Here is a 72,089-nt window from a genome sequence, read left to right on the forward strand (position 1 = left end):
AATCCCCTCAAAAAGCACCCCTTCCTTACCTTCTTCTTACTTCTCCTTGTTTGATGCAACTCTCTTCATTCAACTTTTCTTTACACAATCGTACCTTTTGCATGACTTGCTCTATTTTTGGTATCCTAGCCTGCGGTTAACACCATCAAATCAACCAAGAACTACCAACCGGTTTACATTCGTTGAGGATGATGCCATTGTTTATCATCTTATGTACATCATTGTTGATTCAAAGCTCCACCTATCCTCCCGCTATAAGGTCAAACATGTTGGCATTGATGTCATAGTCAGAATAGCCATGCAAGAGGTTCTTGAGGAATAGGCTCATGAAGCCAAGCAAGAGATACTTGATGAACGGCTAGAATAGCCAAACAATAGGTAATTGAGGAATAGGCTCATAAATCCAAGCAAGAGATACTTGACAAATAGGAAAGTCCACCAGGATGCCTACCTTCATCAAGTGATGGTAAAGCTTGCTATATAGCTTGACATGCGCTCCTACTAGGGATTTGGAAGTGACGAATGATCCTTTAAGGAATGATGGCAAACAGCTTGTAGGGCATGGTAGGCAAGGTTGAGAAGAGGGATGATAATGCTTTGGCAGAATATAGGATCTTGAAAAAGCTCAATATTTTAAAATAAGATCGTCCAACCTCAGTGTTGTAAAAGAAGATCACCCAAAATTTCCAAACATCCATCTAAAATTCAAAAACCCAAAAAATTTACCAAAAATATGTCCAATTTTCAAAAAAAGCCAAGAAAAAGATAAATAAAAATTGGTGTTTAGCTACACGTGTAATCATCAAGTTAATCTCTGATGTAGAACAAACATGAGAGAATGGTAAGGAATCACATCAAGGTCAATATTTGAGGAAGTATTACGAGTCCATACTCATATTACCAATCGTGTGAGATTAACATAATACAAACAAGATTTAGATCCCAAGGCACATCTAGAAATTGTAACCTCGAGATCTAGGCATGGTGATCTGGATCCTTGAGACCACATTCAAGGCATGTGCATGCGATGACACCCTAACTAGAGCGGCATGAACTTCAATGCGACTATCCAATGAATTAAACATCATCAACCGTCCTCACCTTGCCATTGCATCATGGTCACCAAGTGTTCATGGTTGACATGTGCCAATTGGAATATTGCAAAAGCACAAACTCTACTCATGATCACAACCTACAAAGGAAAAGACAATACACAATATAATCTGATGTGGAATTACAGCATTGCATTAGAGAATATAATAATAGAATGAAAATATGATAGAATGATTCATGTGCCAAAGTAATGCTCATCAACATTGATAGAACTTGCAACCATGCATGAAAGATGCAAATAGGCATAATACTTTATTCTTGAGATCTCTTGAAGTAACAACCATTCAACATCTAATTGTAGGTCAAAACAACTCCCTAACAATGCAATGTGGAGAATCGTAAGGTATATTGAGGCTACATGTGAGGATGGAATCTTTTATGAAATATGGGAAAGACCTAGAGCTGGTGGGCTACACCAATGCAGACTAGTAGATGTGCATATGATAGTAGATCCACCATGGTTATGCATTCAAACTTGATACCATTGTGATAAGTTGAAGTAGTAAAAAAAAAAATCACATTAGCATTGTCTATTAGAGAGGTTGAGTACAGAGGAGTAATAGTGGTTACAAGTGAGATTTATTGGCTCTAGAAGCTCTTACAAGATTTTATATTAAATATGAATAAACCAATCAAATGGTATTGTGCGATTGGCAAACAAACTAGCACATTGAAGTATGCTGCCACTTCATTAGAGAGATTGTATTCACAAGGAAAATTGACTTGAACAATGTAAAGATAAAATACAAAGTAGCAAATGTTTTTACCAAGTCATTTGGTAAGAGGAGCTTACTCATTTAGGGACCTACTTGAGGTGAAGTATCTTATTTGAGTTTGAGGAGGAGTCGAGTAGACCTCAATACTTATGTGTTTCCAGTTTTACGAGTAGACTAAGTTTGGTCACAGTGACCTATTGCAATTAGTTATTTTCTATATTCTAGTATTCAGCTTCACTGTTAAGTGTGCAAGATAATGAAATAAACATAGAGAGCATATTTCTCTCTTTCATTGCCTCACTTTCCTCTTTGAAAACCCCAATATTCCTTGTTTCCAAACATGAAGTTGCTTCATAAAGTAAGATCACATGAGACCAATAACTTTTATTTAATGGTTTATCAAAATAGGGGCTTAAAATAGTAAGAGGTGGAGACCTTAATTAAACATGAGACTAGGTAGCTTGAGATAGAGTGAAGATGAGTTGAAGTTATCATGAATGGAAATAAGTTAGTACATGGTGATAAGAGAGTGAGCTTAAAGAGGAAGCACTTGTGGAGCATGGAAAAATCATAAAAAGAAAATGACAAAAAAATTTGCACAAATTTCTCATGACAAAGCACTCTCAATCTCAGTCCTTAGCAACATACACATGAGTCCATCTACTTAAGGGATTATCTCTATCAACACCAAGTCTTCTTTGCCAATATGGAAATTTTATATAAAACAAGAGAAACACAAAGAATTATAAAACTACAAATTCTTGCACAACAACTTCACTACACTTAGGGATCCTTAGTGCAAGACATGAGAAAGAGGTTTTGTCTCTTTCGTGTTTGACCCATCATCTCTTGCCCTCTCCTCCCAACCAAGCTCAATGAAGTGTGAAACAAATGCAAGAGGCTTAGGCATGCCTTATGTTGAAGGTATCAAATCCATCATCCACAACCCTTTCCTTTGTATCATACCCAACTCACATAAACTACGTGTGGAACATATTTAGGGGGCTTTAGTCTACATATTGTTGGAAGATATCTCCTTGTGTCACCATTCAACATGCTACCTACCTCCTTTGTTTTTCCCTTCACCTTTTACATTTGTGGCTACCTTCAACTACAAGGTGGTATGTTAAGTTAAAAGGAGCATTATGGAGTACTTTGAGTTGAGTTGGACATCAACCTATAGAACATGAGAAGTAAGGATGGAACAAAAGAATCCATTAAGCAAAGTTAAATGAGATGCCATGACAAGCAAGAGGAAGAGCTTGATACTAACTTGTGAACCTTGAGAACTTTAATCAATTCAATTATGAAGCCTTCTTTGACCATTTTCAAAATTAACCAACAAAACTCTAGTTGGTTGAGTCAACATCATCGTTTTGGGCACATTGTTGACTCATGTCACTAATGGGAGATATGAACTTGATATAGATATCAAGTGAAAAGCTATTATAGCCTATGCTTAGCTACCCATTATTAAGGCATCAAGTCATTGTCCATGAAGACTAGATACTATTGTAGATAAAAATCAAAATTGTGATTTAAGAGTTCAATCAATATATATAGCCAACTAGCCCATGTAACTTCGTCACTTTATTCTACTCATTAGGTTCATTTAGGGATCCTTAGGTTGATTAAACAAGGGACAAAAGTCTCCACATGTGATGTATTTTATGAAGGAAGTTGTATTAATAGGTGCAAAAAGTCCACATTATCACCCTTACAAATCCCCACAAGTAGTATTTTTCTATTTCCTTCTCTATAGAGGTAGTTAAACACCCCTTTTGATGGCCTATGAACTCCACAAATCAACCTAATACCCCAAACATCAACACCTTAAGACTTTATCAAAATTTGCTTTTTTTCCTAAAGCCCTTTCTGAACATGTATGCCATGCTTCTTCCTTCTTTGACACTCCCAAATATGATCACAAGTTTGGATTATGACTCGATGAAGCTCTCCAATTATTTGCCAATAATTTTCAACCTCACTTTTCTATTGATTCCCATTTGTCTTCTCTCTATCAAACACTCACCGACCACACTTGGAAGGGGCCTTTTCCCAATCAATAAAATCTCTTATACAACTGATGTAAGCATCATAAGGCCTTGAATGTTTCTAAGGAAATTTCCTAATTCCATCTCAATAATGCAATAATGTGGAGAGCTTTCAAAATATCAATCTCTTATATACCCAACGTAAGCATCACAAGGCCTTGAATGTTTCTAAAACAATTCCCTTATTCCATCTCAACAAAGCAAGAATGTGGAGAACTTTCAAAAGATCACTTGGTAATGAGATTGTCAAAGGGCCCGCCAAAAAGGATGAGGGCAGAGATGGCTTTTGTCATTCAAATCCCCAAGTCTCTTTCTAAGGCTCTAGAGACTACCCCTGAGAGGGGATGCTATTTGGTAAGCATTGATTGTTACTAAAAGGAGTCTTAATCCTATTCATTAGGTTGACCACCTCTTGCTTTTCTAACTTTGGTATTACTTTGTGGCCATAATTCAAACATGGGATGGGAAGTATAACCTTGCATATAATCTGACCACGATAATAACCCTATTTACTCATGCCAATCACATCTATCTTCATGGCTCTTCTAATGCTCCTATAGATCACCTCATTTCATGAATTCTTTATGGATGCCTTTTCCCTCTTCCATGTGTAGCCTCCCTATGTGCTTTCTCTATATGTGTACCCCTCCTTGATGTAAAAGCAAAGCTAAGGTATAGCTAAGCTAGACAAAGCTTTATATGATTAGATCAATATTATTCATTGATGTGATGATGTTGAACATCCTAGTAACTTTCACCACTAAAATGGTGTACTCCAAGCTAAATATCGAACTTCACTAGCCAACATGTCGTATTCATGACCCATGGCTATAACTAGTCTCTATAGACAACTAATGCCAACATTTGTCCAACACCCACGTTAGCTCTATCGCATTCACTACCACATCACTTCTAGCTTTCATCAACCACATGAAGATCCACAAAACCTTCTTCAAAACAACGCCTTCATCAAGGGCTCTAGAAATTCACATATATTAATCCTTTTCAATGATATATCATAAACTATCTGATACTCCTGCATGTGTTACGCATCAACAATTGTTTACTCATAACCATGTCAACTAACATCATTGTGTTGCATTTATAACTAATGTCAACCATCTATATTGACCCAAAACCCATTCAATTATATAACTTTTCATATACCACATCAAATCACAACAATGGTGACCACATTGAAATTGTCATCCATGCCACAAGCAATCCACAAATCCTCTAAGGATGACCCATCTATGCAAGACTTTCAAAGCTCAAACGATACCACATAAACCTTCCAATTCATACAAGCCCTAAAAGGCAACACGATGGTTCCCTATATATTACATGTATTATTCATCAAGATGCCCACATGCATATACTCAAGAAGCCCAATGCCATATCATTTAAGCACCTTTATGGCCCCCTATGGTCCAACCTCATAAAAGTATATGTTATCATATAAATTAGCCCAATCACCACAAACAAATGGTTGCCATCATCATGTACATGTCATGAGCAATGCTCTAACCTCAACGATAGTCCTAATAATGTAAAACTATCTATTTGCACAAAAAGCTAGAAACTCTTCATATGACCCTCATCAAGTCTTCAATATAAACTCATACTAAACGCTTAATAAACCCACAATACCATAATCATAATGACACCATAATTCTGATATTATATTTTCACCCCTTCCCATTTTTGTCTTTTCATGCACCCTATTACTTCTTCCCTCCTCTAGCTAAGTAATAATACACACATCTTGTTTCACATCACTTTAGACCAGAGTATTTTATGACCATTTGAATATTCTTAGAATTTTAACTATCCTCATCAAAGAAATTCCCTCTAAAATCATTAAGAAATAGTGAAAACACCAACCAAGTAGAAACTAAATTGATCTTTTTTGTGCTACCAAACTATGCTTTCACCCATGAGTCTTAATAGCACAATACTAGTCAAGTTCAATTTTATGATCCATAAGATGGCTTTGCTTTGATCGGAGTACGCAACAAATATATACATCAAGTAAACTAATGATAATTAAAAAATGCTAATCAATCTAAAACCCACAAACACTACTTGCCATAATGCAAAATATCTTTTCAATCCTACTCCCTAGCTTGCACTAACATCTTTGTATTCTCTATAGATTCAAATCAAGCTTTGCAGAACTATCCAAAACCTGTTTTTATGTTATCCTTTTTTATTCCATTCACCTACATTATAGTATTAATTAAAATTCTAAAAAATCATTATAATTATGCCATGTTATTAGTCACATTAAATCGTTGTTGGCTAGAATGTGTCAAACATTTTCTTTCACACGATAAAATGAGCAGCTAAACAATAAACACTTGCATCTAAGATCTCTTACAACAAAGGCCTACATCCCCTTGGATATGGTGCCTTGATACCACTGATTATTTAGCAATTGGTAACATATTTGCACAGAATTGGATTCTAAGGACTTACCATATTCATGGGTTGCCCAGGTTAGTAATGTAGATACTTAGATCAATAGATAGTATAACACTATGAACTACATTGGGCTGGACAAATCTCCTTTGTAGCCAGTCACAAGTGTGTCAAAATGCATATCTTGTTTCTAGGTGCTTGGATGCTCCTCAATGATGGAACAATTTTAAGAACATTAAAGGAACCAAAAAGGTAGGCAGATATACTGTGATTAGAATTGGACAGACAAAGGTGAGGTGGACAAATGATAGATGAGGAGACAAAGGTTTGGTAGATAGAGATAAGAAGCAGAAAATCTGAAAAAAATGCTGGTTTCTGAAAAAACCAAAAAAAAATGTTTTCTTGATCTCCAGGCAACCAAGTTCAGTTTTAAAAATAGAGATAGCTATTACATGCTGTGTATCCAGCATAGATCCCCAAAAACATCTCAATATGCACGCCATTAAAGTCCCTGTAATTTCTCTGCATATAGCACAAATAACTCCCACAAAGCTAACTGAAGCTCTGAGCACCAAGCACAAGGCTAATGAACTTTCATTATATTAAAGATACACAAGTTTGACAAGTAGAGATTTATGGCAAAAAAGGAATTTTCCCGAGTGGCTTCCTTACAAACTTTATAGGCAATCCATCAGGTGTACATCAAACTACAAAACTCTGTCCATACAGATGGAGCTTACATTGACTTGCAGAAGGTCACCACAGTTTCCTCAAGTTCTATGTGTTCCTGCATTTTCAGGTTGCTTTCCATTTTCCTGCCCTAACCTTCCAATGCATGCCTTACCTGTTATTGAAAAGAGAGTTACTTGTCATTGGACAAACCATCCTCACTGCTCAAATCATCTCCTTCAGTTGATTGAACATCAGCGGCTTCACTTTTGTTCGCTTCACCTGCACCATTCTGCTGAAAAGCTGAAGATTCTGAATTTGTAGGAACTTCATGTGATGTGTTTTTTTGGGTATCATTAGCTGTGACAGGAACATCAGTTTGCTTCCCAGACAAAGCCAATTTAGGAGACCATTCAAGAACTTCATCGATAATATTTGATACCCTTTTCTGATATCTGAGAACAATGTGTAAACCACCAGTTAGCATGAGCAGGATAAAATAATGATCTGAACTTTCAGTTAAATTGCTTGCACACGTGTACTAATTAAAGTCCCAATTCACCTGGTTCGAGCTGCTTCATCAGGTGCATGATGGACACAAAACCAGACTATCAGCCCTGTACCCAGGGCAAATGCTAGGCGTGAGGTCCATTTAGGACGCTTCTCATCCTCTTTGCTTGGCTCAGGCCAGAATCGAAATAATTCGGTCAAAGTGGCTTCCTCCGCAAGAATATTTGGGAAAAACCATATGCGTTTCCCAAGCAAAATCCACAAAATGCCAAATATTGCCCACCTCACTTGTAGACCAAAGAAACCAGTCACCTTAGCAAGAAAACCAACTACTAACTAGCCTCCCTTCCTCACTCCTTCCCCACCCTGTTTCTTAGTGCAAGCAGAAAAGCTACTAGCATTACAGATACGATCCAACTGAATATATGCTAAAAAACACAACGCATGAACAAGCTGCATATCATTAGCCCCAGCCAAATGCAGATCAGATTAGTGCTAAGATTTTTCTCAATTGAAACAAGCCATTAACGAGGGTAGTGACAACAGCAGGGTATCAGTACTTCCCTCAATCGCCTGTGTGGAATTAGTGACCAAAAAGATTGTCTGTCCTACGGTCAAGGATCCCACAACATTTTCTACTTCTAAGAAAGTTGATTTGGAGAAGGTCAAAGTGCATTGAGACAAGTTGAATGCTCACATCCTCTCTTTCATCTTTCTCAAGTGCACACCAACAATCCTTGCACATGTGAAGCATATGACAAGTGCACATCAAATATGGCCACATTTGGAGCAGCTTTACAACTGGATGATACCCATGAGGAGGGTGCCTATGGGGGTACAAATGCGGACCACGGATCCCAACAAGTCTACATCCATGAAGAATCACATTAACAAGCAGCAGGTGATCTCCTTCGAAGACATGGTTGTTACCTTATTGGCACAACTACCCACCCATTAAACTGGGTTTTATTCTTCTTTAATCAAATTTGGACGGGTTAATACTATCACATGGGAAGAGTTGGTGCCCATGGTGCTGGATTAGGAAGATTGCATCACGCTACACTCTCCACAAAAAGGGGGATTCATAGGCTTTGACAGGCCAGAATTCAAATACAAAGGAGAAGGGTAAGGAGAAGAAGGATGATAAATCCAAGAAGGCGAACACCACCTACAAGAAGTGTGGTAAGACAGGTCATTGGAAGAATATTTGCCCGAATAAGGACGAGGAGGGCAAGAGGGAAAATTCCAAGAGGGATTCCAAGCCTTCAACAGTAGCAACTGCTTCAAACTCATTAGCATTCTTGATGTTGAAAAATAGACAAATGATGTATGCTCCAGGAAGAGCTGTCCTAAATCCCATATGCACAATAAGGAAAGTGAAACAACCAAAACTCTATAAAGCATTGTACTTGAATATGAAATGAATACAATGTCATGATGCTTTGTACTTTCACTTAAGTGTAGTGTCATTGTCGATCTTACACAAGATTGTGTTTATGAGTCCAAGCTAATCCGTCTTGGAACCTAATTCACTTGTGTAACAATTTGTCTCTACTTATTCATGTCATTATGAGTTTGGTCTTCATCTTTCATCCACCATAGCTTGTGTCATGCTCTAGATCCGCAGCTTCTCACATGGTATCAGAGCCAAGCTGGGCATGGCACAGCTCATACTCTGAATCTCTAGTCTCCCTTCACCTCTAGTAATCTCTAACCAGCTCACATTCAGCTCATATCTCCAGTTTCAACTTTAAATCTCAGTTGGACCTTGTGGCAGCCATAGCCAAACTGCACCTACCCACCTTGGAGCTTTTGGATCTCTCTCTACAGGCCATATCTTCAAGTGATTCCTTCTGGAGGTATCTTCCTCTACTCAAGTCGCTTCATCCTGGCACCTCAATCGACAACATTACTGCTTCCCAGCTCCAGCATTGCAGAAATCCAAACACGCTATCCTGTCTGCGCATGTCCACAGTCGTACTGCTGTCGCCAATCGTACAGTTCGTGATCGACCCTGTGAGCATAGGGCTTTTGAAGCTCACTATGCAAGCCTACTCCCCAAGCAATATCTTGGGCAATGGTCAGCTCGTTGAGCTGCACAAACTGAAAGAACAGTCGGCTGTCTGAAACCCTAGAGAAAGCCATATCCAGAAATTTGAAAAGCTTGGCAACCTTGTTCCTTTTCTCACTACCATCATCAACAGTGATTTTAATCACTGAGCAATACTCTCTGAAGTTCATTACTATTCTGGAAGTGCCCGAGGAAGCTCAGAAGTCGTCCACAAAGTTTCTGAGAGAAAGCAGATCAAGTACCGACTAGTATCCATTGACATTCAACTAGTGTCAATTTGACACTGATTCTCTTGTGTCTCTTGACACATTAAAATACAATCTTTTGCTGGTTAACTAAAGTTTAGCAACATGGCAGAGATTGAGCAAATAGCTAAATTCAATAGTGAAGGAATTCATGCCTGGAAGGAAAAGACCATGTATCACCTGATGCAAAAGGACTTGTGGGACCTGTTTGAAGATGATGAAGACGGACTCGTTGAAGAAGACCAGTTCAAAACCAAAGAACGGAAGAAGATGAATAATAAGGCACTAGGCATCATTGCCTGGGGACTAAGTGATGATGTGCTACATCATATATCTGGCATTAGAAATGCTAGAACCGCTTGGGAGGAACTTAACAGAATGTTTGGTACCCAAGCAAAGAACTCAAAGGTAAAACTCCTCATGCAGTTTTATAAACTAGATATCAAAGGCAGTGCTTCTATGACCACGCACATTAACAAGTTCAAGAGCCTAAAAACCCAACTTGCAACTCTTAAGAAGAATATTGATGAAGATGAAGCAATAGCCGTACTGCTTGTAAGTGTAAACAAGGATCCATATGAGAACCTTGTGTCCATTCTAAGTAATGTTCCTAGTCTCTCACTCAAAGATATTGAGCACTCACTGCTTAATGGAGAAAGCAAATTTAAAAGCAAAGATGTAAAAGAGACCAGCTCAAGGGAAAACCTCTTATACACTAGAGGAGCTACCGGACCCAAAGGAAGAGGTCGAGGATTCAACACCGACAATAGAAATCGGATGACATGTCATTATTGTGGTAAAACTGGCCATATTGTCACTGAATGCTTCCACAAGAAAAGAGCACAACAGATGCAGAATGACCATCACCAAAGTCAATTTATGAATGAAGAAGAAGAAAGAGATACTTCCGCTACAATCAACAACTCTGACAGGTTGTTCTAAGGAATTTGTTCCTATAGTGGATCTCTATGTTTTCCTTAGTGGATTTGATTTGTAAAACCCTTGCCAAAGATGTAAAGTCTCAAGCTTTAACTTGACTAGGCTGCCTATGAGCTAGTCTTCCGGGCCATGTTATCATGAAGGGGGGGCAAAAGCCAGCAAGTGTAGGGACTCATCATTTGAGGGGGGTTTTTGAAAAATAGGCAAATGATGTATGCTCCAAGAAGAGTTGTCTTGAATCCCATAAGCACTTCAGTCCACCTTCGATTGGGAAGCAATCCAGTACTATGTTGGACGAGCATTCATCAACTGGGCTTCATTCTTCTTCACACGCAGGAACTGCCCCTTTTGTAGGAGAGAGAGGGAGGAGAGAGAAAGACTGAAATCTGATCTCTTGAGCCAGGCAGCCATTTGAGGAGCAGATTGGAGCAATGGAGGGCAAAGATTAAGAGTATCTCAGGCATGTAATCGGAAAGGTGAAATAACCCAAACTCTATAAAGCATTGTACTTGAATATGAAATGAATACAATGTCATGATGCTTTGTACTTTCAGTTAAGTGTAGTATCATTGTCGATCTTACACAAGATTGTATCTATGAGTCCAAGCTAATCTATCTTGGAACCTAATTCACTTGTGTAACAGTTTGTCTCTACTTATTCATGTCATTATGAGTTTGGTCTTCATCTTTCATCCACCATAGCTTGTGTCATGCTCTGGATCCGCAGCTTCTCACACTTCATTTGAAGGTATTGGGAGACATCTTCATCCAAGGACATAGAGCTCATGGTAACCATCACTCGAGAATAGATCATAGACAACGACACTTCCTACCATAGAACCTCCCTTGATTCAGAAGCCTATGGCACTAACCGAGATATTTTCCCCCTTCCAACATGCAAATCTTTCAATGATTTCAAGGAGCCGGATAACATGGGCATTCTTCTTGGAGCTGAAGTCTAAAGCATTCTCACACTTTTGAATAATCTTCAAGGAGAACAAGTCTAGTTAGAAACTGAAAACCATGTATTCCAACAAAGGAGGAGAGTTTGTCTCCAACGAGCTAGCCAGGTTTGGAGCAAATCATGGCATTCACCACGAGTTTGCCAGCACAAACACACCTCAAGAGAATGGCATGATGGAGCAGAAGAATCACAATGTGATCAAGATGGCGCATACTATGATGGAGCATCAGCAAACACCTCACTATCTATGGGCCAAAACAATTGCCACCATTGTCCACATCATTTATTAATTCCCTACATCGCGTGGTTGGTATGACTCCTTTTTTATGCTTACTTTGATCAAATGCTGGATGTCTTATCTTTCAGTGTGTTCCGGTGTGATGCTCATGTTCACACCCTAAAGAAACTGAGGGATAAGTTTGAGTCGACTTCCAAAAGACAAGTGCTCATGGACTATAGCTCGCAATCACACGAATATAAGCTTTATAATCATGTTTCATGCGAGGTATTCACGAGTCGAGATGTTTGATTCATGGAGTTTCCAGCTCTGCATGAGGGGATATTGACCATCCCATTCTTGGAGATCTGGGTGACAATTGGACGGGGGGATTTTGATCATCCCATCCTTGGAGATTTGGGTGACAATTGGACATTTGAGCCAATGTCTTTAGAGCCTAAGCCTCTTGAAGCTCCACCATCAGTAGAGTTGAGGAGATTGTTTCACCATCAAATTCACCCATTGATTCAACACTGATGGATGTTCCACAGACTTCATCAAAGGCAAAGTGGGGAGAGGTGTATCGACCTCCTCCTCACTAGGCATATGATACACTCCGTGATGCAGGATCGAGGAAGTTCCTAAGGAGTGGCAACCACAAGATGGCTATAGTGATCTCAAAGAAACCATGCACATTCCATCGAGCTTGTTTATACTAACTCTTGTTTGATGTCTCGTGCCAAGAAGACTATGGAGCAAAAGTTGGAACCTATTGAGCAGAATGGCATTTGAGATCTTATGCCACAACCTATTCACAAGAGGGTGATTGAAGTTAAGTGGGTTTTTAAAACCAATTACCATAGCGATGGCACTCTAGATAAGCACAAAAGACGTGGCTCATTACTGAAGGATTTGCACAGTGGCCAAGAGTTGATTTCCATGATACCTTTGCACCTACAACTCGGATGGCTACCATTAGGGTTGTTCTTACCTTAGCCAAACCCATAGAAATGGCCAATTTATCAACTTGATGTAAAGTCTGCATTCCTAAATGAAGATTTAAAAAAGGAGATCTATGTTATGCAACCTCTTGCCTTTTAACAATCGGCCTCATGAAAATATAGGGCACAGCTGTCATTATGCAAGGTACATGTCACAACACAACAAAACAGAACTTGTACCCTTTTTAATATATTTGCATAATTGATTATTTATATTGTTATTTAGAGATATCAATCGTACTTGCTTCTAAAATGATTTGATTGGACTCATGTGATTGAAAGTTGGAACTCAAGCATATCAAGGTCAAAGTCGCATATACAAAAAGAATTAGTATCTTGAAGTATAGGCTAGATCCAACAGAATAGATAACTATAACAAGCAAGATAGCATGACCATGAAAATTTTGTACAATGTTTATATGTAGGTTAAAAGCTTAAAACGCATATATCTTGCATAGAAATATTATATAAAAATTCTAGCAATGTTTTTGTAATGTACTTAGAGAGAACTTTCATACGATACCCATATTAGGAATCCCAAATTTTAGGAGCCTCAATTTAGCCTAAATATACTAGTCCTAAAAATAGAGATAACATTTTTAAAATAGTAAGTTTTGAGTTTTGATAGACCTTACTAAATGTGCTTATTTCTATTCTTCACACTTCTTGGCCCAAAAAGGAAAGCCATGTTAAGAAACCACTTCTTCAGTTTACACATTTCATTTAGGGTTTCGCACTGACAGCCCCAACAAGGGCTGGTGTCCACATTTTGGCCACTTTTTCAGTGGACGCCCACATAGCGGCACGCCACCCTAAATACCAATTCAGTCATTCTCCACTCCTCTTCTTCCATCACTCCGACACTCCTCTCCTCGCGTCGCTATTGCCAACACCCCTATCAAAGGACATCGCAGTTCGTGGCCTTCTTCCTATGAGAGTGTGCAATGGAAGAAGGAACTTGAACATAGAGGAAGAGAGAGAGAAACAATCTGCAAGAGAAGAAGAAAAGAAACTTGCACTCAACAAGGAACAAATGTGAATACAAAAGGACTGATCAGTCCCTGCACGCAGCCCATAGCGTCAGTGAGAGTACCAGATTAGGTTGATGATGACAGTAACACCCAAGAAGAAGAAAATGACAGAGTTAGAGTGTGTGCCTTCCAAGGAAAAAGAAAGATGAATAATAATGATTGCCAAGTGGGAAATGGCTATAAATAGCCACAAAACCCCTAAATTGACCGACTAAAAACTTGAAGTGTCATAAATGTTAGCCGACCAGCATTTAATGTTGGTCCTAGCACAATAAATGCCTAGAAAATGCCAGATGGCCACCAAAAGATCTGACTAGCAAGAATAATCCGACAAGTGTGGACAGCCTCGAAAATGCAAAAACTACTCATGAAAAACGCACCGAAACCCGACAAACAAAAGAAATGCACCCAAATAGCCACGAGTAGCCTCCCCCATCAAAACACATGACAAACCTATTAGAGCTCCAAAAGTCCTCCTCTGACTCAGACTGAGGCTTACAAGCAAGAGATGATAAGGCATGACCAACATGACTGCTAATAGCCCCTCTCAAATCTTGGATGTGGTGGAAGGCCAAGGAAGAAATGGATCATGGGGTGGCAAGAGAAATGTCAATGTTGATGAAGTCCATCAATGAAGATTGCCAATGAAGAAACTCCTTACGATCCTCGAAGCCCCTCTCAGATCTTGGATGTGGTGGAAGGCCAAGGAAGAAATGGATCATGGGGTGGCAAGAGAAATGTCAATGTTGATGAAGCTCCTCATGATCCTGGAAACCGCATCACTGAGATCGTACCCCTCTAAAAGGGAGGGGGGATACAAGGAAACCACCAAAGGAGAGGGTGGGGGATGGGAAGAAACATGTGGAATAGATGGTGCACAAGCAAAAATAAGTGTAGCAATAGACAACTGCCTCGAAGGACCCTGCATAAGAGAAGGGGAATGGAGTCTGTAAAGCTTGCTCTCCTACCGACCTATCATGATATCAAACCCTGTAGAAGAATCCACAATACAAATAGCTTGTTCGATGAATATTCCCAAGAATATTCCCTTTTTCGTCAAGCCAAGGGTGCTACCCCCAAACCCCCACCAAGAGGGGCCATTGGACCCCCCTAAGACCCCCCCAGCCAAGGGCCACTTCCACAACCTTGAAATCCCAAAATAGAAGTCCCTGATAACTCCCACACCCCAGAAAATTACATTGTGACTCGAGTTGCTACTGTTGGTGCTCAGCTGGAGGAGTGAGTAGCAACTCGAGGAGTGAGAGTGACAGAGAGAGAGTGAAAGTATGATTCAATTTGATGTACCAACAATGTGTTGGTACACAAAGAATAAAATGTATTTATACTTAGGGCACATAAGGCTACATTCACGTGTACAACTAAATAATGCATATGTACTATACACGGAGGTGAATAAAGGGTGAAAAAAGGGTGTTTATCCCAACAACCTCCCACTTAAAGGTCCGAAGTGAACCTCTAACCAACTCCCAGTAGTCATATGCAATGCTCATGTTGAGCTTTGCTGAGACTTTTAGTGAGAACATATGCAAGGTTGTTCTGTGTTTTAATCTTGGTTAATGTGATTAGACCATCTTCCAAGATCTCTCTAATACAGAAATATCGCACATCTATATGCTTTGTGCGTGAATGATACATGGCATTCTTAGCCAGATACACAACACTCTGGCTATCACATCCCAATACTGCACTACCCATAGACATGCCGAGATCCTCTGCAAGTCTCCTCAACCATATAGCTTCCTTAGAAGCTTCAGTAGCTAATATGTATTCAACTTCGGTATACTCAATGCTACGATGTTCTGCAACCTGGAACACCAAGAAACGGCCCCATCAGCAATTGTAAAGACATACCCGCTAGTGGACCTACGAGTGTCCAAGTCACCTACCATGTCTACATCACAATAACCCTGCAAACTAAGTGCACCCTGCCCATAGCAAATACACTTTCTTTGTGTACCCTTTGGGTATCCAAGAATACACTTGACAACTTCCCAATGTGGTTTGCCAGGATTTGACATAAACCTGCTAACAACACCCACTGCATGAGTAGTGTCTCAACGAGTAGCAACCAGAGCATACATAAGAGAGCCATAAGCTGATGTATAAGGAACTCCCTTCATAGCATTAGCTTCCACATCATCTTTTGGGCTATTGGCTTTACTAAGCTTAAGATATGGAGGCAAGGGTACCCCAAAAGGCTTAGCTTTAGCCATGTTAAATCTATCCAGTACCTTTTCAATGTACTTTTCTCAAGATAAAAACAGTATTTCTGCGTTCTATCCCTGCGAATCCTCATGCCCAATATATGCTTTGCATTTCCCAAATCTTTCATGGAGAAAGCTAATTTCAGCTGATCTTTGAGAGCGTCCAAGCTAGTCTTTCTTTTTCCATCTAACAACATATCATCCAAGCTAGTCTTTCTTTTCCCAACTAGTAACATATCATCCACATACAAAACAAGTATGAGGGGACTACCATCTGTATCCTTTTTCATGTACAAACAATGATTTGCATGGCTGCATGTAAACCCATGAGAGAGCATAAAAGTGTCAAACTTTTTGTACCACTGTCATGGTGCTTGCTTCAGCCCATACAAGCTGCATTTTAGTTTACAAACCATCTACTCTTTTCCAGAAACTACAAAGCCCTCGGCTTGTTTCATATAGATTTCCTCATCAATGTTACCATACATAAAAGTTGTTTTTACATCCATTTAATACAACTCCAAGTCCCATACAACAGTGAGCAAAAAGCACACATAGAGTGATCATCTTCACAACAAGTGAGAAGATCTCTTGGAAGTCAATCCCTTCCTTCTGTACATACCCTTTGGCAACTGGCCTTGCCTTGTACTTGGATTTCCCATTAATTGTCTTTACTTTGTAAACCCATTTGTTTGGAAGAGACTTCCTTCCTTTGGACAATGACACAAGATCCCAAGTATCATTAGCATACAGAGATTTAATCTCTTCCTGCATAGCTAGTTCCCACTTACTACTGAATTTGCATGACTTGGCCTCTTTGTATGTAAGAAGCTGACACCCTCATCTGTAGCATCACATAATGCAAGGAGGGGTCATACCTATGTGGTTGCCTTCTTGCACATGTAGACCTACGTATCCAATTATCTACATTTTCAAGAATCGGGTCTACATCTAGAGGTATGTTATTTTCAGCATTTATTGGCTGTTGTAAGCCATTTTCAACATGTTCATTCTGTACAACACCTCCATTTCCATAATCAGCAAGTCTATCTTGTTGTCCATGACCTCCTTGTGCTCCTATTTGCTGTCCATCATCATCTGGCTCAAAAATAACCGGCTAATCATCAATTTCATCCTGTGGTACAACACCATGAGACTCATTTTCTGAAGTAATAGGTGGCTGCAAACTCTAAAATTTGACATTTTTCATATCTTCATTAGAGGCTAAAGTACCTTTCAACAATTTTGCCTCATTAAACACAACATTATGGCTGCGAATAATTTTTTTGGACTGAGGTAACCACACCTTGTAACCAAATGCACCCTCATCAATATAGCCCATGAAAATGCCTTCGGTGGATTTTGGGTTGTTATGATAGAGAGAGTCAGCATCAAGACACGCAATGCTTTCTCTCAACAGAGAGTGTATATATATATCTTCATACAGATCACCATGTAAGAATGCAATCTTTACATCCATCTGTATGCGCTCCATATCTTCAGCTACAACCAAGCCCAAAATGGTTCTCAATGTAGTCATCTTGACCACAAGAGAGAAGATCTCATCAAAGTCAACTCCATGTTCCTGCTTGTACCCCTTCACAACCAATCATGCTTTGTACTTTGGTGAGGAACCACAAGTGACCATCTTATAAACCCATTTGCATGGAAGGGTTTTCTGCCCTTTAGGCAACTACACCAAGTCCCAAGTGCCATTTTTCTCAAGAGATTCCATCTCTGACAACATGGCTTTATACCATTTCTTGTTGTCCTGTCTGTCCATTGCTTCCTGGAAGCAAAACGGTTCACCACAGTCTGTCAATATGACATAATCAACCACATTATTTGCACCAAGAATGAATCTTTAGGTTGTCTAGTAGCCCTAGATAATCTCCTAACCCAATGATCATTGTTTGTTGGTTGTTGAGCTTGTGAATTCCACATTTTCAACTTGTTGTCCTTGCATTTCAGCCTACAAGTCAGCATTAGCAGCTTGTTGTCTTGGCTATTCCTGCACATCCAGTGGCTCATCATTATGGGCAATGGCTAGCTGATCATTTCCAGTATTATTTTCTCTATTTGCAAGTTCATTTACAGCAGATATTCATTGTTGTACTGCGGGAACATTTTGCTGTCCAAAAGGTATTTCTTCCCAGGACACAACCCTACGGACTTTCTTTGTTCTTTCGGGCTGTTTATGCATATGATCTTCCCGGAAGGTAACATCATTGCTGCATACTACTTTTCTTTTCTCAGGATTCCATAATCTATACCCCATTTCACCTTCATCACCATATCCTAGGAAAATACATTTACAGGACTTTGGCTCAAGTTTACTACATTCTTCCTTACGTATGTGCACAAATGCTTCGCAACCAAATACTTTCAAGTGTGCATACGAAGGTGGCTTGCCCGACCATGCTTCTTGGGCAACTACCCCCCCCCCCCCCCCTGTTGAGCTAAAATATGCATTACTTGCTGATTAGCCTCTTAAACAGTCCCAAAAAACACGAAAATGCTCTTTTAGAGTAAAACCCTAAAACGGGGAGCGGTTCGAGAGAGTTCAGTGGAAACCCTAAAACGAGAAGCGATTCGAGAGAGTTTAGTGGAAACCCTAATTTTTGGGGCGCCCTTCCACATCTATAAATAGACAGACTGCCCCCATTCAGCAATCATCCTTGTTTTGCAGGTTACACCAGCCCACAAACCCTCTGCTGCTGTTGGTGCCCAGTTTCCAGCCTGCAGTCCCCCCTCCATCTGCTGTCCAACCATCATAGACTATAGCCACATCATCTTCAGCCTGTCCATTGCTGTAGGCGACAACTCTCAGCTGCTAGCAACTACTCCAAACTGTCCCAGACTGCTGTTCAGCTTGCTGTCCATCATCTCCAGGGTCAGCCAGCCTGCGTTTTCAGCATTGCAGGCCCTGACTTGCTGTCCATCATCTCCAGGGTCAGCCAGCCTGCGTTTTCAGCATTGCAGGCCCTGACACTCTCAGACACTGTTTCAGCCTGCTGTTTACAGTAGACTGTGCACAGTTTCCAGCCCCCGATCGGTGGTACACTACTGTGTTTACCAGTTTCCAACCTCCAAACTGCTGCATTTTGGTGACCAGCCTGCTACCATTCACTATTCAGCACTCCTACACTCCAACTGGTGGTCACAGACTTGGGATCCGTCTTCGGTGGACGTCACACTCCGACATTGCTCTGCCCTTGAGCACACCGTACACTCTTACATCCATTTACAGCATTCATTCACTTCAGAGTTGTGTTTTCTCTCTCCAATCTTCTGTTTGTGTGTGAGTTTTGAGTTTTGCGTTTAGGGTTTGAGTTTTGCCCTCTATGTCTGTGTCTGTGTCTTAGTGTTTCTGTCGTGGTCGTACACTCTGTGTGTCCTCGGTGCAAACCCTAGCAATCTTCTTAACATGGTATCAGAGCTAGTGCTCTTGTAAAGGGTATCCTACAGATATTGTTGACAGCTAGTCTTTGTGCAAGGCACACAATCGACTCGTAACCGAATCACAATGTCCCAAACACCTTCTTCTCTAGTTCCTATGATGTCTTATCAGGCTTCTCCATCATTGAAGGCCCTCAGACGGCATTATGGACTTGGTGAGGAGAACGACACTCCACCTTCACCAGATTTCACTAACATGACAGAGGAGGACTTTGAGGAGTACTGTCGCAACAAGTATGGTGATGTTTACACCCCTCCTACCAGTTTTGCTACCACATCCGGACCGGTTGGTGAGGTTGGCCACCTCTCTGATCATGGAGGACATACGGCATTCGGAATGTCTCGCAATCCATCTTCATCATCTCTACCAGGTCCAATGTCAGGTTTGTACAATTCTTTTGAGTTGCATGAATCAAAACCCTCACCTGTTTCTTCTTTTGAGGTACAGGATCCGTATGGCTTTGCATATGTGAACTTCAATAGACGGGGCTCACGAAGCAGACGAAATTCAGGTACATCTACAGTTTCTGTTTCATTTGAGCATATTACACACACTTCTCACTTCCCTCCCATCCCACCCTCTTCTATATCACACCTTGATCATCTCTCATCATCTTTGCAAAACCTTGGATTATACTCCACATCTGCATCACACACCCTAGGGGTTGGATCTACCATCTCCGCTCCTAGCACCTTTCCTTCTCCACCCCATTCTCTACCTCTTTGCACCATGGTATTTCTTTAGGGGAAATGCCACCCTTTAACACAGTGCCTCTCACCTTTCAGCAAATGAGCACACCCATCACTCTTGGATCGACTATGATGGGCATCCCCCTCACTATCCCCAGCTTTACATCTCCCATGACCACTCATACGCAAGGATTTCCATCCTCAGCTTATGGTGCGTCTTCACACACTCATTGGGTTACACCTACACAGTGATTCCCATCTTCTCCCCATGTTCCCATCCCACCTCCTTGGGTTGCTCATGTGGCTACCATGCCCATGCCTAGTCAGCCATCCCTACCTATGGATCCGCCTTGCACACTACCCGCATGCCTGGTGGGCACTCTGGGGCCCATTCCCAAGTATACTCCACTCCCCCATCCTACCCCCACTACACTTTTTCACACTATCCATCTCCGAGCACTACCACTCCTATTGCAACAGCCAAGAAAGCCTTCACGGATAAGACACATTTTAACGGGTCAAATTTCACTACTTGGTCAAATTTCATGCAACAAGTGCTTGAGTCTCAGGGTCTTTGGGACCTCGTCATTGGTCTAGAGCCTATGCTAAACCCTCGACTAGCTCACCCTGACTACATCCGTCAATGGAGAGTCCGCAATGCTACAGCCAATGTTGAGCTAATGCAAGGATTGCTTCCTGAGTTTCACTCTCAGTTGCAGCACTTCCCGCTCACGTCACAGCATTGGAGTCACCTTCTCGATCGCTATGCAGCTCGTGATCGTACTCGGCACATCAATCTTGACTTTGAGCTTCAAGAGTTCTCTCTTAAGAAAGGGGATGATCTGAAAGTCAAGCTGGCTGACTATAGGCGGTTACTTGCCGAGTTCGCCACTACTGGCTCTCCAAAGTCGGATGACGATCAGGTTACATTCTTCTTGAATAAGTTGCCCGCAAAATACTTCAATTTCATTCAACACATCATCTCCCAACCTCGATTGCCAACCTTCTATGAGTTTGAGTGCCAGTTCTTGCGTTACGCAAGGCTGCATGATCAAGTCCACAAGAAATTCTCATCACAGACTTATTCAGAGCAAAGGGGGTTGGTTGCTTCCGGGAGGGAAAACCACCAGTGGCAAGAACTCGCTAGATGCGAAGGCAAGCCAATCAAAGGGTAACTCCTCTTCCTCCGATGAAACCAAAGAATCAAGACCTATCTGGCAACAAATCCCTAAGAAAAACCAGTTTTGCACACACTGCCAAAGAGCAGGCCATGTGAACGAGAAGTGTCGCTCCAAGGCCCAAGGTCTTTCACCTAAAAAGCCTCAGCAGACCGCTACGACTTCACAGTCCAATGGGTCTACGCCTTCTACTGCTGCCCCATCTGTTCCTCCAACCCCCACAGCAACTGCTGCACATGTGGCACCCGGACAGCCTCAACAGCCATCCTTCTCTACTCCTGAAGAATTGGTTGATTGGTCTGCACATTCCGATCCCGTTGCACTTCATGCATCTATCTCACCTTCCTCCCCACCTCGTCAGGCGTTCCTTGGCAAAGCCCTACTAATGGACGTACGCAATGGTGGCCCACCTTCTTAGACTAGCATGTCTCTAGGTCCTTTCGGATATCCCAAGTCAGTCTAGCATTCAATTTTCGCACTCTTAGAGTCGGGCCCATAGGATTTTTGTCTCTACATTTTAAGTCTTCCGCTGCATTTACTCACACACACATACACATTTGCATCTTTGCACTTGTTCCTTCAATTAGCTTTTCATTTTTGTTTTGTTTTGTTTTTGAAGCATCTCACTACTGACCTCTGTGATTGCAGACTTTGATCTCCTTTGCAAATTTGGTTTTCAGTGTAGGGCTAACATGTAGGTTTGCCCAATTCTACTTGGGCTAGAGACTTGGGATGCGCGCCGTTCATGGTTTTATCATCCTTGGAGTTTTGCTCTTCTACCAGCATGGAGGCTTCCAATCGCGAGGCGGATCGTGCAGTATCCCTCTTGATGCTATCATGGCGGTGACTTCTACCTAGCTCTTCCAGCTGGGATGCTTCATCCTCCTCTTCATTCCTTATGGTTCTCGGCACCACACGAAGACCGACATCAGACTTCTCTTTCTTCTTCAGCATCTACATCCAGGTTGAGAGGGGGTTCCTACCCTTCTTGGTATTCTACAGGCTTCAACACTTTGTCTTCGACATCGACTTCTCCCCCCTATTTTACCTTTACCCTTTGCATTGCATGATTTCATCATCTTTGTACTAGGGCGCTTGGGCAAGTGAACAATTTTTCCATGAGGGACATTGTCCAAGTGGCATCTGTTGCATGAGCATTCTTCAGCATGTAGCACTTTGCATCTCATTGTGCAGAGCACCACTTGAGCGGATCCTAAGCTGTTTCCACCGGCGGCTGTTGTTACCACACCACCATTCTTCTTCATCACATGGATACCTCATCACCTACTTTTCCTCGTCATCAACACCTTAAGTGGATGGGTTAGCTTATACTGTTTTGTGATGTGTTGGGTGTACTCTCCCTACTCCCATCTTCTAGGTCACTAGTACTCAATCGGCCGCATCCCATAAAATTTACCACACTTATTCAAAAAAAAAAAAACACACACACACAAAAAAGTTTCATGTAGTTCTATCTGCCTTTGTAGGGCTTGGTAGGCCACTGGGCAGCCGACATGCACCCTTTGTCCGATGCCCTGTCCTCTCTAGGGTGACTACTCGGATTCCCTTGGTAAGATAACCATCACCTCTGTAGTCTTGGTAGGCCACTAGGCAGCCGACGTGCACCCTTTGTCCGATGCCTTGGTTGCTTTGGGGTGGGACGCCTTGGGATACATCAACATCACAATGGCTGGCCTAACCTTTCAGCTCAGTTTTAGGCCTGAGAGGAGGTGTTGAGCTAAAATATGTATTGCTTACCTCTTAAACAATCCCAAAAGACACTAAAAATGATCTTTTAGAGTAAAACCCTAAAACGGGGAGCGGTTCGAGAGAGCTCAGTGGAAACCCTAAAACGGGGAGCGGTTCGAGAGAGTTTAGTGGAAACCCTAATTTTTGGGACGCCCTTCCACATCTATAAATAGGCAGGCTTCCCCCATTCAGCAATCATCCTTGTTTTCCAAGTTACAACAGCCCACACACCCTCTGCTGCTGTTGGCGCCCAGTTTCCAGCCTACAGCCCGCCTTCATCTACTGTCCAGCCATCATCGACTGCAGCCACATCATCTTCAACCTGTCCATTGCTATAGGCGACAGCTCTCAGCTACTGGCGACTGCTCCAAACTGTCCCAGACTGCTGTCCATCATCTCTAGGGTAAGCCAACCTGCTTTTTCAGCATTGCAGGCCCTGACACTCTCAGACACTGTTTCAGCCTGCTATTTACAACAAACTGCACAGTTTCCAACCCCCGATCGGTGGTACACTGCTGCGTTTACCAGTTTCCAGCCTCCAGACTGCTGTGTTTTGGTGATCAGCCTGCTGCCATTCACTATTCAGTACTCCTACACTCCAAATAGTGGTCACAGACTTGGGATCCGTCTTCGATGGACGTCACACTCCGACATTGCTTTGCCCTTGAGCACACTGTACACTCTTACATTCATTTACAACATTCATTCACTTCAGAGTTGTGTTCTCTCTCTCCCTTCTGTTTGTGTTTGAGTTTTTGTGTTTGAGTTTTGAGTTTTGCGTTTAGGGTTTGAGTTTTGAGTTTTGCGTTTAGGGTTCGAGTTTTGCCCTCTATGTATGTGTCTGTGTCTTTGTGTTTCTGTCGTGGTCGTACACTCAGTGTGTCCTCACTGCAAACCCTAGCAATCTTCTTAACACACTCCCCCCAAAGACCTGTTTGGTGACCGATTAATCAAGTGTACGGCTGTCATAACAGCCTCTGCCCAAAAACCATGAGGTAAAGCAGCATGTGACAGCATTGTACGGACCTTGTTTTGAATGGTCTGATTCATACGCTCTGCAACACCATTTTGGGACGAATTATGAAGGACAGTGAGCTTCCTCTTTATCCCTTTGCTGTCACAAAATGCATGAAAGGCCTTGGACACATATTCCCCACCATTGTCAAAGCGAAGATACTCAAGTGTCTTATCAATCTGATTCTCAACCAATGCCAAGAATTTTTGAAACTTGTCAAGCACTTCGTCTTTACTACGAATAGGGTAAACCCATATTATCCGTATAGCATCATCAATAAAGGTGACAAAGTATTTCTTTCCCCCCTAAAGATAACCTTGGCATCTGACATACATCGGAATGTACTAACTCTAGAGGAGAAGATTTCAGCGAAAGAGACTTCTTATGAGACGTCTGTGCATGTTCACCATAAACACAATGACCACGATGCTCAAAATCAACATAACGAAGACAAGGCAAGTAACCCAAACAAAAAAGCACTTTTATTCCAATTTGACTCGTGTCCCAACCGGCCATGCCACAACGAAATACTTGGCTACTTAGTCACGGCAACAACATGGTCACGCACACTAGATACATGGAGAGGATACAAGGTATCACTTTTACAACCTCTGGCAATCACTCTAGATCCCTTACAGATCTTCCATTTCCCATCACCAAAGGTGGTATAAAATCCATCGTCATCTAGCTGCCTTGTGCTAATCAAGCTCTTCTTGAGCTGAGGTACATACTGTACATGCTGAAGTGTGAAGACAGAACCATGCTGAAACTGCGTCTGCACACTGCCAATACCTGCAATGTCACATGTATAGTTGTCCCCAAGATGGACAACACCATGTCGATCCCCTGTATAGTCAGAAAACCACTCGCGATGAGGGGTGACATGAAAGGAAGCACCTGAATCTAGAATCTAAGTATGCATGTCATCATCCATATCTGCAAGTAAAGCATGTGTACTAAAGTGTGAAGAGACAAAGAGTACATCATTCCCACTGTCACTGTCATAAGTGACTACATTCACCTCTTCGATTTTGACACAGCTCTTCTTAGGCCGACTCTCTTTCTTCTCTTCCTTGCTATCATCTGTCTTCTTGCCCTTTCCTTTCTCTTTCTTCCATTTGTAGCAGTCATGTTTAAAGTGACCCTTCTTGCCACAATGATGGCATTCAACATCCTTACCACATGATTTACTACATCCCTTGCTATCAGACTTGCCTTTCTGCTGTAATCTGCCCCTAGTATGCAAAGCACTAGAAGACTTATTGGATGCATTGTTCTACCGATTCATTTCTTCCATGAGTAGAGCACTCTCTACATCAACATACAAAAGGATCACATTAGAATTTCTCATGCAATCCTGAACGTATCCCAACTCTTTGGCAGAGTGCAAAGCAAGAACGTAGCCTTAAATTTTTCATCAATCATGAACTTCAAGGCAACCAACTAGCTGAAAATGGAGTTAAACTCACTCAAGTGAGTAGACATTGCTGTATCCTCTTTCATGTGCAAATCCATAAGCTTTTTCAGCCAATAAACTTTGCTTGCGGTACTCTTCTGTGCATACAATTCTTCCAGTCAAGTCCAAATAGCATAGGCTAAATCCAAACCTTCAATGTTAAACAACAAGGCATCAAAAATCGATAGCTCGATGGTTGAGCGTGCAAGCTCATTTAACTCATCCCAGTCTTCTTGTTCCATATCTACAGGTTTTGCCCCTTTGGTCTTAATCAACCTTGCCTGCTTCTTCTGCAACAGGATATTATAGCACTGTTTTTGCCAAACTGCAAAGTTATGTGCTCCTTCAAGCTTCTTAATGTGCATGAGATGCCTGCTATCACTGCTGCCAGCCATGATTTTCAGCCCAAATGTGACCAAAAAATTCAACAAATGCAAGCCCAAACTGTCACACAAGAGACCAAGGTACAAAAAGTACCAACCAGCAATAAATAACCACGTAAAAGCAAAAATTTCAGATCTGCTGATAAATTTTCAGAAGCACTAAACCTTGTGCTACAACACTCCACAACTGATTACAACTGTTCCAAGGACAAATACGTCACATTACATGAGAAGTCCCAAATTTTAGCTGCAATTTCTGTTGTACATGTACCCACGGGCACAAAATTTGACACGCACGGTCAAAAGGCCCAAGCAAACCCGCAAGTGGCTGCTGATGGTTTTACTCGGATCCAACGATGACTGAGAGGGAGATGGCAAGGGGAGCCTCAACCAGCCCCTGAGACAGCCACGGCAGCAAAGAGCAGGAGCGCGGGCGTCGGGCCCCCGTCCAGAACACCCAACACCCCCCCGCTCGACCCACCCAGCAGGATCACAAGCCTCCATCCCCACCACCCACTGAGGCGTAACAACCCACCCCACCTGAGATCCCCCGACCCCCATGCCCCCCCCTCCTCATGGATCGCCCCCTGACCCTATCCCACAGTCTCCAGCCCCCCCGATCTTCACTCAGTACATGTGTCCCCCCCCCCCCCATCCATTCCCCCCCTTTCCACATGGGGTGACGAGCCTCACACACCCATATCTTCTCCTCACCAACAGCCCAACCCCCCCCCTCCCCACACAGCCACCAACTCATCTGGCCCAACCACCCATCACACTTTCCCTCGACAGGCGCAATTGCTCCCCCAAGTGTTTATCCGCAATGGTCCGTGGTCCTATTTGAGAGTTACGAAGCACGGAGAGTTTCCACTATCTCTAGAGGCGGGGATCTTCGTGGTCCGCAAGTCAAGGAGCGGCAAGGTCCATTTACTAGCACCACTGGATGGATCAAACTATGCTTTCTTCTTTCAGGCCTCTCCTTCAGGAGACTTGACGATGACATAGATAGAGGAGGAAATGAGGGGCCAGGTTGCAAACCACATCTCCCAATGGATGGGTGAAGGAAGGCTAGCACTTTTCTCCCAACAATGGCCAGGGTGCATGATGGACATTAACCAGTGCACAAAATCACGCCTCTCAGTCTGGTTGATAAACGCCCCGGTGGTACCCCCTGGAGCATCTATCACCCCCATGGTCTGCCTGAGAGTCACCATGGGGGAATGGAGTTCACCCTCCAGACCTGAGGACAAGTGTATTCGCATGCCCCATAGCTCTTCTTCTTCATCAGCAGCTTCCACACTGAACAGATGCTCGTTCGGTCAGTCACAAGTTTCCCCATGAGTCTACATCTCACATCCTGGAACGTGAATAGCCTCCACTACAATGGGACACATGGTTCTAGGAAATTGATTGTTCGGCAGGAGCTGCAGCCTACTCTTGCCGAACGGATCGTCATCTTACTTCTTCAGGAGCACGAGCTCACCCCCTCCTAAGCCCATCAAGTGGGAAAGATACTTCCAAGAAGCTCACACAACTACTAGGAGTACTCTATCGGTGCCCACAGCAAGAGTGGAGGCATATGCACCTCTATTGGCCCGAGCCTTACCACGTGTGCGAGACCAAGAAACAATTGTGGTAGGGAGGGTCCTATGGATCAGACTAGATTTAGGGGACTCATGCCTTGGAGTCCTCAATGTTTATGCTCCTACTGAGGTTAGGACACGCAACAAGTTCTAGATGATGGAGATCGCAGCAGGACTTCCAGAGGTAGACTCTTGGATTGTTGGAGGTGACTTCAACAAACCTGGAGGCCTTAAAGGACCAACAGGGCACAGGTAGAGATTACAAAGGTGTGCCAAGGGAGGAGCAAGAGGCATGGGAGGTCTTCCTCCTCGCAGTAGGAGCACATGATACTTGGCGAGATCCAACTTTCAACAAGAGGGAGAGGTCGCCGGACTTCTCTTGGGGATACAGGCAGCTAGGCGAAGCTCTTTTGGAGCGGCTAGACCAGGTCTATCTGGGAGAGTGGGGGTGTTCTCGAGGAGGCCAGGTAGGGCAGTTGACTGGCACCACTTTGTCTAATCACTGTCCAGTTCTCCTCACTCTCGATACTCCCGCTTCAGCCCATGACACGCAATCCTGTTGGATCCCAGACTTGATCTACAGGAGGGAGGAGGTGAGGAGGCAGATTGAGCAGCTCTAGACTAGGGAGTGGGCCAAGGTGGACCAGATCTCAGAGGAGGTTGCAGAGACCTTAGCCAAGTCGAGTAGGATCTGCCAGGAGGCAGCCCAAGGGATCCCACTCTCCACACGCAGGAGGTGCACGCACAGGCAACCCTCAACGGCCTTGAGGACAGGCGCTCTAAGTTCTCCTTCCGTACCTCGGCAGTCTTTTGGGCACGGAAAAGGGAGTTTTTTCATGTGCATCAGCCTTGCACCTCCAGGAATCAAATTCGAAGCCTTCGTGATCAGTATGGGAGGTTTCGCTCTAGCCCAGATGAGGTGATGGAGATTGCCACTGACTTCCACAGACAACTTTTTTAGCAAGAGGCAATCTCAGTCAAAGTATAGGGATGTAGACAGCAGATCTAGGATTGCATTCTATCCCTTATCACAGAGGAGATGGGATGCTCCCTCCTAGACCCCTTCACAGAGAAGGAGCTAGCTGAGGCCTCCAATGCACAAGATGGGCAGAAATGCTCGGGAGAGGATGGTCTTTCTAAGGCCTTTTTCACTACCTACTGGGAGGTGATAAAGAACCCCCTACTACTAGCCTTTCAAGAGATTTTCAGCTCAGGATGGATGCCAGGGAGTTTATCGACAAGTCTTGTCAGTCTCCTTTCCAAGGGGAGAGATCGTTTGAAGCTATCCCAGTGGAGACCGATCACCTTGTTGTCAGTGGCCTATAAGAACCTGGCCAAGATGATCGGAAGTCGACTCCACCCCGTGCTTCGAGACACCATTCATGACACCCAGACAGGTTTTGTCCAGGATAGGAGCATCCTAGAAAATATCTTCACTTTTTTCGAGGCAACCGAGTGGGCTCAACATAGTGGTTCGGGATTGGCAGTACTCCTCCTTGATATTGAGAAGGCCTATGATAGGGTTGACTAGGACTTCTTAGAGGGCACCATGGCGAGGCTAGGCTTCCCCCAGGCATGGATCTGCGGGGTCTCAACACTTTACAGATCAGCCACTGACAGGGTTCTCATTGGTGGCAAGAGGGGGGAGGAGTTTCGGCTAGAGAGATCTATCCGACAAGACTGCCCTCTTGCCCCGTATCTGTTCCTATTCTTTGTGGAGGCGATGTTCTCCTTCCTCCGCTCACATGTGAGCGGGCTATGTGGCCTTCGACTTCTAATGAGGGAGGAGATTGAGCTATATTCCTATTACCATGGCTGTAATTCTGTGAATAATAGTCATATTCAGCTTTAAGTATTTATTTTTCTCCATTTTCTTGAAATATTAAGTCTCAAAAACGAACAAATATTGCTTAAGGTGCTGCAATGGCATCAGAGCTTTGGCTCAATCCTCACCCCAACACTAGCAGTGCTTACAATTATAAGATTTCTCATTTTCAACCCTTGCATTGAGTGCTTGGGCATATTTTTCATACAGTTTCACTCAAACAATATTCTGAGTTATTCTTTTTTGCTCTAGCACTTTTGTCATCAATTGTCAATGGCTACATCTCTAAGTGTCCATTTAGTAAAGAGCAAGCTCTAGGATTAAATCCATATCCTCATCCAAAGAGGAAACAAATCGTTTGTTTTGCTCTTTTCAGGTATTTAAACTCAACCTATTGTGGTGAGTAGCAAAGTCATTTCGCACTTTCCCATAAGTCCTACTAAGTCAAATCTACTGGTACAGTGTGATTGGCTTTGTAAAGGATAATTTTCCCTACATTCTACTCTTCCAATATTACAGCACAATCACTCCTAATAAGGATTGATATTTGTATGTCCCTTTTCCAACCCTTGGTCCTTATCACTTATCACTGTAATTTGTGCATGGGATTTCACCCCATTCAAAGTTTCCCACACAGCAATATTCAGTACTGCATTGAAAAATGTGCTTTCTTTGTGTGTAGGACAGAAAAACAGAAATAGACAAACCCATGTATGTGGCCCTTTGTAAACAGTTAAATCTACTTGAAGGGTCAAGCAAGTAAAGAATCAAGCAAGTCACTTACAGAAAAGAATGCTGAAGATTGCTGAAAGAAATGCTAGGCACAGATACAGCACGACCAACTTGCACCAATGAGGAAAGACTGGAAACAAGCAGCAAGCCAAAGTAACAATAGGAACCAAGATAGAAAGAGCAGTCTGCCATAAAGGACGTCTCTTCTCGAAGGTCCAAGCATAAAAAGCATCATCTGTGGAGAATGCTTGTTCCTGAAAGTTTTCAATAGACAATAGATGTTAGCATGATTGGAAACAACTCTCCAAACTGATCACAATTTTCAGGTTAGCCTGGGCCAGCAGTTTCCAAATTTACCGAGAACAACTCTAAGCGTGCTGGCCATTTCGAAAGCTTGGACTTTCCAGGCCTTGGTGTCTTGACAACGCGATCGCATCGAATGATAAGCTTTCGCTTCAACAAAAAGTTTCCGATGTCATCTTCAGATTCATGGGACATGAGATCTGAACCTAATAATTTCTTGAGGTCTTCATGTTTCTGAAGCAAGGAAGTAAAATCTTTCCCCCTAAAGTACTCAACTCGTGTGTCCTGCAACACAGCCCAGCGGGACTCCAATTCTTTGTGATCACGGACTTTCTCAGCAAATATCTTGACTGGATCAACTTCCTTCTTCTGCTTCTGGAAAAACAGACGCAAAAACAGTGACAAGACCTAGTATGTGTCCCAAATTAGATAGTCACAAAATCAATTTTGAAACAAAGCTGCCTCTGATTCAGGAATGGAAAAGAGATTGAGTAAATGAATGAAGAATCAAACACAAACAAGCATTACTAGACTATGCTTTGATCGGCATTAGTATTACACAGAGCTGCTAAGAAGCTCCAAGGAAAAACGATGGGGAAGCCATTTTAGTAGTCTGATATTGCAGATCCGAGCACAATGGAGAATGAAGCGCGATCAGAATGAGCATTGAAAACGACACAGACAAAATGAAGGCACGCACCTTCACAGACTGCGCGGCAGGACCAGGTTCGGAGGCCTTCTTCCTCGGCATTTTAGCAGGAAACCATCAAAGGCAAACACGGACGCGAAAGACTCTCTCTCCTTCCCTCTCATACGAAAAAAAGCTGGAAAAACTCTGTGTAAATGTGTAAGTCCGACTATTTCGTTTTAACGCCAGAAGAGTGACAATGCGACCGGATAAAACTCCCACTTTTTACAAGAAGAGGGGTTCCCTCCCCAACGCAATTGGCAACTTTAGCTGCAAAAGATAGGTTAAATTAGGAAATAAGCACACATATCTCACGACACAATTTCTAAGGCTAGGTTCAGACGAGCCGTGGTAGAAATATGTCAAATGGGCGTGCTTTTGATGTGGCATCTCACAAATGGTTGAGACTTCCCTTCTCTTTCCGTCGAGGACCTAACCCTCTTTCTACCAACCCCTCCCCCTCAAAAGAGCCTTGGCACTAAGAAAAAACCTCTCTTTACCTTCTTATAGCACATTGTGCCTCCGGTTTTATTGTTCACACAAAGGAGGCGGAAGGTTGGTCATAGTTTGCAGTGTTGCTGCCTCCGTCTGAACCCAGCCTAAATTCTTAGCGAACCCAACTATCGAGCGTGTGCTTTGCTTCCACGTAGCTTTAACTTCCTTATAATTCCAAACAAGGTAATGATGTCTTTTTCTTCTCTTTTACAATGAGACCTTCATGGCTTTACCTAATCCTTGGTATGGGTTTACCTAACTCATTATTACTTTCCATAAATTACCAAGTTCAATTTGTGAGATGGAGTAGCCCTCCAAACACTCCTTATTCTTCTTCTCGAGGTCCTCATCTTGGTCAATGGGTGTCACTTTTTCCACAAAGTGGTTGTTGCATTCACTATACAGTTTAGATTCTTCTTGTAGAAGTCCTTCCTCCTCTTACACTTCCAGAGCACTTTTTATTATAATGTGATATTTTTATCAAGGTGCCAAGTCCCCCTAAACAAGTGAGGTAGATGAAGACTAAGCTATCCCAAGGATTTGAACTCGGCCCAAACAAACAAAAGCTCACATGCACACACACACACACATACACAGAGCTAGTTTAAACCAGCTTGCCCTTCACATCATTGGCAACTTCTAAAGCACTTTGCTTATGAGTACTACCATGAACTTTGTGACGTTTGCTCATGGTGGGTGCTACCATGAAATTTGTGACATCATCAAAATGGACAATCAAGGAAGTGGGCTAGTTGGTCCATATTTTTCCTACTATCAATCTCATCACCTCAGTAATCATGAAGTGCTAGCTAATTCTATCATAAGCCATATTAAAATCCATATGTATGAATATAAAGTCTTCTATAAGCTAAGGGCATGATCCATTTTGAGTAGATCATATTCGAGACGGCATCATGAACTCATGAACTTTCCTTCCTTGGACAAATCCATGTGGTTGTAGGTGAACTATTTTCCTAAACGATAACTTTATCATGTATGCTTTTGTCTTTGCTATCACCTTATAGGCCACATTTAGCATCCTTAGGAACCCAATGCCAAACCCCATCATTCTCATCACCTGGGTCTGTCTATAAGTTGAGAGCATGATCCCTTGAGTAGATCAAATTTGAGATAGCATCATGAACTTGTGAAATTTCCTTTCTTAGTCATGCTATTGTGGGTGAACTATTTTCCCAAGCAATAACTATATCCTATATGCAATTGCTCTTGCCATTACCTTGTAGGCCATGTTTAGCATTGTTGGTGACCACCACCGAGACATTTTCCTTTGATCTAGCAATTCAGAAATCAATTTAATTAAGCTTTTATTTTAACTCTCTACGAAAAACTCCATCTATCCTTGTTTTTTTCAAGAGAAGAGATTACAAAGATCATGTGAGCATACCTCCAATGAAGGCTAGAAGACTTCAACTTGGATATGTCATTTGGGTCCAGAGACTTGTCGTTCTTCATCTTGCCCAATACATACTCTAGCTCATCTATTGTGAAAGTGTGCTCCAAAAGTACACCTTCCTCCTTACCCACCATCAATGCCTCAATCACCAAAAAATTCAAAAGCTTCTATTCATAATCTTGTGACACATATGATGGTTTACTAACTATGGCTAATAGATGGTCCACAAATGCTCCTACAAGTTCTAAGTCCTTAAGGGCTTTTCCTTCCTTGTCTTATGTCAATAAGATGAGCTCTCACTTTTTCTTTGTCCTCAATGAGCTAAACAATAGTTTGTTGAAGTGTCTCTGACTAGAAGCCACTTCTCCTTTGGTTAGACCTTTGTAACTTCAATGTAATGTCTTTATTGATCTTCAATGAAAGATTCAACTCCTTTGAGGAGCCATTGCAAATCTAAATAATTAGAACAATCACCAAGAGCCAAAAGTAGAGAGTCTCAACATATTTAACTATAATGCCATAAGCCCTTCACTCTGAAGCCTTAAATCTACCATGATTTTTGGCTACTCCAATAATGGTTCCCATACAACTAGCACACCTACCAATAGGATCATTATTGCTATCTAGAGCTTCAACCCATGGCTTTTTTCAAGTGATGCTTGCACTCATCCTCTTTAGAAAGAACTTTTGATGTAGATGGTGGTAAACATTTACCTTCTTGTTTATATATTTCAATTACAAGGTGTTACCACACAAGCAAATAGTTCAATAATGTGATCTTTGATAGCATCATGAATCTACAATCCAAGGCTGTCCACCACCCCCCATGGTGTGTATTTTGTCCAACTTCACTACTCTCCAAGTTTCCCCCATGTGTCAATTGAGCCAAGTGAAAGGCATCTTATCTTTTTTTTGTAAAGTTGTGCATATTAGAGAGAGCTCGTTGTTGTGACATTGTTTAATTTGCATTTACAAATAATAATTATAAGAAAAAATCAATGATTTTTTAAGCTTCCTATTGGAAAACCAACGTGGGATGATATTTAAAGATATTCAAGATCTAGAGCTCCAAGTTGAGGCCTAGTTAATCCATGCTTCATGAGTTATGTCTTTAATAATATACCACCATTTTAGCCATTTCTTGTCTATCCTTGATCTATCCCTTAGAAATGCAAACTTGAGATTAATGTAATACCATATCAATATTAATCATTTCCTAAAATCTTACCAAAGATTTCCAACTCTTCCTTTCTTGTACCAACATAATACATTTGCCCTATGAGCAATCACCCCCTAGTAACAACATGTTCTCATCACCAAATGGTATTGTATTATTGTCTCTAACAATATTTCCTAAATCAGCCCCTAATGTCATTCTTTTTATGGAGCAATTGGTAGCAGACATGGAAACTAACATTAGTACTATGCCTCCATCACCAATTTGTCACCACCACATGCATGCTTGCGGCTTCTTTCTTTTTCTCATTTTCTCCATTCAATTGTACACCTTCATGATACTAAGTTTCCACTACCTCATCCTTCTTTGGGGTAGACCTTTCCAAAGTGATTACCCTCTTTTACATATGAAGCAAGTGTTAAGGAAAGCTAATAATTTGATAGCACCAACCCAACCCCTTAACACCAAATACTTTGAGCACTTCAAGCATGGTTTTTTCAACCCCATAGGATACAAGCTTGTTATAACACCTTGGTGAGCATTTTAGCAAGAACATATCTCTCCATCTAGCCAAAGGGGCAGCGTTAAGAAAGTGACCCACATAGGGAATTCATGCTACAACGCCTCTTAGGAGAAAAACTAGAGCTCCATGCATTGTTTAAACCAAACTTCCCTTATATCCCATAGTTGAATTAAGGATCCAATCCCTTTCTACACAGGAGGATACCAACACCCATAAGAATACTCTTCGAAAAAACCTATATTGCATGATGACAATCATTCAAAAATTGATTTGATTGCCAAGAATTTACTGATAGGCCTTTGAGGCAAGCAATAAGACTTGTAAAAAGGGCCTTAGGCTTGAGAATATGGCTGAGTTGGCCTTAACTTGGATCCTTGGCTTTAAATTAGCCACACAACTTTGAGAAAAGTCTACAAGAGCTGTCATGATCATGTTGGTAGGCATTGTGCCTTGACTATTACACTTGCAATTCATCTCACAAATCAACCATTTGGACCCATCCTGGACACATGTAGGCCCATTGGGTGTAAGTCTCAAGACAATCCCTATGACTCTTCCATAATCAACCATTGCCACTATGTTGAACATCATCGCAAATTATTTGGAAGCACCGTAGTTGCAACCAAAGACCATAAGCTAAACTCCAAAGGAAGAAACCGAAGGCTTCTCCACAAAGAGTAAAACTCTCTCTCTATAAACCATTCATCCAACAATTCATGAACACTTTGCTGTAGAAAATTACAAAACTATCACTATCCAAAGTCAAGAAAAATGGTCATATTTGCAACACAAGAGGAAGTGTGGGCCCTCCTTGCAATTGTAGGCACAAAAGCTTTTCTATACACCATGCAATTCAAGCTTCCAAAAAAATATAGAATCAAGCATGATTATGAAAGGGAAACAAGTTGGATTGGCTATTTAGGTGTGTGCACTTGTTGAAGAGAGTGCAAATTGTATGAATTTACCATGACAAGTTGCCTAGCCGTCACCACTATTGTGTCGTCCAAGAGGTGTGATTCTTTGTCTCAATCATCACAATTGATCACAACTCATGACAACTAAAATTGCCACAATATTGTGGTTAGAAATCATTGAGGCATTATTCAAGTGAAATATCAAAGGTTTTTTTGCTTCTTCGAGAGATACCATATTCACAGCCACCATACCTCCTAGGGACACAATTGACCATACTAGCAAAGATTCACGTGGATCTAGAGCATAATATGCATTGTATTAGAAGGATCTCTTAGGTCTTTAGTGGTGATGACCATTCTAGGTTCAGGAACGAACAACCAAAGGTCATTGCTTGAGAAAGCCTTGCCTACAAAAAACACTTCAATAAATTGGCCCTAGTAGGGTTTTCAACCATTTGGAATGGATCTCATTTTGAGTGATGTAAGATGGTGGGAAGGATCTAGTTATGCAACCGGTGTTAGTGCACTGACCTTTATCTAGGAGGTTGTTGGATAAAGGCCAATGGCCTTTAGTGGCACGTGGGCACCCCTTGTATATATACACAATGTAAAACCATATATGTGAAGATAACAAAGAATAAGGGTCCATTCATTTTGTACCCACATAACTCTCTTTTGGTCTTCTCTCTCTCAACCCTCTTGCACTCCATAGCTTCTATCTCACATCCCACCATTGCTTCCCTCTCAACATGCTCTAGGCTACCAAATTGCATGGGTTAAAGCAAATAAAACATTGAAAAGCTAAGTTGAAAAGGAAGAATTTTGGCTAGGATGGAGGGGGTGTGCTCAGTAAAAGAGGTAGTGTGTTTTGAAGGATCTGTCTGGCCAATGAAGATTTAGGGACTACTTGCTGGCAAATCTTACTAATCTATGCTATTAAAGTAGATTGTAGTGGTGTAGCTGAGAAGAGGAGAGATCTTGTCATCCATGTAGCCATCACTATGACAATTGGAGCTACAACATTATAGGGGAAGGTGATTGCAATGTCACAACTATCTTCAAAATAGTCATGTGTTATTTTGAAGCTCGGAGCTAAGAAGATTTAGATATGTTTACATTGATTTTGAATTACACTTGAGCAAGTGAAAGGCAACCTGGAAACTAGCCAAAACCTTGGTGGTCTTTTTAATTTTCTTAGTGAGCCTGTTGAGCTTGACAAAAAGCCCAATGGGCTTCAAAATCTATAAAATCATAGCCCTGAGGACCTGTAGGGCTTCATTCTTATCTCTCTCTCTCTCTCTCTCTCTCTCTCTCTCTCTCTCTCTCTCTCTCTCTCTCTCTCTCTCTCTCTCTCTCTCTCTCTCTCTCTCTCTCTCTCTCTCTCTCTCTCTCTCTCTCTCTCGTCTGTGCATGGTAGGGTCGACCTACCTTAATTGGTGCATTGTGAAATTTATAGATGCATGTTATGAGGCAATCCTATCCTACCACTTATTGTATATGTATATTTGTGTATGTGGGGAGGGACTGTACATATACATATATGTGCATGGTAGAAGGGGCCATCCAGTTGGTGTGCATCGTGAATTCGACACATGCACGTCATGAAGATTGATGAGGCAATCCCCTACTATCATCTCTCTCTCTCTCTCTCTCTCTCTCTCTCTCTCTCTCTCTCTCTCTCTCTCTCTCTCTCTCTCTCTCTCTCTCTCTCTCTCTCTCTCTCTCTCTCTCTCTCTCAAACGTGAATTGGAAGGATTTTAAATGTGAGCACCAACTACACATGTAGCCAATGTTTGCTATTACACAAATTTAAATGTATTTATAAAGGTAATATAATCGAGTTGTTTTGATCAAAAATAGAAATATTGCTTCTCTCTCTCTCTCTCTCTCTCTCTCAAACGTGAATTGGAAGGATTTTAAATGTGAGCACCAACTACACATGTAGCCAATGTTTGCTATTACACAAATTTAAATGTATTTATAAAGGTAATATAATCGAGTTGTTTTGATCAAAAATAGAAATATTGCTTCTCTCTCTCTCTCTCTCTCTCTCTCTCTCTCTCTCTCTCTCTCTCTCTCTCTCTCTCTCTCTCTCTCTCTCTCTCTCTCAATTATGTTTTTTAACTCAATGTAGAACAAATTGATGTATTTTATGTGGTATTTTAAAAATCCACTATATTGTGTAGTTAAAAATTATAACTAAAAGTTATACAAATTTATTTCATAAATTTGTTCTTCATCATTTTGTACACTTGTTTTCCTTTGTTGTGGAACATTATATGAAATTATTTTCATTCTATAAAACATGATAAGAAATTATAAGACATTGTTTTATACTTGTTCTCATTTACTATAGAAACTCGAAAGTGTGCAGGTTATGAAGATGGCACTGAATCTAGCAAAAGCCCTCCACATTTACTTAGTGCAAGTTATATCTTCAAGCATAGATGAACGAATAATGTTCATCAATAGTAACGAGGTTTCACTTGTAAACTTATGCAACGAGGCATGCATGAGCATATACTCACTATTATAGCAATGTGGCCTTGGTTAGTTCAAGGTGTTTGGAATACCAAGAAGAATTTGCATTTATGCCACACATTGTTTGGAAACACACCCAAAACATTAGAGGCCCTCAAGGAGTTGGCATCAACATTAGCTTCAAGGGAGAAGTTGGCTCTTTGGAACGCAAAAAGAAAAGCAGAAGGGGCATGCTCCTAGCTTGCAAAAGACCTATGAAGTGTAACCTCTCTCCCCAAGCAACTCAAGGTTGCCATAGGTGGTAGTTCATCATGAGGTCTTGTAGGGCAAGCAATCGATGCATCATGGGTAGACACAATCATGCACTCTCTTTAAAACCATCAATGTCCCTAACCACCATTAGTATCCCTTACGATTCCTCAAGCTAACAAGCTCATAGGCTAAGGTGAGTTCAAAGAGTGTATCGAGGTTACCATGGGGGGCATCATCGATTTTCCTTCATATATAGTGTACTAAGCCAAGATGTACAAGGGCTTAGATAATAAAAGCTATAGTAATTTCAAGTGGAGCATGGAATGTAGAAGGTTAATGTATTGATTGTGCAATGCATTGTCTTCATCTACGAGCCCCCTTGGGTTATAGTTTTCTCCTTATTCAATGGCAGTACATTGAGCAACATATTCAAGTGAGCTTCATTCAATAAGTATACATACAGAAGGAATATTTAGTGAAAGGTGGAGCTTGAAGTGGAAGCACAAGTGAAAGCAAGGGCTATGGAGCTTCAAGTAAGAAGAGAGAGACAAATGTGTAGAAACTCCAACAGTTACAATGTGTGACTTTCTTTCCCTTGTTCTATTTTTCACTAAAAGAATAAAGAATAAAGTTATAGAGATGGGTGTTTGTCACCTATAGTGTGCAAGTGTGTGGGTCTATATACAAGTAAATATAGGCGGCTAGGCACAAAATACCTTTAATCCATGAAAACACCCCACTTAAAGGTGAATGTGCATAAGTGAGGAGTAAAAGAAAAATAAAAGAGAAAGGTACACCATATATATAGAGTACACTAAGATGAGGAAAGACATCATCTCCTCCTACGCCCATCAACCTCCTAAGAAAGGCATATTGTTCCACTAGGAGACTTTTGATGAGTAGATATGCAATATTCCTATTTGTAGGTATCTTGACAAGCTCAATGGACTTGCCCTCTTTCACATCTTTGATAAAGTGATAGCATATCTCCTTGTGCTTTGCCTTCTCATGGAATACCAAATTATGAGTTAACTAAATGACACTCATTGAGATCTCAATGCAGTGCAAGAGTCATAGTCATACCAAGATTTGCAACTACACGGCCTAACCAGAAAGCCTCCTTATAAGCCTGAGTGGCTACACTATACTAAGCCATCTCGATAGTAGATAAGGCCATGCATTTCTATACCCTATACATCCAAGAGATAACACCTTTAGCATAGTTGAAGACAAACCTAGAGGGACTTTCTACTATGTACATATCCTACATAATCTTAGTCAATGTAACCCATAACTCCTATATCTTGGTTGCCATAGCAAATGCACATATCTACTATGCTTTTAAGATATCACATGACACAACATCTCAATGTTACTTGTTAGGTGTAGCCATATAATGTGTCACAACTCCCATTGCAAATACTATGTTAAGATGAGTGGCTATCATGACATAAAGCAAACAACCGATTGTAGATGCATACAGAACCTTGGCCATCTCAGCCATCTTATCATTTGACTGTGGACAATTGGCATAGCTAACCTTCACATGAGAAGGTAAAGGGAAGGCAATAGGCTTACCATCTTGCGTATGAAATTGCTTAAGTACTTTGTATATGTACTCCTTTTAGGACAAGTAGATAAGTCCCTTAGATCAATTGCATGTAATCCGCATACCAAGTATATGTGAGGCATATCCCATATCCTTCATCTCAAAGTTCTTCTTGAGATGAGTCCTTAAAGTATCCAACTCAGCATGAGAACTTCTAGTTATAAGCATATTATCAACATAAAGCACCAAAATAATAAGGCTACCATCATGAGCCGTCTTTCTTTATAAACACAGATCCATATCACTATAGGAATACCCTTGTGAATGCATGAAAGTATCAAACTTATGGTATCACTCCCTAGGTTACTGTTTAAGCTATAAAGACTATTCTTCAATTTACACACTAGGTGTTCCCTGCCTTTCTCCATGAAAACCCTTAGGCTGTTGCATATAAATACCCTCATGCAAGTCTCCATATAAAGTAGATAAGTCCCTTAGAGCAATTGCATGTAATCCGCATACCAAGTATACATGAGGCATATCCCATATCCTTCATCTCAAAGTTCTTCTTGAGATGAGTCCTTAAAGTATCTAACTTAGCATGAGAACTTCTAGTTATAAGCATATTATCAACATAAAGACACAAAAATAATAAGGCTGCCATCATGAGCCATCTTCCTTTATAAACATGGATCCATATCACTACATGAATACCCTTCTGAATGCATGAAAGTATCAAACTTATGGGTACTCTTTAACTTGTAATCCATGCATAGCCCTCTCCCAAGAGTGAGAATCATCTCTATGCATAGCCTCCTCTCATAGGTAGGTGGCTCAATAGAGTTTGTCACCATGGCATAATCCATAGAGAGCTCATAACGACTAGGAGGATGTGAAGCTCTAGTAGAGCATCTCAAAACTAGTTGTGGGGTTTATACGGCATGTCCTCTCTATCCAACATCATAATCCTATACAACATGTTGATCTTGGGTCACTGCATCATCAACAATTGCAACAAGCTATCTCATTAGGGCTGGTTGTATTGTGATAAGAGGCTTCTCCTGAAAGATCACCTTCTGTATCTCAATCACTTGCTCTCATCTCATATGCATCTTATCCTCATGGAAGATAACGTCATGGTTGCAAATAACCTTCCAAGCCTGCAAATCCTAAAGATGATAGTCCATCTCACCTACATCCCCATATAAAAAAAGATGCATTTGATAAACTTTAGATTTGGCTTATTGTGCTTGTCTTTGAGAATATGGCAGAAAGTCTCATATCCAAAGACCTGTAAGCGCACATATGAGGGAGGTTTCCCAAACCATACCTCCTTTGCAGCTCTACTCTACCACCAAGAGTAGTGCATGGGGATCTATTAATGAGATGCATGGCAATAGCAACTACCTTAACCCAAAATTTTTGTGGCAAGCTTATGACTAACTAAGCATACTATATACTCTTTCTTGAATAGTCTTGGTCATGTGCTTTGCAATACCATTCTGGGGTGGACGTATGAGATGGTCAATTGATACTTAATACCCCTCTCCTCACATAGCTTCTCAAAAGCCTTAGATACATATTCACCCCCATTGTCAGATTGTAGGCATTTTTGAAAGGGAAGTAGAGCCTAGGAGGAAGAAGCTTGGCGGTGAGAGCTATGGCGGATGGAGAGTAAGAGCAAGAGAGAGAGAGACTCAAAAGTGGGAACTCCAACAATCACAATGTGTGGCTGGACCTTCCTTTGTTCAAACTGTCACTAAAATAATAAAGAATAAGTGATTGTGACGGGCGCCCGCCACCTGCAATGTGTAGTGGGGGGTACTGTTAGTGTAGTAATACATGGGCGGCTAGGCGAAGGTGCCTTTATCCCCAACAACCTCCCACTTAAAGGCGAATTTGCCCCAATGAGAGAGAAAAGAAAAGAAAAGAAAAGATAGTACAACATGCACACATGTACAACATGATGAGGAAAAAGATGTCATCTCATCCAACGCCCATCAATCTCCTGAGGAAGGTAAAGCGCTCTGTAGCGAGGCTCTTCGTGAGCAAGTCTGCAGGATTCTGCTCAGTCAGAATCTTGACAAGGTCAATAGACCTATCCTCAACTACCTCATAAATGAAGTGATACCTCACCTCAATATGTTTCATCTTCGCATGGAAGACCGGATTCTCGGCCAACTGAATGACACTTATAGAACCCGAATGCAGTGTAGGCACAGCAGCAGTTTGTCAAGATTCTGGGAGAGAAGGAATGAGTCTCACTTGTAGCTTTCTTGCTTGCACAATGGGGGAATACACACAAGGGTGGAGGCTGAAAACAATTTTTCTCTTCTTAGTTGTGTAAGCCAAAAGAACTCAAAATACAAAGAAATAGAAGAACCCTATATATGGGTCTCAAACCAAACTCAACTAACTACGGTGGCATACTAACTGAGCCACGAACTAAAGTAGATAAGGATAGCTGTCATGTAGCTATTATTCATGGGCGGTGTACCAACCGCGTCTGCAACAACTGACAAGTCGGTGACATAAATACACAACGGTCACCCTGGCGTATCACGAGTGGAGCTCGATATCTCAACACTCCCCCTCGAGCTCAATCCCAATTCCTGCACACCAAGCAGGTCTCTGAACTTGCGCAGCTTCTCTGCGCCCAATGCCTTCGTAAATATGTCAGCTACTTGATCCTCTGTGCTGACATAAACTAGATCAATAAGACCTAGTAAAACCCTCTCTCGCACATAGTGATAATGCACCTCAATGTGCTTTGTTCTAGCATGATAGACTGGGTTATTTGCCAAGTGTATACTACTCATGTTGTCACAATAAATGACAACTGGCCCATCTGAAGACTGATGCATATCATAAAGTAGCTTATGCAACCAAGCTACCTCACATGCAGCCATTGCTGCACCCCTGTACTCAGCCTCTGTGCTTGACAAGGCAACTGTAGGCTGTTTCTTGCTGCTCCAAGTGACTGCAGCACTCCCAAAAGAGAACACATATCCACTGGTAGATCGTCTATCAGAAATGCTACCAGCCCAATCAGCATCAGTGTATCCATGCAACTGTATCTGAACCCCAGTCTCATAAAATAGTCTATACTGCAATGTGGACTTCACATACCTGAGTATGCGTCTAGCCGCATCCAAATGTGGTTTCCTTGGAGCCTGCATAAACTGACTTACCAATCCAACAACATAGCTCAAATCTGGCCTGGTAATAGTCATATAAATCAAACTTCCTACTATGCGTCTGTACATAGTAGGGTCTTCCAGAAGCTCACCTGCATCTGCGCTCAGCTTCACATTCTGCTCCAAAGGAACCGAAATAGGCTTACAGCCTGTCATCCCATATTTGGACAGCATGTCCAATCCATACTGCCTCTGCAAGAGCTGTATCCCACTTGGTGATCTAATCACCTCAATGCCCAAGAAATAACGCAGCTCTCCCAAATCCTTCATCTCAAACTTATGCTTCAATAGCATTTTCACATGAAGGATATCTTCATCACTGTCACCTGTCATAATCAAATCATCAACATAAATGACAAGTAGCATAATACCTTTCTCTGTTTTTCTCACATAAAGTGAGAAATCTGCCTTGGAAATCTGAAAGCCAATAGTGACAAGATACTGTCCTATCTTGTCAGACCATGCTCTAGGTGCTTGCTTCAAGCCATACAAGGCTTTCTTCAACCTGCAAACAAACTCAGGATGAACAGCATGCACATAACCTGGTGGCTGCTCCATATAGACCTCTTCTTGCAAATCACCATGCAAGAAGGCATTCTTTACATCCATCTGATGTAAAGACCATTCCTTTGATGCAGCCATAGCAATGACTGCTCTTACGGTTGCCATCCTTGCAACCGGACTGAATGTTTCTTCATAGTCAATGCCATATGTTTGTGCATATCCCTTGACTACTAATCTTGCCTTGTATCTGTTCACAGAACCATCTGCATTGTGCTTCACCTTATAAACCCACTTACAGCCAATTGCATTCTTACCTTTAGGCAAAGGTACCAATTCCCATGTAGCATTTGCTTCCAAGGCATCCATTTCTTCATCCATGGCTTTCTCCCATTTTTCTTTTCCCATGGCTTGTTCAAAAGAAGTGGGTTCTGGTTCTTGTATCACCTTGACCATATATGCATAGTGAATGGCTGTAAATCCATCATATTTTAGCCTATCCACAGGATACCTAACTCTGGTAGACCTGCGCAAAGTGGGTTCACTCCCAGGTGCTCTCAAAATATCCCTGGTCTTCCTTACTCCAGGTGTAACAATAGAAGGAATACCCAACTCATCATCAATGCTCTGTTCTGAGCCACTGGATTCACCATCCACATAAGAGTGACCTGCATTCACATCAAACATGGACTGATCAACCTTCTCTTTTCCTTTTCCTGATACTTGCATACCACTATCTGCATTGCTTTGAGAAGATTCTCCTGATCTCAATCTGCCTGTCCATGGAGAAGAAAGTGAACCACTGCTAGAGGACGCTCCAGGTCCACTAATATCTTGTGACTGCTGCTGAGAATTCTGTGCAACATTACCATTTTGTGCATCTACATTATCAATCACATTTACTGGTTTATACCAGCTACTCATCTCATCAAAAACAACATCTCTGCTCACTGTAAACTTACGAGTAGAAGGGTTATAGCATCTATACCCTTTTTGCTGCAGAGAGTAACTAATAAAGATGCACTTCTCAGCTTTTGGATCCAACTTGGATCTCAACTCATCTGGCACATGTACATAGGCAATGCAACCAAAAATTTTCAAATGAGAAATATCTGGTTTCCTACCAGTATACCTCTCCTCTGGAGTCATCCCATGTATTGCTGCAGTGGGAGTCCTGTTCATTATGTAGACTGCTGTAGCAACTGCTTCAGCCCAGTAAAAATCTGGCAAGTCTTTTTCATTGAGCATGGCACGAGATACCTCTCCAATATGTCTATTTTTCCTTTCTGCAATTCCATTTTGTTGTGGGGTATGACTGCATGAATATTGCTGCTTTATGCCATGCTCCTGCAGGAACCTTGCAAACTCATTTGAGAGGTACTCTCCCCCTCCATCTGACCTTAGGCATTTTATTTGCAAACCTGTTTCTTTTTCAACCATAGCTTTAAGAGTTTTGAAATGCCCAAAAACTTCACTTTTTTTTTTCATAAAATACACCCAAACTTTTCTGCTATAGTCATCAATAAAAGTGACAAAATAATGACAGCCTCCAAGAGATGCAGCTTTAGTAGTCCACACATCAGAGTGGATTAATTCCAATGGCTTCTTACTCTCTTGAACATGTCTAGGAAATGGTTTCCTTGCCTATTTTCCAAACTGACAGGCTTCACATACCTTATGCATTTCTGCAACCTTGAATTTTGGCAATCCTGCAACAATATTTTGGGCCTGCATTGATTTAAGTCGCTGTACATTAACATGACCAATGCGTTTATGCCAGATATCAATATCTGCAACTACACCGGTCCCATGTGCAAACACTGCTGCACTCAATTCAGACATGTCTGCATCCAACGTAAACATTCTGCCCTTCTTCTTTCCTTTTGCTATCAAGCGACCTTTATTTTTCATATCCTCAACAAAGCATCCATGAGGATTAAATCTGACCTGCAAGCCCTGTTCAACCATTTGACCAACAGAAACCAGATTCTTGGTGATATTCGGGACATGAAATACATCGGACAGGTATTTTTTTTTCCCATCCTGCATAGACAAAGGAATTTTTCCAATCTGCACAATCGGATGTGCAGTATCATCACCAGTCTCCACAAATCCTGGTTTTTTCATTTTCCTTGCATCCTCCATCCATTCTGCATGACCTGTCATGTGGTTTGATGCACCTGAGTCAACATACCATACATCGTTGCTTTCTTCTGCACTTGTCACAGAATTGTTCATGTGCTGCACCATAAACAAATGCTCATTTCTGTCATCACCCTGTCTACTAGAAGATGCATAATTCCCTTGTTGCAGTTTTCCATTCATGATGTCATTCTGCTTTTTATAGCAGTCTTTAGCCATATGACCCATTTTACCACAGTAGTAGCATTCAATATTACTGTTTGCATTTTGGCCTCTTTGCCATCCACCACGACCTCTTTGGCTCCCCCTGCCTCTAGAGTTACCACGTCCTCCTCCATAGGACTGGTTTTCTTGAGTTTGCTGCATATTCTGATTTCTACCACGGCCTCCAAATCGGCCTCCTCTACCTCTGCCTCTACCTCTTCCAGCATTTGAGTAGAAGTCAGTTTCTTTTGAAGTTCCTCCTGAAGAAGATGCACCACCATTTCTCTGCTCCTCAGAAATTAGAAGAGCAATCAACTCCTCAAAATCAGGAAATCTTTCACGGACGGAAATGGATGTTCGAAACTGTGCATAATCCTTTCCTAGACCATTCAAGGTCACGGAAACTAAATCATCATCTTCCACTGGCGACCCAATGGAAGCAAGTGCATCTGCAATCTTCTTCACCTTCATGTGGTAGTCATTGATGCTCATATTTTCTCTTTGCACATTATGCAACTCTTGCTTGAGCTGCATTTTCCTGGCTTGCGTATTTGTGCTATACATTTTTGACAAAGTGTCCCATGCCTCCTTTGGTGTACTCGCATCTTGAATATGCACAATCATAGAGTCTGAAATGCTGATAGACAGCCAATACATAACTTTCCTGGCTCTCTCATGCCATGCTTTAAATGCCTGCATTTGCTGTTGATTGGGAACATCAGGAAGAACTGGTTCTTCTTCATTTCTTGCAACAAACCAATATTCTTTTCCCATAAGGAAATTCGTCATTCTAAACTTCCATGCTTGGAAGTTGTTCTTGTCAAGCTTTTCAGTGACAATCTGTGAAAGAGAATCAGACGCCATTACAAAATACTGCAAAAAATTCTGTCACTGCAAAAAACACAGCTTCACCCTCACAAGGGCAAATCTGCAAAACTGGCGAAAGTGGTATTTGACCACACAGTCACTTCTTAGTGACGATTCTGCATCAACAGGCAACAGGGATGATTCTGTAACTCCCAATGTCTCTGCGCACAGGCATATGATGCAATTTCTACAGTAACTTTTCACCGACCTGTAGAACAGTGGTCGCACAGCATAAAATAGGGTCTTTTCCTGAGTGTGTGCAGAAAACTTCCGCCTCCAAAACAGGCCCCGAAATGACCGCGAAGGGCGTCTCAACCTGAGACAATGCACTCTTGCAATTTCCGGCTGTGCTACCTGCAGAGATCTGCTCCCAAAACAGAAAATGAAAGCAACACTGCTCTTCTTACCAGAACACCGCGAGCTTGGCTTGCTTTCTTGAGCTCCTTACCATGAACAAGGCTCTGATACCATGTCAAGATTCTGGGAGAGAAGGAAGGAGTCTCACTTGTAGCTTTCTTGCTTGCACAATGGGGGAATATACACAAGGGTGGAGGCTGAAAACAGTTTTTCTCTTCTTAGTTGTGTAAGCCAAAAGAACTCAAAATACAAAGAAATAGAAGAACCCTATATATGGGTCTCAAACCAAACTCAACTAACTACGGTGGCATACTAACTGAGCCACGAACTAGAGTAGATAAGGATAGCTGTCATGTAGCTATTATTCATGGGCGGTGTACCAACCGCGTCTGCAACAACTGACAAGTCGGTGACATAAATACACAACGGTCACCCTGGCGTATCACGAGTGGAGCTCGATATCTCAACACAGTTGTCATACCAAGGTTTGCAATCAAATAGCCTAACTAGATAGCCTCCTTGCAAGCCTCTATTGCTACAATATACTTGGCCTCTATAGTAGAAAGAGCCGTACACTTTTGCACCCTGGACATCCAAGAGATAGCCCCTCCAGCATAAGTGAACACATAGCCATAAGTGGACTTCCTACTATTTGCATGTCTTGCATAATCAGAGTCAGTGTACCCCATGACTCTTATATCTTGGTTGCCATAGCAAATACACATATCTGTTATGCCCTTTAGGTATCGCATGATACCCTTCACGGCATCCCAATGTTTCTTGCTAGGTGTAGCCATACAACGTGCCACAACCCCAATTGTAAAAGCAATATCTCGATGGGTGGCTATCATGGCATACATAAGACTGCCCATGGCTGATACATAGGGAATCTTGGCCATCTCAGCGCTCTGCTAATCTATCTGCGGACAATTAGCCTGTGAAACCTTCACATGAGAAGGTAATGGACAACCAATAGGCTTACCATCCTGCATACGGAAGCACTCAAGGACTTTATGAATGTACTCCCTCTATGACAGATAGAGTAGTCCCTGAGATCTGTTGTGTGTAATGTGCATACCAAGTATATGAGAGGCATGTCCCAGATCTTTCATCTCAAAGATCTTCTTGAGCTGAGCCTTAAGAGCATCTAGCTCCTCATGAGCTATCCCTACTAAAAGCATGTCATCCACATAGAGTACCAAAATCAGTAAAGAACCGTCTTGGGCTTTCTTCGTGTACAAGCACTGATCCATAGCACTGCAGCTGTAGCTCTATGACTGCATGAATGCATCAACCTTATGGTACCATTCCCTAGGTGCCTGCTTCAAGCCGTATGGACTCTTCTTTATCTTGCACACTAGGTGTTCCCTGCTAGGGTCTGCAAACCCCTTAGGCTGCTCCATGTAAATCTCATCATGCAAGTCCCCATGTAAAAAAACTGTCTTGACATCCATCTAGTACAAGTCCAGGTCAAGTTGTGCAACCAAAGCCAAGACTAAGTGTAGGGTGGTCATCTTGACCATAGGAGAAAATACTTCATCAAAGTCAACACCATGCTTCTGCTTAAAGTCATTAGCAACCAATCGAGCCTTGTATGCTGGCTTGGGGTGTCTAGGGGGTACTTTTCAGCTTGTACACCCATACACCCACTTGCATGGCAAAGCCTTCTTACCTTGAGGCAAGGAAACCAAATCCCAAGTCTGATTCTTATGCAATGAGTCAAGCTCAGACTACATAGCCCTCTCCCAAGAGTGACAATCACCCCTGTGCATAGCCTCATCATAAGTGAGGCTCTTCTACATCTGTAACCAGTACATAATCCATAGAGGGCGCAAAACAGTCAGGAGGTCATCTATCTCTAATAGAATGCCTCAACCTAGGCTCTGCTGCCTGACCAACATCCTGTCTAACATCAGCATGTCTAACATTTGGGCCATGAGCATTGGGTGATGATGCACGCTGTCTAGCTAGAGCGGGCTGTACGGGAGTAGGTGGCTCTTCCTGAAAGATAACTCTGTGTACCTCAACCACTTTCTTAGGCTGCATATGCATTTTTGTCCTCATGAAAGATGACATCATGGCTGCGGATCACTTTCCATGCCTACGGATCCCATAGACGATAACCCATCTCTCTTGTATCTCCATAGCCAATGAAAATGCATTTGACACTTTTAGGATCCAACTTATTGCCTTTGTCCTTAGGCACATGGTAGAATGACTCACATCCAAAGACAGGCAAATGATCATAAGAGGGGGGCTTGCCTGCCCATACCTCCTCTGCCACCTGAAAGTCAATGCCACTGCTAGGTGACCTGTTAATGAGATGCACTGAAGTAGTAACTGCCTCACCCCAAAAATATTGTGGTAAGCCAGCCTGGCTAAGCATGCTACAAACCCTTTTCTGAATGGTCCTATTCATGCGTTTAGCCATACCATTCTAGGGAGGGGTGTAAGGGGCGGTCAACTAACGCTTAATACCCTGCTCATCACAAAACTACTCAAAAGCACGTGATACATACTCACCCCCATTATCTGACCTTAGGTATTTCAGCCTATTTCCAGACTGGTTCTCTGCTAAAGCAAGCCAATGCTGAAATGTATCTAAGACATCAGATTTTCTCTTTATGGGATAAGCCCAAACCTTACGTGAGTAATCATCTATGAAAGTAACAAAATACTTTGCCCCACCGACTGACTCATAGGACATGGGCCCACATACATATGAGTGCACAAGAGCCAAGGGCTCACCCATGCGTTTCTTACCAGACTTTTTATGCGTATTCCTAGTCTACCTGCCATACAAACAATGATCACAAGAATCAAAATGCAAAGAGTCAAAAGGCGAAAGATAGTGCAACGCACGGAGCATTTTCATTCCTTTAAGGGACATATGCCCCAAACGAGCATGCCAAAGGGATATATGGGGGATAGAACCCATAGACAAAACATTATTCAAGGTAGCTCTAGATACAAGTAAAGGATAGAGGCTGCTAGACTTGGCACCTCTTGCAAGCACAAGCCTACCATGAGTAATCTTCCATGCAAAGTCTCCAAAAGACACAACATACCCTGCACCATCAAGCTGTCCAGCTGACATAAGGCTACGAGTCAATGTAGGTACATGGTGTACATCATGCAAAACAAAAGCTGCCAGAAGGAAACTACTGTCTAACATCTCCAATGCCCATAATGTCAAGAGACCTGTCATCACCAAGACGCATAGAACTAGAGATGGTATGATTGGTATAAAACCAATCTCTACATGGTGTCACATGAAATGGCGCACCCGAATCCAAAAGCCAACACTGCACATACATAGAATGTGTCTCAGAAGCTTGTAAGGCATCACATGAGGAAACTGCAAGTATGTAATCCTCATTTGAATTAGTGGCATGTATGACATTAATCTCTTCTATCTTCACACTGGACTTTGCAGGTACAATACTGCGCTCAAAAGACTTTTCCTGCACTTTCTCTTTTCCCTTTTCCTTGCACTTATCATTGCGCGTCTTATGGCACTGCGGCCTAATATGTCCTGCTTTTCCACAATAATGACAAGTAAGATAAGACTTTCATCCCCACGGGACTTACTGCAGCCACATGACTTTGACCTGGACTTCTGAGAGCCCTTGCCCTTATGATCATTATCATGCTTGCCACCTCTAACGGTCAATGCATGTGAAGAGTGAGAAGCATCATTGTTTCTCTTGTTGATTTCCTCAGTCAATAAAGCACTCTCAACATCTTTGATTTTCAGCCCATCAAGCTTGTTCGTGCATATGGCAGTACGGAAGACATCCCATGATTCAGGCAAGGTGCCAAGTAGAAACAATGGGTGCAAGTTGTCTTTGAACTCAATACCCTGTGACAACAGATTCTTCATGATAGCATAGCGTGGTCCAGGTCACAGGGTCGGATGCCTACGTGGGTGATGTATGTGAGGACATCGGTAAGGAAATCTCCGGAGTTGATCCGACTTGCGATGTGGAGCTCTTCTTCTGTCAGGATGCGATCGAGATAGGGGTGTCCTAAGATATGGTCGTCCATGGTTCGACCTCGAAGAGTGGTTAACACTCGATACGAGGTGGGCGCGACGTATGTGGGATCATACTCAGCCGTCTTGATGGCTCGGCGTTGGTCATTGTGCGGCATCCTTCTGTTGCCCACTTTAATCGAAGAGTGTACCATTGATTCAAGAAGGGAGATTAGGTGTCCACGAGGTGGGACAACCTTGGTGTTTCTTGGTTAGTGAGGCCGGACATCGTGCGTGGGTCAAACGATGGGATGAGGCATTGCTTAATGGCTTGCTCTTCGGAGACCTCGCGAGCGAGTAGCTCAGCGGCAGAGCGTGAAGCTTGTGCGAAGGCGAATTCGAAAGTCTCCCAAGAGCAAGGCATAGTGCACACGTTCGTTGCGAGGGGTTCCGCTAACAGTCCCAAGTCTAGGCGGTCATAGCTAAGGGCCAGTGCGACAAAAGTGGCGTCGAGTTGTTTGATGCAGTCCACAACGTCATCCCCCGTGTCCTCGGCGAGGTCTGCGGCCAGCGTTAGGAATGACTTCCGTTCATAGGAAGGCCTAAGGCCGTCGGGTGGTTGAGGTTTGCTGGGGCTAGAGGTTCTGTCGCGGCACAGAGCTGCTGCTGGGGGCCTGTTTGAGTCAGCAGCTCGGCCAACGGTTGAATGGACGGGTCGGGGTTGATCTTAGGGACCGTGCTAGGGCGGTTGGCAGGGCTGCTGGGTTGCGGGCCAGGGTGGTTTGGTGATACCGCCGGCAGTAGTGGCCGGTGCTTGGGCCGTTGGGCGTGTATGACACCTGTGGGATGACTCTCAAAGGAGTCGGATGACTGGGGTGGATTTTGCGGTTCGTGGTCTTGCAGTGTCAGAGGACCGGGCTTTGCGATTGACGTAGGAGTAGGGCCCGTGTCAGTTGGGACCTTGGGGATCCACAGCAAGGCATTCCCTTCATAGTAGCCTTGTGCACGCAACAGGGTTTTGGGTACCCATATTTTCTTAACCACGCGGCGCTTGTGATGATGGCGTTTTGGTCTTCTAGGTTTAGGTTTGTATGTGTTTCGCGGATCTGCGCGTCTAGTTCTAGACTGATCCCGAGGCTTCTTCGGCACCCAGTGCAAGCGAGTCTGTTGGGGTTTTGCCTTAGGTTTGGCGGGTTGCGGTGCATGGGGATCTGGGTGTAGTAAATATGCACGGCCCTCTTTCTTAGTCCTGTGTGCAACCATTTCTAATGGTGGTCCGTGAGCAATGATGGGGTTACGAGGCGCTGGTTGAAAGTTGTGACAATAGCCACATTCCCAATTGTTAGGTGGATGCGTTGTAACTCATAATCAACATTGCAGCGGGTCTGCTTTTTAAAAGTTCGCCCGAGCAGTGACTCTGTGCCTGCCTCCCTGGCATCGGGTAGGACATAGAACAGCATGGGAATAGTCTCAGTCTTGATAGAAACGGCAACCTTGCATGTGCCGAGGAGCGGGTAGGATTGGGCCCCATATGGGTTCAATCTGGCTGTTGTGGGATGAAGTGTCGGTGCGCCAAGTTGGGTCCAATGTTCATGCGTCAAGATGTTAAAATCCGCCCCCTCGTCGATCAGGGCGTTGAAGGAGCACGTTTGCTTGGCTGTGACCTGATGCGGAGGTAGGCGGGTTCTACAAGCTCGTCCTCATTTTCTCCGATTTCAGTAAGTGTGGCTACTCGTATTTTAACGTGCGTTTCCACCATTGGTTGTTCATGCAGTGGATGCGTGGGCGGATAGTACTTTTTGATTTGACTACCGTTAAAGAAGCCGATTCCCTCTCCGTCCAGTGTTTCCAACTCGACATTACCAGTACGACTGATGGCGCGGACCTTAAAGGGCCCAAGACCTCTGAATTTCATTTTCTATTTGTGTCCTTTAACTGAGTAGAGGAGCACTAGGTCGCCTGGCTCAAACTCTCGTTGCTTGACGTGCTTGTTAAACCAGGTTTTGCGTCTAGCTTTCTCACAAATAAGCATGTGGGTGGCTAGCAGACGTACCTCTGATAGGCGTTCTAGCTCGACTAAGTGTTGCGTCCATGCCTCCCTCCCCTCCCATCGTTCTTGTAGTGCTATTCGCAGGCTAGGGACAAAGAATTCTAGTGGAAGAATAGCTTCGGTCCCATAGGTTAGCCTGAAAGGTGTTTGTCCGACGGCCGTCTTATAAGCTGTTCGGTAGGCCCACAGGGCTGCCATCAACTTGTTATCCCAGTCACTTCGTGAGGTTGAGACAACTTTGGTCAGGACAGTGATGAGAATTTTGTTTGTTGACTCAGCCTGGCCGTTAGCCTGAGGGTAGTATGGTGAGGATTTGCGATGGATGATGAGGAATGTGGATAGGAGATGGGCTATCACTTCGTTGATGAAATGCGTTCCCTGGTCGCTGACCAATTCGATGGGGCACCCAAAACGCGAGATCACTTGTTCCCATAAAAACTTGGCAGTTGTCCTAGCGTCGTTTTTCCGTGTGGCCCTCGCCTCCGCCCATTTGGTGAGGTAGTCCGTGGCTACCACTATATATCTAGCCTGTGAATATTGTGCCGCAGGGTTGATTGGTCCTATGAAGTCAATACCCCACTTTTCGAAAGGTTGGCGCGCGATGACCGGGGTTAACTCCATCTGATCTTTACGGACCGGGACCCTCGTCCGTTGGCACTCATCGCAGTGTTCGACAAATTATGAGGCATCCCGGAAGAGCGTGGGCCACCATAGCTAGGACTGCAACACCTTCCGTGCTGTCGTATCCCCGCTAAAGTGTCCTCCTGTAATGCCGTTGTGCGCCTCTGAGAGCACATCGTGCATCTCATGCTCACATACGCATCTACGTAGCAGACCGTCTTGCCCCAGCCTGTAGAGCTGGCCTGCAATCAACTAATAAGGCTGGATTTTTAGGATTAATCGCCTAAGCCGTGCCCGTTCCATTGGTCGTTCGGGCAACCCATGCTCGAGTACTTGGACTATGTCGTCTGCCCAATATGGTGTCAGGTCGGCCCTGAATAGGTCTTTTTCGCTGGATATGCGGAATAAGTGGCTGTCTGGTAATTCGTCCACTATGCCTTGTCTAGCAGCTTCTCCTGTGTACTCCGGACAGATGGTCAGCCATGTAGTGTTGTTTTCCCTTCCGTACTACCACTGAGAAGTCGAATTCTAGGAGCAGGAGAAGCCATCGTGCTATACGTCCTGTAGCGCAAGGTTTGTTGACTAGGTAGAGCAGAGCTTGATGGTCGACAAAGAAGGTGAAGGGGGTGGCAAGCAGGTAATGCCGGAACTTCTTCACGGCGAACACCATAGCTAATCCCTCCCTTTCTGTTGTTGAATAGTTCATCTCTGTTTCAGTGAGCTGTCTACTTGCAAAACTCACTGGGTAATCTAAGTTATGCTCACCAGGTTGGCACAGGACCGCCCCCACGACGAACTTAGAAGTGTCGATGTGTACGTGGAACGACATGGTCCAATCTGGGGGTCGTAGGATAGGTGCTGTTGTTAGGGCTTTTTTCAGTTCCTCGTAGGCTCGCTGACAGGCTTCGGTCCACTCAAAGGCAATTAGCAGCTTGTACAATGGCCTAGCGATCAGCGCGTAGTTTAGTACAAACCGCCGGTAGTATCCTGTGTGACCTAAGAAGCATTGAACCCCCCTATAATTATCATTTTGTTGGTCGGGGACCAATGCCCAGTTGTATCTGAGATTTAGTTCGTGCACTCTGGTCCACTTCCATTCGGGTTGTTCCAAGAGGTCTTGGAGCGGCTTGAGCTTGGCGGCTGCGTTGCGTTCCAGTCGGTCCGTTAGATGCCCCAGTATTCCCTGAAGTTCTCTCCTATTGGTTGGTACTTGGAAGGCGACAGGTTTAGGTCCGTCATGGAGGCTTGCTGCCATCATGTAGACAGGTGTGGGCTGTGTTTCTCTTGGCTTGCCAACTGTTTTGACAGCCTGCTTGTACGCTTCTTGATCTGAGAACGGCAAATCAAGCGTAGCGAGAACGTGCATCCAATCCCGCTCGTCCTCCGGGCAAGGGATATACTTCGTCAAGGACCCGCGGGGTTCCTTGTTCTGGTCAGTTCCTTTGAGTAGAGTGGAGATGGTATCCAGGTCGACTGGTAAGGTCTTCCAAGTGTCCATCTCTATTCTCACAGCGTCAGCTCGGTTGCCCAAGAAGATCAGGTTGTTACCCCAGTCTTCGATAACTCTGGCATTGCGCATCCAGGGTCGACCCAATAAGATGTCATAGTCCACTCCCTTCATGACGATGAAGTCGACAGAGAACTGGATTCCTACAATCTTCACTGGCCAATTCTTCAAGACCCCGAATGGTCTTACTCGCATGCCATTTGCTAGTGTGACGTTAAACCGGGCGGTTTCGACGGGCGGGTTTCCCCACTTCTGTAGCACTGCATAGTTGAGCACACTGACCCCCGCTCCTGTGTCCACGATCCCCCTTCTCGTTGTGTCCCCTAGGGCTAAGACTGGCAGGACTGCGTGCATTTCTGAGCCCTCCCAGAAGGCGTTGATGTGCAAGGACTTAGGGCTTGAGTGTAGCGTCAAACTTGGCAAGTGCGTTTCCGCATCCTGGTCTTGAGCATTTCCAGGGGCTTGCTCGTGTGGTCTGTCGATCCACCGTTTGAGGTCCTGCCATAGGGTAGAGTGCTGCCTGAGCAGCTCTCCCAGCGCAACCGTTACAGGGGTGGTCACTAGTGTGGTTAGGAGATTGCTAAACCCCTGTCCTGCTCCATGTTTAGACTGTCCGGGCCAATGTCCAGGGCTGTCCTATGGTTCTGTTACGTCTAGGCCTGGCCTTGCCCTTGTCGGTACTGCTTGTGGCGTAGCCGCCTTGGCAGACTTAGGGTGGGGCAGCGATGACGGCGCACTCATGCTGGAGAGGTCCTCAATCTCATCCTCCGTGATGGGCTCGACATCCTTGAGGTGCTGTTGAGCCTCCCTCACCCATTCCTTTACATTTTCTATGGCTTCCAATTGCCGCCTGGGGTGTGGGTATTCCCCCACCTTAGCGCTCTCCGGTTGTGCAGTTCTAGGGGCTGAAGTTTCTGCCTCTGCGTCTGAGACTTTCTTGCCGTGGGGCAAGGTCGTGATGCTGTCGGTTTTTAGTGCGACCTTAGCCTCTGACCTCTTCTTTTTCCACCTACGGCTTTTTTTTCCTACAGAGGCAGCGTCGAGGTTGCTAGGTCCTGGCAGAGAGATGCCAGCCTACTTCGTTTGTGCTCGGGTCATCACTCGTAGGGGGATAGGTGTGGCCTCCCCATCGGGGTTTTCAACACCAAACAGTCCCAGCGGGACAGACGGCAAATTAGCCGTACCAGAAGGCGGCTTCCGCCTTGGGCAATCTATGAAAAGATGAGTGATTCCACACTCTGCACACCTTTGGTTGGCTTTGTCCCTATTTTGCTGCTCTCTTTCTAGGCACCGTGATGAGACGTGACCGGGATGTCCACATGTCCAACAAGTGACTGGATCCGGTGGCTGCCCTCCCAGGCCTCTACCCCGTCCTTGTCCTAGTGCCATCACCGGTACTGGTCGATAATCCATGAGGATTGCATTGCCCTCGTCGTCATGTGAGACGTACGGGTATATGTAGGTTTCTTCGTCACTGGGCTCCTCTACGTAATGCACAGGAGCATCGCTCGGTGGGTGGGTCACATAGGGACTAGGCGGCCTAGGGATACCGGTAGGGTTTATGTCCAGCCTAGGGACCGCTGGCTTCGTGTCGTTAGGTGCTGGTAGGGCAAGAGGAGCTCCCCTTCCGTAGAATGGCTATGGCCTGTTAGCCGGATAGAGCTGGCCGTAGGGCTGTGTGTACGGTAGTCTTCGTGGTAGTCTGCAGTGTGCGGCATCATGGCCGAACCTTCCGCAGTTGGTGCAGGGTCTTGACCTAGGGTCCTGACATTCTGCTGGCAGGTGGTTTCCTCCGCAGTACACGCACTGGGTGTGCTGACGCGTAGGTCGCCTTAACATGTCCTGTATTTTGGCCAGTTCTGTCTTGACCTCGGCCAAGCCATGGTCTGCCTCGGCGGCCTTCCCCTTATCGTGGGATGACGTGTTGGATCGCTCGCTAGAGGTTGGCGTTCGTTCTAAACTCCGTGGGTTGATTTCTTCCGGGTTCGAGCTCCTGGAGCTCCGCTCCCTCAGCTGGTCATCGACCCTAATGGCCTCCTCAAAAACCCTAGCCACCACGTCCCTTTGCAAGCTCGAGTTGCCCGCTAGTGCTTTGTACAATTCTTCATCCCGAATCCCGCTGATGAACACAGTTGACACTGCCCTGTCGGTCGGTCTTTCGCCCAAGGGGATTCTCTTAAGGAGACTTCTAACGTGGGTCACGTAGTCACGGATGCCCTCCTTCTCCTTCTGCTTGATGTTCATCAAACGCACTAGCAGGTTGTCAGAGTATCCGGGTTCGGCAAATCTCTTGACGAAGAGGTCCTTGAGGTTATTGAAGTTGGCTCGTTCTACATTATCTAGACTTGTATACCACGTCCTACCCTTATCGCTTAAGCAAAGTCCAAATGCTTGCGAACGCTGGGTCTGGTCGTTGAGGCCATTGGCTTCGCAGACCTGCTCGAACTGCTCGACAAAGCTGTACGGGTCATTCGGTGGTTGGTACTTGTCGAGTTGCTTAGCGACAATAGGTATTTTGGCTTGGCTCTTTGAACTTTGGGTTGCCCCTAGTCCTGTAAGTAGTGAGGTTGCTAGTGCAGCGGCATTTTGTTCCGCCGCGGTGTTATCGAGTAGCCGTTTCATGAGGAGCTCGCCCAGCGTCAGGTCTCCCTCGAGTGCTCTTTCCTGGTCTGTTCGGTTTCGGCCAGCCAAGTTCAACACTCGCTACACCTCATGCAGTTCCATGCTTTGCCTTAGGCTCCTGGCTTGTTGGTCCCTATTATAGTCTGCTATGCCCTGCAACGCCTTGCGGGCTAGCCTCCTCTCCTCCTCTAGGTCGGCAATAATTGCCTCCGCTGTCCTGCCATGGTGTTCGTACCGGGCGTGCGCATTGTAACTGCTCACCATTTGCTGTATGGCTTCCGGAAACGTGCTAACATCTAGCTCCCCCGCAAACCAATGATCTGAAATTCCCTCTGTCATGGTGAAATCCTCATGCCTGGTTGTCAGTCAAATCCTTGTCGTTGTTGCTCCTTGCTTGATCCTGCCCTGCGCTCTGTGCGTCTGTCACGCTTGGGTTTTCTCCTAGTGGTGGGTTTTTTTTGGCAATTTATCTGAGTGAGTTCTTTTTAATTTTTGAATGCAGTGCTCAACTTAGGGCCACTCGTAATTGTGTTATCCTCGTGCACTCGTGCTCAAACAGGCTTTCGACTTTCCTAAGTGTTCTTCAAGTGCGGAAATTCAATCAAAGTGCTGTGAGTGCTTTCCCTGTGTCTTGCTCACTCTTGTTCGTTTTGGGCCTGACAGGCTTTGCTACTCTATTCCTGGCCGCCTTATGGGTCACAGGGCCCTATGCTGCTTCCTGTCGCGCACGTGGGGGTGGGCCACTGGGGAAGTGCCCCAGTGTGCTCCTAGATGGGTCAGGTTTTGCTTGGTTTGACTCTGGGGATCGGACGTCCGATTTACCAGTGGTCCGATTGTGGGGATCGGACCAGGTATGTTAGGGCGAAGTGGGGGTCTTAGGGTCCGCGTGTCCGATCCTCAAGAATCGGATGGGCGGTGTGCGAGGAATCGGTCCGATTCTAGGAGGTCCGATCGGACATGGTCCGACTGGTGACGTGTATTACTTCGTCCGATCGGACCGGGTAGTCCGAGTCAGGGCGTCCGAGTAGTTGAGTCGGACGAGTTGGTCCGAGCGTCCGATTTTAACAAAAGGGACTGGTCGGTCCGAGTGCCACATGGCACGTCCGATCGGACCAGTTAGTCCGAGTTTAGTGATTGAACGGGTGGTTCCGATCAGACGATTGTCCGAGTGTCCGATTCTGGGAATCGGATACTGGGCCGGCCGTCCGATTCCGCCGATCCGATGGGTTGCGCACGCTGATTTGCTCGATTTTCACTAGGTGTATTATCCTATTGGTCGTGCGATTACCTCGCGACAGAGTTGGAGTGGGGCGGACGAGATCGATTACCTGAAGTCACCGAACGCGATGTCCTCCTAGCTCCAGTCGATCGGACAACTGCCCAGCTCGCTCACTCTCTCACTCTCTGTCTCTTTCGCTCTCCGTTGGTTGGAAATGGGGTCCTCCTGCCCCACCCCCCCCCCCCCCCCCCCAGAGTTTTATACTCTGCTAGTTCTGCTCTACACCCTCCAGGTTCCTTCCCTGGTGTTTCTTATGCCGTTACCTTGCATCTACTCCATTTTTTCCTTTTGTTCCTGTGATTTCTCCCTTGTTTCACAGCAGCAGCCCTCTGCCTTTTTGTGTGTGATTTCCTACTGCTAATCTATCCTAAACACATCCTGAATCGAAAACAAAACACTGAACCAATTTCTCCATGTTTTCCAGTCATTAATAACCAGATTGTTCCAAAACACTTACCTGTTCTGAAGATCAAAAACACCAGACTTCCTACCTATCTCAAGCTCCGTTTCAAGGTGAATGCCCTACTTCGATGCTCGATATGGGGCGCGAGTGCTCGAGCTTGAATCCGTTGGTCCCGGCAACAGAACCAAAATGTGGGAGCTTTCGCTCAACCGCCAAGACCCACGGACCGCTTATTGTTCAAGCGTTCCAAGCGAGCTCTCATGGCTATCTCTCACCTAGCTGACGCGCCGTCGATCCTACGAATGTAGTGAACTTACCTTGATGCTTGATCGAGTGCCCTCCTCTCTCTCACACTTCGGTAGCTCCACGATTCTTGATGCTAGCTCAAGCATCCTCAAGCCTCCTCTATCTCCAAGCCTCATCCTCCATAGCCACGCGCGCAAGAGAAGAGAAGAAAGGAGAAGAGGAGAAGGGGGGAGGAGATGGTGGAGAGCTTCACCCTCTTGATTCCTCACTCTCTCACGTGCTCACTCCCTCACACTCTCCCACTCTCTCTCTCAAGAGCACACACAAGCAAGAAGAAGGAGAGAAGAAGAGAGGAAGAAGGAGACTAGTTTTGCCACACCAAAGAATGAGCTCTTCATTCACTTTTCAACTTTATATACAAAACCCTACTTCCCTTTTGGGCGGTCATTCCCTTTTTCCCTTTTTTACATGGCCGGTCATAGCCCAGGCCCTGCTTTCCATTGTTCTTTTCTCTTCCTTGCTTTCTTTTCACTACCCTTCTATCTTTACAAATAGCACGGGTGAGAGCCCGGCACTCTTTTACAAGATTTTAGGGTGCGCTTTTTATGCGCCTTTCCCTTTTTGTGGTTGCCTTGGTCTTTAACGGTTGTCCTTGCGCTTTTGGGCTTTTCTCCTTCTTTTCCTTCCGTCAGGCTACCTTCTTTTCGCCTTTGCCCTGTGTCTTCCCTGCTTTCTTTCGCTCTCGTCGTGTTGGGGTTAACACATTGGCATTTATCCACTTGAGTCTCCCCAGTCACTCCACACTTAGCCATGTGTGGCATACTAGACCACCAACTAACATACAAGTACAAGTATTGTTGCACTTACACATGTTGTCATGATGCTTGTGTATACTAGGGTAGACCTTGAAGTAATGAGATACATGTATGATCAACAAACAAACATAGAACGAGTGACACACGTGCATGACATTCATGCCCATGGGTACACACTCATAAGGCTAGCCTGCACTAGTTCAACCAATGTACATCAATACCTAAGCATTAACCTCATGACAAGACTGATGTTTCACTTAGCAAGACTACATATGGGGTAGACATAGTAGAGTGCTAGCAGTTAGGCATACTGTGTTCAAGCTATAACATCAAAAGAATGCCAAGAAATACTTGAACCATCTAGAACTTGGATTTTTCGAGAACTATTGACTACTTCTTCATAAGGTGTACAACGCCCTCCCATCATATGGGGAGATCATGGTAAAGTCTACTAGGTGCTGCGCATTTGAGAGATGCCGTGATGCAAAAAAAGACCCATTAGCATGTAAGATTGCACATGCAAAGTTTAGGTGAATGTGCTAAACATGTGCAAAAGCAAGCTTGGAGGGCCAGAAAGGAAGTTGGATATTAAAGAAGGGAAAATGACATATTTTAGGGTGGCCTACATGGGTCCAAAAAAAAAGTTTGAGCAAACATAAGGTGCAAGCACATCTGCATTGAAGAGGATAATGCAATGAAGATTGGACCTTCTAAAGCAAATTACACATCTAATTTGTAAAGCATTGATGATGACAAGGTTTTGTTAAATTGTATGCAAAAGCTAAGCAGGTTGCATGAGTGGAGGGAAACTCTCCAATGAAAGAAGGAGAGCTTGTGGCTGAGTCTTGAGGGATCCAATGCTATGGCTAAGAGAATTAAGGATAACATTATCATGTTTAAGAAATGCCTCACCGAGCTACACCAGCAAGATCACCACTCAATGTTAAAGAACTAAAAGAAGTTCAAGCCAATTTGAATGCATAGAAGTAGATGCTCTATTGACTTGGAATCACCGAGGATTTGCAGCTCTTGCTCAGGAAGTGGAAGCTCTATAAATACTTTTGCCTTCCCTTTTAGCATATTCTTTTCCTTTGTAGGAATTTTACTTAGTTGGCCTTATGTTGTCTTTATTTAGGTATATTTTGATAAAATTTGGATCATTTTGGTACAGTTTGATGCTTTTTCCATAAAAAATGGACATAATTTTGATATGTTTTGGTGCATTTTGGTATATTTTTGAATGAAATTTTTGGATCCTTTTGATACCTTGTGGTACCTTATGAGACCTTTTGGTACCTTTTGTACATTTTGGTACAGTATTGTACATTTTACAATTAACCATTTTGTACAATTTGGTACAGTATTGTACATTTTACAATTAACCATTTTGTACATTTTAGAACGTTGTGAAAGATTTTAGACTTTATGCTATATTTGTCATGGACATTTTAGAACCTTTGGTACCATCTAGTATATTTTGGTACCATGATCTTATGTCTGGTTGTACCTTTTTACAAGGACCTTTGGGAATTTATATATCCTAAATCCATATAAATCTATTCTTTTTAAAATTAAATTAAATTTTGATTACTATTTGGTGCATAACTAAATATCCTTTTATACTATTTGTGACCTTTTTTAGTGTTTGGTACATTATTATACATGTTAGTACAAATTTCATTTTGGTACATTATATATTAGTACATTTTATCCTATTACATTTTGGTACATTTGACAACATTTGGGTACATGATCTCTTGGTACATTTGAAAATATTTTGGTACAGTTGGGTACATTTAGCAACATTTTGGTATATTTTATCTCACTCTCTCTTGGTACATTTTGGGACATTTTGTCTTTCTATCCATATTTTTGCAGCAAACCTTTGGGTGGTTGTATTATTTTGTACCTTTTAAATTGTTTGAGACACATTTTTATCATTTTTTAGTGTTTGTAATATTTTGGTACAATTTATCTTACTCTCTTTATACTTTTTGCATAAAGCTTTAGGCAGTTATACTGGTTGGTATTGTTTGTATAGTTTGGGACCTATCTATACTTTTTTGTAGTGGTTGATAGTATTTGATACCTCTTTGTAGCTCATATACATTTAAAATCCTTGCTACTTTTTTGTACAAGGTTAAACTCTCTATGTGCCAAGTTCTTAAACTTCATATTTGAAAATGTGCGGTACAATTTGGTAAGACCATCACATGCATACATATCTTGAGTACCAAATTTGGGTTCTTTTTAGTATCAATCTCAAACTGTGTTATATTTTTGCTGGTATTGCTTGATTGCTTCAATGTTAGTTGCCACTGTTTATTGTTTATTACTATTTACATTCCTATAGGGGATCATCTTATTACTATTTACTAGCATGATATTTTCATGTTTTTCTTGTAGACGAAATGTGATTTGCTCAAGGATGAGGCTCAAGTCTAGAGTGGAGGGAAACTCTCCAATGAAAGAAGGAGAGCTTGTGGGGGCTGAGGGTTGAGGAATCCAATGCTATGGCTAAGAGAATTAAGGATAACATTATCATCTTTAAGAAATGGCTCATCAAGCTACACCAGTAAGATCACCGCTTGATGTTAAAGAACTAAAAGAAGTTCAGGCCAATCTGAATGCATGGAAATAGATGCTCTATTGACTTGGAATCACCGAGGATTTGCAGCTCTTGCCCAAGAAGTGGAAGCTCTATAGATACTTTTGCCTTCCCTTTTAGCATATTCTTTTTCTTTTGTAGGTATTTTACTTAGTTGGCCTTGTGTTGTCTTTATTTAGGTATATTTTGATAAAATTTGGATCATTTTGGTACAATTTGATGCCTTTTGCATAAAAAATGAACATAATTTTGATATGTTTTGGTATATTTTTGAATGAAAATTTTGGATCTTTTTGATACCTTGTGGTACCTTATGAGACCTTTTGGTACCTTCTTTATTTTGGTATAGTATTGTACATTTTGCATTAACCATTTGTACATTTTATAACATTGTGAAAGATTTTAGACTTTATGCTATATTTGTCATGGACATTTTAGAACCTTTGGTACCATCTAGTATATTTTGGTACCATGATCTTATGTCTGGTTGTACTTTTTACAAGGACCTTTGGGAATTTATATATCCTAAATCCATATAAATATATTATTTTTAAAATTATATTAAATTTTGATTACTCTTTGGTACATTTCTAAATATCTTTTTATACTATTTGTGACCTTTTTTAGTGTTTGGTACATTATTGTACATGTTAGTACAAATTTCATTTTGGTACATTATATATTAGTACATTTTATCCTATTACATTTTGGCACATTTGACAGCATTTGGGTACATGATCTCTTGGTACATTTGAAAATATTTTGGTACAGTTGGGTACATTTGGCAACATTTTGGTATATTTTATCTCACTCTCTCTCTTGGTACATTTTAGGACATTTTGTCTTTTTATCCATACTTTTGTAGCAAACCTTTGGGTGGTTGTATTATTTTGTACCTTTTAAATTGTTTGGGACTCATTTTTATCATTTTTTAGTGTTTGTAATATTTTGGTACAATTGATCTTACTCTCTTTATACTTTTTGCATAAACCTTTAGGGAGTTATACTGGTTGGTATTGTTTGTACAATTTGGGACCTATCTATACTTTTTTGTAGTGGTTGATAGTATTTGATACCTCTGATATATGTTTAGAAATCCTTTCTACTTTTTGTATGAGGTTAAACTCTCTATGTGCCATGTTTTTAAACTTCATCTTTGAAAATGTGGAGTATTGTGATTTAGTGTGGATTTAATAAACTTAATATGTGTTTTTGGTACTTTTATTAGAGCTAAAATACATCATTTAATCTATTGGTACAATTTGGTAAGATCATCACATGCATACATATCTTGAGTACCAAATTTGGGTTCTTTTTAGTACCAATATGAAACTTTGTTATATTTTTGCTAGTTTTGCTTGATTGCTTCAATGTTAGTTGCCATTGAGCATGACATTTTTATGTTTTTCTTATAGATGGAATGTGATTTGCTCAAGGCTGAGTATTAAGAGGCTCAAGTCTAGAGTGACTTTGTTAAAATGCTTCTTGTAGAACTAAAAAGAGGCAAAATATTCACATTATTTCCTAGACCCCACATTATGGATGAAGGCATCACAATCCATGTTTTGGAATCTTGTTTTACTTGTGGGGAGTGCTTAGACTCTACCTATGTGGTTGGTTTGTTCATGCTGGCCTCTAGACACCAATACCATCCCCTCTATTTCACTACCACTCTCACAACAAACAACGCCTATGTAAAAGCTGGATGCAATCAACAAATCCCCAAAGTGGCCAAGAGTTGGACTCATAAGGGACATCTTCAAAAGAGTAAGTAACTATCCACTTCTTTTTTATAGTTGTTCTCTTATTCTTTTTTTCCTTATTTGTAATGGGTCAGCTTGTTGAACTTTGTAGTTTATGAGGCAAATATGAAGTATGCAAACAACCGTGCTATGGATAAGGAGTCAAAGCATAGACATGGAAGAGTTGCAAGGGATTGACGACTCCCCTAAAAACTTGGTGACACAAAAATGCACAACACCATTACAAAAGAAATTCAAGATATGCTAGATGATATGCAAAAGGACATTTCATAGGGAGACAAGGGCCTTGCTATGAGACTTGATGAAGATATGCATCAACCCCATAGCAACTCCCACTCTTTGGTAAATTTTGATGTGCATGAGGAGGTGTGGGGCATAAATGACCCCTTGGTTACTAAGTCTTGTGATGAGATGATGGTCAATGCAAATGTAGAAAGGTAATTAGATACACATAAAGTGGAGCTAGAGTCCACAATGGATTGATTCAAGGACAAGAATGGAGAAACTATTGATTGTGAAGTGTGCTTTTAGAGAGAGGGAGAGAAGGAGCCCACTAAGCCTATTGTTAATGAAGTGTAAAAGGGGGACTTGGAGAGAGAGAAGGGCCCCATTTAGCCTGTTGTCTAAGAAGAGTAGAAGGGCGATCTAAAGGGAGAGGAGGAGGTCACTAAAGTTCCTAGCATTGAAGAGCAGGAGGGAGAGTTGGAGGGAGAGTAGGAGCAAGCTATAGGACTTGCAAAAAATGAGCAACACCAAGGTGAAGATGATGATCCTCTTATAGAGCTTTTTTGTGTAAAAGGGACAAAGCGATCTCATGTCTATATGCCAAGAATGCATGCATGGAAGATTAGTGTATTTGCAAGCACCATATGGCCTTATAACTCAACAATTTGTTTGTCTCTCACATATGTCTTGTTTATGCCACTTTTGAGTTCAACAATTTGTTTTGTCTCTTGCACATGTCTCATTTGTTAATAAGGTAGATTGATAATTGTGGATGTCAATGGGGTGCTCTTGAAGGATTCAAAAGGTCCCTATAAACAAGATCGTCTAGATGGGTCAAAACTAATCCATGTCAATAGAAAATGTTATTGTATGGTGAGGCCAAAAGCCAAAAAGTTCATGGTGGAATTGGGATCTTGAACAAATGTCATGATATGGTGATGTTGTAGAAGGCCAAAACTAATGTAAATTTTATCTGCATGCCTCTAGTACACTTTGAAAAGCCCAAATGTTCTTATAGGTAAAGCTACTTGTAAGCTATCGATATTTATGTGACCTATAGTCTTATTGATTAGGTCTTATGTTACCATCTTTGTATGAACATATATTGTTTCTCAAGGAGAGTGCAAAGTATAGTGGGAGAGTTTTCATGGCATTCCTTATGGCCGAAGCAAGTGTTTTTAAAAAACTTGAGGAAAGTGTGGGCAAGACACCCTCAGTTCAATGCCACTAATGCAATACTTTTGGAAGATACTTACTACAAATCTCTAAAGAACGATTATGAAAACTACTTAGCAATTCATTCTTATGTGCTAGAAGTTGAGCCCCGAGATGGTCCCTCATATCTGATGGAAACAAGTGAGCCTTGGCTTCAATGATGGATTCAAGATCTCTACCCATTGGCCTACTATCGGTGACATCTTATGTTTGATGTCGAAGATGATTTGTCCCTCCTAGTGGCTAATTACTTTATCCAGATGTAAGGGTATTCATATTGGTTTGAAACCCAAATGTATGAATTATCCTAGCTATCATGTGAAATTTTATGCACTTTGTAATTCAACCCCAATGTCTAGAACTTATATGATGGCCTTGCTATTCACAGTTACTCCTACCTACCATAGCATATATTGATGTATTGTATCAAATCGTCAATATATCACATCCTTTTTTTGGTACTTCTTGGTACTTTCAACCTTTTCTAATCTAAAATTTTTGACATATTGTGCTATTTAGTTTGGTTTGGTACTATGGAGTATTGTTGGAGTCATTAGGGTCTAGTTGATTATAAGGTTGTAGGTGGTACTATGTTGTCATCTTAGGGCTTTTAAAAACGTTTGTGGTGATTATTGTACATTTGTTCCTACTCATATTGGCAACAAAAGCTCGGTCCTCTGAAGTATTAAATTTTGTACTATTTAAACTTGATACTATATTAAAGTGGGAAGAACAAAAGACTTTAAGTATTTGATGCTATGAAAATTCAAGTTTGATACGTTGTTTAAGTAGCTAATACAACATAATCCAAAGTTTGGTGCTACATATACCAAATTTGGTCATGTTGTAAAGAAGCTACTACAAAGGAATTGAAACTTTTGGCACTACATAATACCAAATTTGTTATTCCACAACACCAAATTGGGAAGTGAATTAAAGTGGCAAGACCAATATAATTTAAGCATTTGATATTGTGTAGTTGCAAATCCGGTTTTGTATTAAAGTACCAACATAGAAGTAATTCGACCATTTGACATAGTAAAAGCCAAATTGGACCATGCAGTAAAGAACCAATAAAGGTCTTCAAAGTTTGTGTACCATAGAGTCCCAAATTTGGCAGTAGATATAGTACTAAATTTAGTACTCTAGAGATCCAAAATTAGTACTATTAGATAGTGGGTACTATAGATAGTACCAAATTTGGTACTATTAGATGGTATAGTAGGGATGTGTTTAGTTGCAAATTTGGCATTTTAAGACCTCGTGGCTACTATGAGAACATAAGAAGCTCAATAAAGGGACAAAAAATAATCCCCTTTCATAAACAAATCTACATGGTTGGATTTCTTAGGTTGGAAGAAGCTGTCATAGATATTTATTAGTACTTTTTGCCATTTTTTGGTGCTATCTGTTCTAGAACTGTTGCATCTTGATCATCATCATTATCATATGGCATGATATTGTATATACTTTCATAAAATCAGTAGATAACTTGAACTATTTTGACATCCAAGGATAGGCTCCATGGGAAACCTAATTGCTCTTACAAGGTGTGAGTAGATCATAATCGGAGATGTGTGGTCTAGAAAGTTGTATGTGTTAATCATGTCTTCAACTTTCTCAGCCATAGTATAAGCCTTTAACTACTTTTTCCATATTGATAATTTTGTTGTGCCATGCATCCTTTTGTGCCTTCACACTATTTGATACATAGTTCTGGTGCATTTGATCATATAGAAATTCTCATCTTCCTCTGCTGCCTTGGTTGCAAAGTAACTCACATAGTGCCCAAACTTGTTTTGTCTCATCAGATTAAATGTCTCCTAAAAATATAGCATTTGGACATGATATAAATAACAACACATATGTCGCTCCTTCAATTTTCAAACAAAGTAAGAATTTAATGCCTCAAAGCATCTAAGAGATATTTTTACTTCTCAATGGGCCCTTTTGAATCTTTGGTGCAACTCAACCTATGACATTAAACATTTCAACTCAATAGATTAGTTTTTCATTTAAAATAATTATTAGTACTATGCTAGAAGATCTTGGTACACTTATTTGGTACTATTCAATATAGATTTGGGAATCCATGCTATCAATTCAACACTGTATAAAACCAATCTGAGACTTTACATCAAAATTTTGGTACTATGCTAGGAAATATGACAGTACTAGACCTATTTAATAACCCATTTCAATTTTATACAAAGTCGATTTGATACTATATAGAATCAATTTGGTACTTAGTAGGAAATGATTTTGGTACCATGGTAGTTGGTACCCCTTTTGGTTTTACATAGACCCAATGTGCTACTTTATAGAAGAATTTTTGGTGATGTACTTTAAAGTATAATAGAGTACTTCAACCATTTGGCACTTCAAACTACCAATTTTGAACTTCACAAAGGTATTTGATACTATTATAGGAAATATAAGAGTACTGTAGCCCTTTCATACTCTGATTTTGTACTATGTTATACCAATTTGAATCTTTATAGCATCCTTTTGGTATTGTTCATGTAATAGAGTACTAGATCTTTTTTTATAATATACAGTAGCAATTCGATACTTCATAGAAGCATTTGGTATTTTATAGTACTCTTTTGAAACTATACTAGGGAATGTACTAGAATACCACATCCATTTGGTATTGTATATTTTCAAATTGGTACTTCAAAGTACCCTTTTGGTACTATACCAAGGAATGCACTAGAGTACTAGATTAATTTGGTACTATGCATCACAAATTTGGAACTTTATAGGACTATTGATACTATGCCATGAGATACAACACACTAGTGGAGCCATTTTGTCACCCCATTCAGTAAAGTACAATATCATGATGGTACTAAAAAGTACCAAATTGGTACAACACTAGCAATGTGCTAATACCCAAACTAGATGGAATGCTCTAAGAATGTCCCTTATATGAAAATGAAGAGTAGGTGGACCCTAGAGACTATTACATAGTGCTCTAGCTAGATGAAAAGTGATATTGAGCACGTAACATGGAAGGCATAGGGTGGTACAAGGTACAATTCCATTGATATTATTTAGCACCATTGCCAAAGATGATCTCTTTAAGAAGAGCTCATATGTGGAGTGGGTCACCTTGAGTTGGCTGAGTGTGTTACAGATGTTTGATATAACAGTGCTCTCAAGATTACATGTTGATGATTGCATGACTTGAAATGTTGGATGAAGTAGGAATTGTTTGAATAACTCTCTTTGGGAAGTTGTTGTGCAAGCCCTAGTGTTTGCTTGTGCCAAAACTTTGCCATAGTTGAACATATATGCTTTCTTTACTTTGCTTCATCAATTGAAGACATATCTTTCAACCAGGTGCTTTCTTTTTCTTTCCAACTTTGTTCTCTTTTCTTAGCAATCTAGTACTTACTCATAGAAGCCATCTTGCTGAGACAATGTTTCATCCTAGGGATATTTGCATTTCTCTCCATAGTCTAATTTGTGGATTCAATGCCTTGGACAATATCAATACTCAAAACACCTTCCATATTCTCATTTGGTTGATTTGTGTGGAACGGGAAGCTGCCATATAGATTGTCCATGTTGAATTAATCTTGGCAGTAAAGAGAGGGAAAGAGCTATCGAATAAGCAATTGAAGGTGAAGGCACGCGAGGTATAAATATATATAGAGAGAGTTATAGAATTGACTATAATGGAAGGTGACAACACACGAGAGAGATGAAGATCACTTGCTTTGTCAATATCAATTATGAGAGAGAGAGAGAGAGAGAGAGAGAGAGAGAGAGAGAGAGAGAGAGAGAGAGAGAGAGAGAGAGAGAGAGAGAGAGAGAGAGAGAGAGAGAGAGAGAGAGAGAGAGAGAGAGAGAGAGAGTGTGTGTGTGTGTGTGTGTGTGAGGAAATCATCACTAGGGAGGTGGAAAATAAGCTATTACAACCAAATGTTTTTTAAAATAGAAAAAAATAGATTCCATATAACATCAGATAAGAAACCAATTTTGAGGTGTGCTCTACCAAAAAATAGATAATATCCTTGACAATCCATATACTACTACAAGGCTATGCTCCTACCCCTAGTGCATATACAAAACTGTTACTAATTATACCATGATGTTACATCGTAGACTTGTAGTGCTTATTGCAATATATTAAGTAAACATAACACTTAGGGATATTAGGCCTTCTCATCTAATGAACTACTGTTTTCGTGTCGTGCTCTCAATGTTGGATGCATTTCTCACTTAAGGAATATCAGACTTGATTCTAGATGCCATGGGATCTTTTCACAATGTTGGATGCATTTCTCACTTAAGGAATATCAGACTTGATTCTAGATGCCATGGGATTTTTTCACAAGATTCAAGAGATCCTCAATGATACTCAAGAACAATTAGGTCTTTTTGAGAATAAGAAAAGATGGATTTGAACCTAACTTTGTTAACTGATTGAGGATGATGAGCTTGTAGATGGATCTTTTGACCTCATTAAGGATAACTATAATGTTAAGAACCAACAAGAGGAGCAATGGCTAGAACAACTAGAGAGAAACAAGATGACACTCTAAGTAATCTCACATCCAAGCTAGGAAGTAAATTGTTAAGTCCAAGTATTCTTGAGACTTGGAGACAAGAATGCAATAGAGTAAGGTTGAAGTTAAAATAATCCACAATTTCAAGGGATGATAGGTTTGAACTACATAGTGAAGATATTTATGGAGAACCTCGAGTTCAAATTTAGTGTAATGAATGTAATTCATTGTATGGGAAAGGCACATTGGAAGGAAAGAATGCCGCATATGCTTGTATATCTAACTTCATGAGAACACATATTTTGGAAGAGAAACAACATGAAGAAAAACATCTTATGTTTCAAGGGCTTACAAAGGTGGAATTAGAGCATACATCAATGGAGCAAGAATTAGATGATAATAAAGGAATAGAGGCTTCAATAAAAAAGTTGCATTCTTACATAGAGAAACATGAAGGTATTATTTCCCTTATTTGTTTTGAGTAATATAGATGTGTTTTTTCCTCTCTTAAAAATCTGATTACATACTAGATGAGTTTTGTTAATAGTAGACTTATTACATAACATAAGTTTATGTCTCTTGTAGGTTGGGATTCTGGGAGTCTTTCCTTCTTCCGACTTGTTCAAGCTTGCTCTATTCTTGTTGAGGAGATTTCCAAAGCTTAGCTAGGCCTTGTTGAGTGCTTATTGAGCTAAAGAGTAGCCATTTTATCGATTTTGAGTGGATACAAAGCATGCTATAGAAGTCGTGGACATCTATGGCAACTTGACACAGTACTGCCATATTTTTGCCATAACTTTTGTATACGATATCGAATTTAGGTGTTCTATAGCTTTAAATGAAGAGAGCAATGAGATCTAAAAATTTGGGTACTCATAGAGTTGATTCTATGCAATTTTCTATTATTTGGTTCACATAGAATATAACTGTTCTGG

The 72,089-nt window shown here is 42.2% G+C and overlaps 1 protein-coding gene across 1 annotated transcript; it reads right to left on the reverse strand.

Moving 5' to 3' along the window:
• Window positions 1-6,871: 6,871 nt before the first annotated feature.
• On the reverse strand, window positions 6,872-31,417 carry LOC148030232 (translocation protein-like protein). Its single transcript, XM_087686503.1, has 5 exons — window positions 31,250-31,417; window positions 30,604-30,924; window positions 30,299-30,500; window positions 7,536-7,770; window positions 6,872-7,428 (listed from the first exon to the last, which is right to left on the reverse strand). The coding sequence occupies exons 1-5, from the start codon at window positions 31,298-31,300 to the stop codon at window positions 7,167-7,169; spliced, it is 1,071 nt and encodes a 356-aa protein (XP_087542629.1). The 5' UTR covers window positions 31,301-31,417; the 3' UTR covers window positions 6,872-7,166.
• Between the last annotated feature and the right edge of the window lie 40,672 nt (window positions 31,418-72,089).

Source organism: Lygodium microphyllum, chromosome 10, assembly GCF_053477565.2.
Source record: "Lygodium microphyllum isolate KBCC chromosome 10, Lygodium_microphyllum_v1.1.10, whole genome shotgun sequence".
NCBI classification, from domain to species: Eukaryota; Viridiplantae; Streptophyta; class Polypodiopsida; order Schizaeales; family Lygodiaceae; genus Lygodium; species Lygodium microphyllum.

What these genes read in the sequence shown, in the direction of transcription:
- LOC148030232 (XM_087686503.1), bottom strand. Translation starts at nt 31,300, where the DNA reads ATGCCGAGGAAGAAGGCCTCCGAACCTGGTCCTGCCGCGCAGTCTGTG. An exon ending in CTGCCGCGCAGTCTGTGAAG is followed by an intron (nt 30,925 to 31,249) that starts GTGCGTGCCTTC and finishes CTGTTTTTCCAG; the next exon opens with AAGCAGAAGAAGGAAGTTGA. An exon ending in AATCTTCAGCATTCTTTTCT is followed by an intron (nt 7,771 to 30,298) that starts GTAAGTGACTTG and finishes TTGGTCTACAAG; the next exon opens with TGAGGTGGGCAATATTTGGC.